This window comes from Lepidothrix coronata, unplaced genomic scaffold, assembly GCF_001604755.1.
Source record: "Lepidothrix coronata isolate B3197 unplaced genomic scaffold, Lepidothrix_coronata-1.0 Scaffold192, whole genome shotgun sequence".
NCBI lineage: Eukaryota > Metazoa > Chordata > Aves > Passeriformes > Pipridae > Lepidothrix > Lepidothrix coronata.
This window is the reverse complement of record NW_016690372.1, coordinates 94,343-165,317: the sequence shown is the minus strand read 5'-3', so window position 1 is coordinate 165,317 and position 70,975 is coordinate 94,343. Positions and strand designations below refer to the sequence as shown.

The 70,975-nt window shown below is 43.6% G+C and overlaps 2 protein-coding genes across 4 annotated transcripts; one reads left to right on the top strand and one right to left on the bottom strand.

Moving 5' to 3' along the window:
• Positions 1-23,107: 23,107 nt before the first annotated feature.
• Positions 23,108-36,444, top strand: ANGEL1 (angel homolog 1). Of its 2 annotated transcripts, XM_017831509.1 has the most exons (11): positions 23,108-23,227; positions 25,238-25,834; positions 26,354-26,580; positions 27,051-27,059; positions 27,150-27,219; positions 27,637-28,070; positions 28,745-28,871; positions 29,710-29,820; positions 30,968-31,037; positions 31,465-31,622; positions 32,418-36,444. In XM_017831509.1, exons 1-11 carry the CDS (start codon positions 23,164-23,166, stop codon positions 32,585-32,587), a joined length of 2,037 nt encoding a protein of 678 aa, XP_017686998.1. In that variant the 5' UTR covers positions 23,108-23,163; the 3' UTR covers positions 32,588-36,444. The 2 variants fall into 2 exon arrangements, with proteins under 2 accessions (XP_017686998.1, XP_017686999.1); XM_017831510.1 differs by lacking the exon at positions 27,051-27,059.
• A 2,811-nt stretch (positions 36,445-39,255) lies between these two features.
• Positions 39,256-56,695, bottom strand: VASH1 (vasohibin 1). 2 transcript variants are annotated; one of them, XR_001877524.1, is made up of 8 exons: positions 56,325-56,588; positions 48,922-49,010; positions 47,801-47,857; positions 46,625-46,699; positions 45,454-45,835; positions 44,951-45,063; positions 44,150-44,351; positions 39,256-43,925 (listed from the first exon to the last, which is right to left on the bottom strand). XR_001877524.1 is itself a non-coding variant. In XM_017831511.1 (7 exons), exons 1-7 carry the CDS (start codon positions 56,586-56,588, stop codon positions 44,279-44,281), a joined length of 1,053 nt encoding a protein of 350 aa, XP_017687000.1. In that variant the 5' UTR covers positions 56,589-56,695; the 3' UTR covers positions 39,256-44,278. The 2 variants fall into 2 exon arrangements, 1 of the variants encoding a protein (XP_017687000.1); XM_017831511.1 differs by having other exon boundaries at positions 39,256-44,351; positions 56,325-56,695.
• Between the last annotated feature and the right edge of the window lie 14,280 nt (positions 56,696-70,975).

Here is a 70,975-nt window from a genome sequence, read left to right as displayed (position 1 = left end):
ATCGTCCTCCTGTAATATGATACCCCCTTCCCATGAGGCTGTGAAAGCTGGCGTATTTGTCCCTTGAGAGATGCACAGCTAATAGCAAGTCAGTGGAGTAACTAAGGTCTTCATGAAGTGTCTGGAAGAGACAAGGCTACCAGAACAATCTGTGCAGTCTGTGATGTGTCTGACTGCCATCTTAGCAACCTACAACAAAGAGAGTGGCAAGGAACAAACTATGGATTGATTGCATTTTCTGGTAGGCCAAATTCAGAACGCAATCCTTTGGCTAGGCTCTCTGGATTAAGAAACTGTGAAAGAGCTTCAGTATTGTTGATAGATAAGGACACACCCACTTAAGAAGAAAAGAACAACTATAACATAAATCTGCAGGAACTGAAGTGTCCATTATGATCTTGACCTTTTCCAGTGGCTTATAAAAACCATTATCACCAGTCAATTGACTCAAATCTGCTGCTTCATGATGAAAAAATTAAATTTTGTCCTTGCAAATTTTCACTCTGCATCTCTTCAGATTCTCTAACATTACCGTGACAGATTTAGGTGAGAGACTTAAGCATCCCCGTTGCACTCACCAGTACCTTGTATATGGCATGCTCCCAATCTCATGATGCATTATTTCATTCATGGCTGCAGATGCCCCTTTGCATAAGGTGCATGTCCACTGATATACAGTGGACACGTTGTGATATATCATTATATGGATGGGAGGCCACTGGAACAAAGAACTATTGATCTAAAAGAGGAAGACTAGTATCACTGTACTCACTTCAGCAGCCCGTGAGATTTCTCCTTTGAAAATAAAGCCAAAAACCTGTAGGTCAGTTCAGCTAGACAGATCAAAGATCTTCAATGTGAACAAGCTGAGATAGTTTGGCATCTAACATTAGTCTTTATACTTGCTCTGAGATTTCCACAGAGTCTGATTAGTGATGTCTTTATAATGCAATGATATGTTGTCCTAAATGTTGTGGTGGTGCCTAGGAAATTAGTCTGAACTGTGTCTCATTCTGCTGGATGGGATCCATTACAAAAAGATGATTTCCCTTGCAAGAGATCCAAAGGTTCATCTAAACTAGCTAACACATTAAATACTCTGGTGTGCATGCCGTGTTTTCGAAACACGTTACTTAGACAGTGTTTTCTTTCTAATATTGAAGAGTTCTGACAATGTCACTTGGCTGTGTCACTCTCATGAGCTAAGAAAGATACAGAGATAGTGTTTAGCCAGCTTTCTGCACTGTCTAATTTTGTGCTGGCAGGCTGAATTCCTGAGGTATGTTAGATGAGTCTCAGAGCTGCCTTAATTTATGCTACCCAAACCATTTCCTTCTGCGCCATTTCACAGGTGCAGGATCAGCAGAGAAATTCATGTTCCACTTCCTGACCGCCCCTGCTCAGTGTCTACCACAGTTTATCCCTGAATTCTCAGCAAGGGGACAAATGCTGCCCCCAAGCTTGAAAAAGCTTTATTGATCTGAGAATGCTCAGAGAGATTCTGCACAATACAAACTGCAGCTACACCCCTCCACCACACTGCTTGCATATGACTAAAATTTTCACTAACACTCTCAGTTTTTTACTAGTATTTTAGTTGCATCAGGTCACATAGTAAGACGGAAGGTTGCATCTAGTACCTTCCCAGAGATCCATTACCTTTTGATTTTGTTTTCAGAAAATAAATATTTTATATTTATCAAGTCTTTCTGGAATAGAAATTTGGGCCCCAACTCTTTAGCTGAAAGAAACCATCGAATCTCCCTGCAAGTTTTTCCTGATGTAAAGGTACCACCTAGCTGCCACATCTTTGTAGAGTCTGGAGTTGAAGTGGACACTCAAATAAATAAAAGCCACACCTGCTGCAGGCCAGTTCCCATCTCTATTTGATTATGTTGTTTTCTTACAGAAGATTTTTGATGGCTGTAGCTAATCTAGAAACTTAAGGGTGATAATTGGACAAATTAGTTTAGTTGGGCATCTGATTCTGTGCAAACCAAAGTTGAACAATAATGCGTGACTAATACAGAACAGCACTCTGCATGAGATAAAGATGCATGTGTAACATATGCAGCACAAACCCAAGACACTGTGGGAAGAAAAGACAAAGATATGGAACAGTATATACATGTGATACTCCGCTACTCCAAAGTGCACCCTTTTCTGCAGAACAAAAGTGCCATAGGGACAGTGAAGCAGGACTTTAACTCTCTGCCATCAGGTACCCCAAGATCCCATTGTTCTCTGTTCCTTCTTGTTCCAGTCTGGAAACTTCTCACCTCTGATTGAGCTTAACTGACCATAGAGTATGTGCCTGCTGATAAGCCAAGAGCCTCATTTTAAATGAAAATCTGGAATACTGTAATTCTTGTTCTCTGTTATGTAACAATAGTTGCAGATCATGAAAAAAACCCTTTTTTTTTTTTGTGCAAAATATAAAATCATTAGGTGTTCCCAACTCCCTGGCCTTAATTCTGAGCCTGCATATGTTGTTATTTCATTTTATGCCTCCTAAGCTAAAAAAAAAAGGGACTCAAAAAAGGATTTCTTGGGGCTGAGGGGGAGAGAGAGGCATAGGTATTTTACATTGGCACAGCCAGGGAATGGTGGATGTTGTGTCAACAGACTTGGAGCCACTGAAGAACATCCTAGAAGATTATGTGTTTTGACCAACAGTCCCCTCCAGAAATGCTGAGTATCTACACTCAGGTCTGTGGATCAGGTGTAGTAAGTTCAGTGGGTCCAAGAGTCTTAGTACTGTCCTGCAGCAGTGACACCTCTCTGTACATATGGCACATGTGGACCAACAAGCCATGTCAGAGTTGGTACACACAGTTGTATGTACCAGTTGTCAGGTATCTCCAGTCCCTCAACCACCAGTGAGTCCAGCATAAAACGTGTCACAGCCACTGCTTATGGATCCACCAGTCTCAGGAGCAGGATGCTGGAGGAACATTGTACAACAGTTAAAATTATGCCCCTGCTGGTGGTTCTTCACAGGAAAGCAGCAATGGAGTAGTTATGGAACGAACAGCTCTTGTGAGACCCCACCTGGAGAATTGCATCCAGCTCTGGGGTCCACAGCACAGGAAGGACATGGACCTGTTGGCGCAAGTCCAGAGGAAGCCATCAAGTTGATTAGAGGGATGGAGCACCTCTCCTATGAGGGAAGGCTTAGAGAATTGTGTTTGTTCAGTCTGGAGAAGAGAAGGCTTCGGGATGACTTAATTGTGGCCTTCCAGTACCTTGAAGCGAGCCTACAGGAAAGCTGGAGAGGGACTTTTTATAAGTGACATGCACAAGGGGGGAATGGTTTCAAACCAGGAGAGAATAGGTTTAGATTAGATATTAGTAAAAAATTCTTTACTCTGAGGGTGATGAGGCACTGGACAGAAACTAGATGATGTTTAAGGTCTCTTCCAACCCAGGCCATTCGCTGACTCCACGCACAGCGGCTCCGCGGAGGCCGCCGTGCCGCGGTGTGCGGGGCCCGGGGCGAGCAGGGCCGGCGCGGCACCGCCGGGGCTGCGCTGACACCTGGCGGCGACGTGGGCACGGCCGAGCCCCGGGACTGCTCCCGCTGAGCGCGGGGTCAGTGGGTGTTCTTAGCAGGGAGTGAGCTCGAATTGTAGAGTAACGGGCACCGGCCGCTCTCTTGCCCTCTCCGAGCCCCACTGATCAGCAGTAAGGTCCTGCGGGTTTGGTGTACGCTTCTATGCTGGCTTGGGCTGGGGTAGAGTTAATTTTCTTTACAGTGGCTAGTACGGGGCTGTGTTTTGGATTTGTGCTGAACACAGGGTTGATAATACTGAGATGTTTTTGTTATTGCTGAGCAGGACTTGCTTAGAGTCAAGGCCTTTTCTTCTTGTACTGCCACACTGACAAGGGAGGGGACACAGCTGAGACAGGTGACCCAAACTGACTAAAGGGATATTCCATACCATATGACATCATGTTCAGCATATCAGTTTCGGGGGGGAAGAAGGAATGGAGAAGTTTGGAGGGATGCTGTTTGTTTTCCCAAGTAACCGTTACGTGTGATGGAGATGGCTGAACACCTCCCTGCCCATGGGAAGCACTGAATTAATTCTTTGTTTTAGTTTGTTTGTGTGTGCGACTTTTGCTTTCCCTATTAAACTGTCTTTATCTTAACCCATGAGTTTTCCAGCTTTTACCCTTCCAATTCTCTCCCCAGTCCCACTGGCAGGTGAGTGAATGAGTGGCTATGTGGGGCTTGGCTGCTGGCTGGGATGAAAACACAACAGCTTCTATGAAAATATACGTGAGTGCTTAGGAATAGTCAAGAAATGTTAATTACATTTCAGGCATGATTAGGAAAAGAACAGAAAACCCCAGAGTGCTATCCCCGCATGTGCAAACTGCCCAGCATCTCTAATGCTGCTCTGATTCTTCATCTCAACACCCCCCATATTCCATATGTGGGGGCACTGACTGCAATCACAAGTAAATTCTGGAAGAGTCACAGGCATCAGAGAACACAGACTTCCTGGGGTAATGAGCTGAAGCCTTCTGAAGGTGACTACTGAGCAGACATACCAATACCATCATGTCAACAATCACCTTGACCTCTGATTAGGCACTGGAGCCATGTGAACTCTTACCAAAGATTTTCAAGATATTTCAAAGTTTTTTTTTCCACATAGGAGTTCCACTGGGAAACAGAGACTTACCAGGTTGCAACTAGCTTCTTTTCCTTTTCACAGAAAGCTGATCTTCCCAAAGTGGCCAATATTCCCCAGTTCTCCAAGGTCCTTGGTTTATACTCTATGTTGGCAGTTGCTCATGTGGCAAAATGTACTTCCTGTACATATTTACATTTTTTATATTTTAATATTTTTTATAAATATTAATATATGCAAGGCTTTAATTCCTTCTTAAGAGCTATTGAAATATATCTTTTAATGTGAATTTAAAAACAGATCACTATCTAAGCCATTTAAAAATCTGTTATGTCTTCCATCTTTCTAGCATATTTTTTCCCATGGGGATATTAAATAAAATTTCTATCACCCATAACTTTTTAAGCAATATGAGCTATAGTTTCTCATGAAGTTTGTTTTTTTTCTTCTCTTACAAAGGTCCCTGTGTCAGACATCCTAAGCTGGTAGGAGATGACTGCAGGGCCCTTGCTTCAGTCTTCGTCTGTGTGCATTACCTCAAAAGGAGATAATATGTGTGTGTTGTAGTTTCCCATTTCCCATTTTTTGCCTTCATCTTTGCAAGTAAGTTCATCACCGTCAGCATACAGAGCAAGACAGATTTGGTAACCAGGTCCAAAGAACCAGTCTTTCTTTAACAGAAAGGACCAGACTCTATAGGGACCTGCAGTGTAGTGGAACATTAACTTTATTTCTACATGCAATAACCTAGACTCTCCAGTGTTGGGCCTTCCCAAGGCCAGAGCTACTCTGAGCTTTCTTTCAGTGGTTCTCACACAATCTTGCATTGTCTGACCTCCCTCCTTGCTTCATTTTTATGGATTTTCCTTCTTTTCCTCTTTGATTTCCCCTTCCACAAGTTTCTGTGCTGGCTTCTGCTTTTCTATGTGACTGATGGAAAAGAAGGAGATAAACCAGTATTAATCTAGTAAAGTGAACCTTCTCTGTCAGGTTTCTTAAAGCTGCTGAGAGGATCTTGAAGAAACAGCCTGAGGTGGGAACAGTAAGGACAGCAAAGGTCACAAATCTTCTGACTCTTTTCTGCAAGGTGAATATTACCACTCCACACATACTACAGTGCTAAAATGCATCAAGAAGCTAGATAAGCTATATCTGCTTTTCCCCACATATCAACTCAGCCACATTAAGTGAAGTCTTTGCCAGCCATTGGATTTCAACAGTTTCATCTGCTTACTGCTTAACCACAGTTGTGTATGTTGTGCCTGAAGTACTTGGGAACTCCATGTAACCTCTGATTGAAGATTAACCAGTCTAAGGCACATCTAGCACCTGAGCATGGGTGCTTTTGGTATGGCACTGATATATGCAAAGGAATAAAGACCAAATGCAACAGAATAATTTGCTTGTCTCTGAAAACATTAGGAGGCTAAGAGCAAAACTGACCCATTGCTTCTAGCCTTAAAACTAGACTACAGCATATACTTAAATCCATTAGTATGTGCTGAGGATGGGAATATTTGGGCATGATTAACAGGGCTTTCAGTTGATGAGTCATATGTCAAAATTGACTGAAAATCTAGGGGGAATTTTGGGTCCAATGACAAGCAGTTTAGCCTGCAGCGACTGACAGCCTCTGAGGAGTTTGCTGCTGAATGCTCAGGCTCTCAGAACTTGGACACGATTGCTACAGGCACTAAGAAGAGGCACTTTCAAGAGAATGAAAAGTTCTGTAGTTTGAAGGCAAGTTTCCAGGGAAAACTAGGTCTCCTAAGAAGAGGGATCAGAGAGCAGTAAAAAAACCAAGAGTCCCTGAGGATAGAGGAAAAGTTCTGAAGGCACAGATATGCTGTTGTTGCAAATCTTACCCTGGCTTCAGGGGGAGGACAGTGTTGAGCTGATGCTTCTCACACAGGCTAACGAGAATGAATGAAAATGCCATTCAGCTCTGAGATCTCTGCACTCTCACAGCAAGTTTATCAAATAGGAAAATAAGACTAACTTCTAGTTTGATTCAACAGAACTTCTAAGCATACAAGGTGTTTTTTCATCTACCTTTTACTTAGGTAAGTAATGGACTGGCCAAAACCATATGTCCCTTCACATCCCAAGGTGAAAAAGGTTATATTTATTTAGTGTTGAGCCAAATTAAAATAAGAAAGACAAGCCAGGACAGTAAATGGAGTCATTCACATACCTATAGTCCACAACTGCTCACTGATTCCGGTCTAGATTGTGCACTAGTTCCCCAATTTGGACTCAATCCAGTGGGATGATTTGTTGCTAAGAGAAGGAGAGAAGTGCTAGGAAACCTGGGTAATTTTAAGCAGAAAAATCCTCCATATCAGACTGGGGCCTGGCTATCTTTTAGTGGGTGAGCAGATGGTCTGATGCATGGTGGAAGGTATGCAAAAAATCCAGAGTGGTGGTGAGGAGGCAATTTCACTCTGTTTTCTTTTTGCGTTTTTTTGTAAAAGAACGCCATGGCTGGCTGACTGTTGCTACTGATCCCAAGCAACATGCTGGTTTTGTCAGGAAGAGAACTGTCTTTTCCATTGTACAGGTGCTTTTCCCTCCCATTTTCGCATAGCAGTAAGACATAAGTATCTATCAATATCCTATATACCCCATACAAACAGTGGATGTCTGTCCATTGTCACTGATGCCATCTGCAATACTTATTGGATGTCACAACACTTCCGTTGGTCTCCTTCAAGGCTTAACTTTGTGATGAGTGAATTTTGCTTTTTAGCCTGAACAATGTCACCAGAAAGGCTGGCTGGCAGCTGTGCTGCAGCAGAAGGGTTCTAGAGCAGTACCCTGACAGAAGACGATTCTGGCCATGCTTTCAGAGGCACACCTGTATCATGGCTTTCCAGAAGGCTGCCACAGGAATCTTCATGTTTCCATTCTCATCAATAATCCTAAAAAAGTCTCAGAGTTGTAGGTTGTGCTCTTTCAAATAGTTCTAATAGAAGCAGAGATAAAATATGAGCATAACCATGAAACAGCCACTGATACCTGCTCTCCCCTTATTCTTCCATCTGTCACCCTGCCATTACTCAGCCCATCACTGAGAGATATGAGTTCTTTATTCCTTACACAGTCACCACATTGCCAGAACAAAGTCCTTTTGTTCAGGTTAATCCCATTCTTCTCAGTTATACCTTCTTCTCCTGCTACCTTGAAATGAGACTCAGTAGTAAACCTGTTTTTTTCTGATAATTACGTATGGTTATTTGGTCTTCATCCCAGTAGCCACTGCTTGGTTAGGCTGTCTAATCGAGACAGTTCTCTCCCCCAGGTCTCTAATCACTTTAGTTACTCTTCTCTGCATTCCACCTCTGTTTGAATGGGGACACGCTGAATACCATAATGGCTATTAAAAACTGCAAAGTATGATAGTGCAAGTGTCACTAGCTGTGAAGCACAGCAGCACTGTTTGATGTGAACTAACAGCCCAAGCTTTTGCTTAAGTTCATCCTAACCCTTATCTACAGCAAGACCTCATCCAATTAGTTGAAAATCTGCACAGCAGTTAAGAAACACAGTAAAGCTGGTAGTACAAAGGTGTTATTTAGCTCAGCAATGCTCAAGTGCTTGCGTTGGCTTCCGCAAGGAGGACAGCACCATCTGCTGCTATCCATGGATACTGCAGACCTTGAAAAGCTACGTAATGTCTATTTAGGACAGTATTTGCTTGTAATGCCATATCCTATTTTTCTGAAGCACATTAATTTTGATGCTAAAGCACAACTGTCAGTGAAGTGTTCTATGAACGTCAGCTGTTGTGGTTGGCTTGTGATGAGGAATAAACATTAATTAATCAATTAATGTGTTTTACACAGCAAGCAAACATCTATTGCCATTCCTTTTTTCACCCTCCCAGTGCTCTCAGATCCCAAGGCAATAGCTTCTCCTGAAAAGCAAAGGATTTGCTTAGTCAGTCTGCGTGAACTGAGATATGTGAACATCGTGACTGTCTTTGTAAATTTACTTTTCTGAAGGAACTTGGCTGAATTTCTGACTTGAAAGAAAGCTTGCCTTTCAGCCTCCATCCCTCCAAGTATCTGGGGCATGTGTACTGTGTACAGGCAGTAAGGACCTAAATTCAATAGCTCACGTGCATAATTTCCATGGGATTTGGATACTGTTGGGGATCTTGATGATACAGCCTTCAACCTCACTGTAGATGACATCTAGTTCAAGACGCATTTGACACACCAAATCCTGCAACTTGATGAAAGTTTCATTCACCAACTCATTCTGGCACACAGGGTCAAGGAAAGTGCACTCAGCATGGACACCCAGAGAACAACAAAGATTTTCTTGTATTCACAAATACATTAACCATTCTCTCCTACAGATGCTGCCTTCTGCTATCTCTGCTCTTCACTTTCAGGAATACCATGGAGGTTTGACCCTAAATAAGTGTTCATCTTTCTCTTTTTCCATGTCTGAGAGAGAAAGATCTACTAATTTATGCAGAAATTAGCTTAATGCAAAGTAGTGGTCATCACTGAAGATCTCTTATTTTTGGTGATTCAAGTAATTCATGTTCATCTCTGAGACAGTTCTCTCCATTCTGTTAAGATGCAGACTGCAACTTGAACAGTTGATGGCCTAAATGTGCCATAGAGCTCTGCAAAAATGAAAAACAAATCACTCAAGACCTTAAAGGATTAGTATCTCCAGCAATATAGCTTTATAGCCCAGACAAGAAAGATGATCCTATCTGGGGAGGGTCCAGGTGTCTCCAGATGAAAAGAACTTTTCTCAAAGCTCTCTTTCAGTGTGTAACCGTAAGAGGAAGCTCCAGTGAGCAGTAGAAGACCTGATATTTGTTTTTTCCTAAGAATTTCAAGCAGGGTAGTGACAGCTCAGCATTTCAGAGCTCACATTGTAAGTTTTCTGTTTTAACATTTACTGAATGGGGAGCAGCACAGTGTCCCAATTTAGAGGTTTGGAATATTAGAAAGTAAGCTATCAATGCAAATAGTATTGATGTCACTGTAAATTATTCTTCTAAATTTATGACAAATGTGCATTTGCCTTGATTGATCTTAAAGACATGACTATGATTTTGTTCATGCCCATGATGACAGGGGAATTGTTTCATGTATTATGTTAGTTATATACTTATTTGTTGGAAATTTCAAGTCAGTTTGGGAAATTCATGAAAGCTTCTGTTTCTGTCATTCTGGAAGGTTTCCACATGCATCAAGCACTGTATTTTTTCCCCGAAAGTTAATTTACAAAGTTTCCCAATGCATTCTTACATCTTCTTTTTAGAAACTTAAAATCCATTTTTCTTAAGATCCATTTACTGTGTAGAGTAACAGCTCTTGACTGTTACTACTCAATAATAGTCTTGAACCAGTCTGGGTTCAGCTGGGTTTACTACCTTTCATTCAGCACCAAGGGTTTTATGGATGCAGAGTGGCTCTCTGAAGAAGCCATTCAGACATCCTTGCACCATGCACACTAGGAGAGTGACCTAGTCCTGGGAATGAAACACAGGAAAGCCCAAGCTGGCTCTGCTCTCTCCAGGGTTGCCAGCTTGGCTTGAGCCCATGACAAAGCTGGTGGACTGCCAGTGCCACCTCAGAAACAGCGTAGCCAAAGCACGTGTCTGGCCTAACAAACCATGCTGGGATTGGGTGGCACCTGGAGGGAACCAGCCTGGGTGTTTCTGCATGTTTGACACAGTCCAGTTCAGAAAAACAACACACAGACAGCTGAAAAGCAACAGTAATTTCTTTTGTACTGTGATGCGGAAAATGAGCATTTGCTGGCTACTTTGATTCACAACTTTTAGAAAATGTTTGATTGTCAGTATCTGCAAGTTGGAACCCTATAAAGAGTAGATTATGAAAAGAATGTGGAGAACAGTCATGCTTAGAAATGTTGTCAGAAGGAATAAACTTGTTAACATGTGCCTTTCTATTACTTTGCCATTGCTGGTGCTGTCAAACCCATGGAAAGATTTCTAGACATGACCCTTATTCCACATACCTCTTATAGACACAATAATTATTCATTCTTTAAAAGTCAAGATAAGCATTTATCCCTGAGAAAAGGGACAGAAGAGGCTTTTGTTTATATTTTCCCTTAAGTTTCCTGTAAAAGATTAAAACCTTTACTAATTTCTCAAAGGTTTAAGACAATGTAAGGTTGTTGGCCCTGTATATTTACAGTTATTCTGAATTGAAATGCAAGACTCCCTACATCACATGTGGAATGAAGTCTGGCAGACAGATTAGATGTTTGCCTACAACCATTTGATTGGGATACTGAAATGTCATTGTAAATTTATGCCATTGACCATTTATCTTGTGAAATGCCAGGTAATTTAGACTTTTTCAACGGTGAGGTGAAGAGAACAACTCTTTAACCTTAAAAAGCAGAAATTCTTAGTGAGATTTCTTGAGTGCTTCCTCTTGAAGAAATGCATTTTAAGAATTCCTTTTAATTTATCAGATTTTAGCCAAAATTTATTACTGTTTCCAATTTTTTAATTGTTTAGGTTATTCGTAATAAAACTAGAGGAACCACATCTACTGTAATGCAGTCCTTTACCCCCATACAGCCTGTTTTAGTTTTCCTTTGCAGAATGAGGCCTGACTCCTTGCAGACTTGGAAAATAATTCTCTTTGATCTTAATTTATGCAGGAAAAAATCTTTACCCTAGAGGAACGCCTGTTCTTCAGATGATCTCTGTTGAAAGCACTCAATACTCTCAGGAAAGACTATAGGTGAATATTAGTTATTCTGCTTATTTTTAGTTTCTTTCTTTAATATACTAACCACAGGACAAAGAACGCATGCAGATGTAACTTAGATACAACCCATTACATGAGTGTCCAAAACTGCCTGTGAACTTTACTTTTACCTTGTTTCAAGCATGAACATATTATTTATGTCCCAAATGTAATTTTTGTGAAAATGCTCTTTCCTTTAATCATGCTGCTCCCAAAGGTGGGTGGAGGGCCCTGAGGCCCCTGACACCTTCTGTAATTGCTCCCATGAGGAATCAGTGCATAGATGGAAGTGCCAGGACTGGACTGATATGTGCCCGGGTCTTTCCCCTGTGTTGGTCTGCAATGCAATCCCTGCCCTCACTCAGGAGCATTTCTTAGAAGCAGCACATGAGGTTACAACAGCATGTGTTATGCTCCAGTGTTGCTATAGAGTAGCATACTAAGATTTGTCCTCTTTGATCTCTTTTTCCTTCCTCACCAGCCTTTTAATATTTGATTTGTTTTAGGGTTTTTTTGTTGGTGCTTGCTTTTTTTTTTTTTTTTTTTTTAATAGAACTGCTTTGCTTTCAATGCCTTGAAGCATCATCTTCTTCTATTCCTCACACAGACTGACAGAGTATCAAAGCACTTCACAGTATCTAGCATCTTAGGCTACTCTGGAGAAAGACAGCTCTGGGGATGAAGAGAATTCATCGTCCAGTGGGAATTCACTCCTTGTTCTTGTTCTGCTATTACAAAATGGATGGGAGTGAAATGTGGTGAATCTGTAAGCACCTTTTCTTCCCATTCTTCAGCAGGGCTGTAGAAAAACTGTGGTCCCTTTCAAGGGGTGTGTCTGTTGTCTCACCACCTCTTGTCTCTGTTCCACAAAAGTCTGCAATGCAGTTTCCAAGTGGGGTTACCTTCTCAGTTTCTCTATCTCTTTGTGTGAAATTCCACATATCAGGTCCCTTACATCTGTCATGCAGGAGGATGTGATGTGGATCACGTTCAGTCGTGTGATGGGGAGAGGCTGAGGCAATGGGCTGCATTTGAATGTGTGTTTTCTAGGAGGATCCCTCTGGATGGAGGTGTGTGCCTCGGGAGATTTCCCATACTGTTGGTTCCTATTGGCAATGCAGAGGATCAGAGCTCAGGCTGCTTGTCAACCTCTGGCCTACGAGGTCTGGCTATCTGGCATTACAGGGTTGGCATTGCCAAGTGCATCTCTTAGCGTGTGAACATCATCTCTCCCCCACCTTGGACTTCATGTGCAGTCCCCATTCCCACTATTATAAAGAAAACTTTCTTTGTTACTGTTGGCCAGCAGAAGACGTGTCCTCCTTTAAGTCCTTTGTGCTATCAGCTCCTAAGACAATCTGTATGACTATGGAGAGAGAGGAATGCCTTGGTGTGAACTAGTGACCTTACCTCAAGCCAGGTTAAGAGCCAGGCAGACAGACATGTTTATTTACATAATCTAAAACATCAGTGCAAATGACTGATGGAGTTGCAGTGATTCACAAGGACAGGGGTGTCCAGAGACAGGCTTACATTAACAGATTTAAAGATTCCTCTCAAGCCATTTGCAGACTCTCAGGATGGTGATATTAGATCTAGCTGAGGATGCAGCTCATAAGCAAGCTGACTTTACTGAGCTGAATTCCCAGAGTCTGATCTTGGATTGAGAAGACATGTTAGCTCTCAACCCTAACCTCTGAAGCCATCTTGGCTAGTTGTTTAGTTTTGCCCTTTCCAGGATTATTGATTCCTTGATTCCTAGAAGGCAGTTTTGGCCATTCTTTTTCCAGGACTTGATAATACTCCTCTACTTTAGGTAGTGCTGTGGCATTGCCCTGTTGTGGAAATGACAGTTTATCCTGTGCTTGAATAAATTCTTAGCAAATGATTTACATTGTGAAGAAGGAAAACAGAGAGAGGGAGGATTTCTTATATTAATAGACACTGCCTGTTTTTCTCACTGTGAAAAATGGCTGGATTCTCCTTGCCACATCTAAAATATCAAGACTCACTCTGCTTATGTTTGATTAGCAGAGGAGAAGAATTCAGTTTCATATAGTAACTGTACCCACCTGTATATGTGCCAGTGCCAATGCCAATTCACATGCATTGCACACCTCACAGTGTAAGTTCTACTTAGAACAGGGTATGTGTGAATTCATTTGTGTCTACTGTGACACTGGGAGGGAGAGGACTTGCTGCCAACACTTGCTTCTCATTCTCAGAGAGAATTTCTCATCCAAATTTTCCATGTATGGGAGGTTGGATGGGGACAGATGGTGAATTTAGCTGACTTAAAAATATTCCTCCAAGAAACAAAACAGAAAAGAAACTGATTCTGCAGTAATCTCTGCTGCTCCTGCTTCAAGTGGGCTGGAAGGAGAGAAGAACTGTAAAACCTTGAATTTTGGAGAGGCATTTTTCTAGACTAGGAAGGTTACAAGTTTCAGTACTGATCTCTGTGTTGCCTGCAAGCTTGTTCAAGCAGGGGCACAGTGCCTTGTCCCCACTTTAGTTTTAATTGATCCATATTTCAAAGACATGGACTTTTATTAGAAAGAGATACACATAAATAGAAATACTGAACCAGGAGAAGGAAAGCATTAATTAAACTAAAGGCATTGTGTTACTGCAATGCTCAAGGAACACTGGATGCTCACAGCACATGCTTGTGGCCTTTATGGTAGCAGCTGTGTTGAACATACTGGGGAAAGAAGAGCCCTCAGATATTCATGCAAGTCTTTTACAGTGTAGTAATAGCACCTGAGATTACTGAAATACTGCTTTGTTTGCTTTCCCTTTCAAGGGCTACTAGCACACTCTGGATCTCACTTTGTCTGAACAGACAGATTAGGCATCTTAATTTTATTCCTTCCTAATCTGTTTCTCTCGCTGTTTACTGTGCAATGACTAAAACCATTAGGGTTTGGGCTACTTAAGAAAAACTGAAATAGCTCTTGAACTTTGTAATCAGAAGCTTACAATGAACAACAGTTCTGATTCTATGAGATTTTAGTAGAGTGTAATTTTCTGCTTTATACACCCTGAGGGACTTGTTTTTCATCTCCTTTCTCTCTGACAGACCGCTCCGTTACTGTGTTTTCTCATCCTGCATGTGTGTTCTCATACATTAGTCATTGTTGCTAGAGTCACCTGTGGTGATGAGGGTGAGTCTGTGGACCACCCAGGAAGCTCTGAATCTGGGTGCCCTGGCTTTTGTAGTACGAACCAGGTCATGGGGCATTTTTGCTAGAGAAGGAAATACATGTTCCATCAAGTCCCCCAGTGCCTGTACTCCTGTGTCCTGGTTTTTGGCCAGGACAGAGTCAATTTTTCCACAGTAGCTGTGAGGGGGCAGACCCTGGAGGCATGTCTCCATGTCTCCAAGCGAGAGGCACTTAGCGGAATTATGCCAGGAAATCATGTGGGCACTGCCAAGTGAAATCATGCCAAGTGAGTAGCAGCTTCAAGATGAGAAGGGTCTGTTACACAGCCAGGGCTGCAAATGACCTTGGATTTCAGGTAACTCACCATTAATGCCTAAGCAAAGTATGGTGCAGTCTCCTCTCCAAAGTTGTTTCCTGGAGTAAAAAAAGTATGTTAACAATGCGCTGATCTATCCCTTGGTGCTGTGTTGGGGTCTGCAGAAAGCTGTGCTTTTAGGTAGAATCTCCAGTTCATCACAGTCCATATCTGGCTGTAAGAAGTTGTGGTGGGTTGACTTTAGTTGGACACCAGGTGCTCACCAAGACACTTTGTCGCTCCCCTCCTAAGCAGGACAGGAGGGAGAAAATAACATAGAAAAAACCTATCTTGTAGGTCAAGATAAAAGCAGTTTAATAAAGTAAAAGAAAAGACCATACACTGAAGCAAAGGAAAAGATTTATTGTCTATTTCCCATCAGAAGGTGATGTCCAGTCACTTCCTGTGAAGTCAGGCTTCAATATACATAGTGGTTGCTCTGGAAGACAAATCTAATAATAAATGTGCTGCCACTTACTGTCCCCACTCCTCCCTCCCACGCCTTTCTCTTAGCTTTTAGTGCTGAGGAGATGCCATATGGTATGGAATATCCCTTTGGTCAGGTTGGATCAGCTGTCCTGGCTATGTACCCTTCCAAGATCTTGCCCACCCTCAGCCTAATGGTGAGGGGGGATGTTGGAGAGCTGTTGGTCAGATTATGTGACTGATACACCTGTTCTAGAACAAGCACCAATCACAAGTATTGAGGCCATGTTGCTGAGAACACAGCTGCGTTGGGCAGGACACGTCTCAAGGATGAAAGATCACTGCCTCCCTAAGATCTTGCTTTATGGTGAGCTTGTCACCGGTTGCTGCAAGAGAGGAGCCCTGGAGAGAAGATACAAGGACTCCCTGAAACAACATCTCAGCCTCGGCCATATTGATCAACATAACTGGTCTACTCTGGCCTCCAATTGGGAGGTCTGGAGACACACCATCTTTAACACTGCTGATGCTTTTGAGAAAGCACGCAGGATCACTCTAGAGGAGACAAGACAACGCAGAAAGAATTGTGTCTTGCAGAATATACCACCTAAGGAGTCTTTCTGCAGTGCATTTTGCAGCCAGACGTGTCTATCTTGTATTGGCCTTTTTAGCCACCAACATGTTTGTAACAAATGTGGGTAGAGCCCTTCCCAAATCTTCGTTTGTGAAGCCTAGCCATGATACCTCAGTTTCAGATCAAAGGAACATTCCTACCAGTTAATACCTGAAAGTCTTGCATTATTCCCTTAATTTATTTAGAAAAGTTTCCCCATGTCATATTGGAGAATGAAAGTTCCTGACCAAAATTTTTTTTTCCGTTGGCTAAGCATAAAGTGGAAAGACTTAGTTATGGTAATTATTGTTACATCTGCTAATGAAGATAGCACTTCCAGACTCACCAGACTGCCATTACATACACACTTCTGCTTTTCAGAAGCTTGTACTTTTTAAAAGTAGCACAGCACAAAATATCATGATTTTCAGAATGTGAATGTTTTTGCATGGGAACAGCCACTATTTAGTTAAAATCCTAATGGAATGAATTTGTTTTCTTTCAGATGATTGAACTTGATGGGCAATAATTTTGATTCACAAACTATGTCAGATCGGGTACCAGTTCTTGAAGGGAGGAATTCTCTCATAGCATCTCTGCTGTGCATATGGCTCCTACCAAAATGCACTTTTCTTCTAACTCTAAATGGATGATGGTTGTGTTGGACTGGGAGGACAAAAAGATAAACAGAGACATGCAAAAACATTACTGCAAAGTTAACAAAGAGGATAGTTTTCTTAGTTCAACAGATGCTGGGCATTTCCTCCAAACCTTAGGAAGCATTTCAGGTCTTGAGCAAGACTGTGATCAGGGGATGTGACAGAGCCATGGCTGTGGCAATTGCACATAAAAGAGCTGTTTTCTTGGAGAGTAGGACTTTCTGTTGCTTTGTGCCAGCCTGGAGACCCAGGTTCAGGTCCCAGCTTCAATTCGGGCATCTTGGGCCTGTCCATTGTTGGGTGTAGCACATACCTATGCAGAACCCAGAGTGGGATACCAGTCCCTCTACCCCTATCTGTGGCCCTGTATGGGTTAGGAGAACTGAGGACTTGTGACCCACGGAAGAGCATCAGTTGCTCTTGGAGTTACTCCATGAAAGGCCATCAGTTGCCACATGGAACATTTCCTGTGCAGAGGATTAGAAACATTAGGGATACTCAGAGTTCCAATGGGGAAGATACAGGACTTTTTCTCCCACACTGTGTACTCAGTGATGACTTCCAGGCCTGAGAGAGGCCTAAAATTCCTACTGTTCTTGAGAACAGTGGCTCCACTGTTACTGGCTACTCACCACCATAACACTAACAGTGACTTTGACACCTTTGAGTCCTAGATCATGATGGTTCAGATATATAGGGGGCTTGGCCAAACTTTGAATCAAGTGTAAGACAGGCACCACCTTCATCAGCCTGCATGCATCTGCAAAGGCCTTCCCAGGTTCTACAGAGAAAAAGTATACTGATGAGTGGTGCATTAAGTGTTGTCCCTTCTCTTTTAAATAAATTAAGAAACTTAATAAAATTAAGGAACTATGCAAAATCAGTACAGTTTTACATTTTAGGGGTTATCATCCCCTGGTTCTCCCCATCCCTTTATCCCAGTCCTCCAGGCATTAATGTGTCCTCCTTGCTTCTCCATTTGGCATCCAGTGACTTGCTGCAGCTTTTCACCAGTCTGCAGTGTGACTGAACTTTTTTTGGTGTAAGTGAGAATTCTTGACATCGGGGAAAAACATTTTCATCTTTTTTTTTTTTTTAATCTTAATTGAAGCACGCAGCTGATATTGACAGCAGAAGTAGGGCAGCTCAGAACATTTTGGCTTACAACCAGCAGGAAGGATCCCAGCATTCTCATCTTGGCCACTGGGTGTTGTTGACACAGCTGCAGCGAGACATATCAGTGCAGCTGGAGGCTGTATTTCCACAAAAACCTGTCATTTGGATTTCCTTCATCAAACCCCATACTTAGAGCTCATATTTCTCCATGTTGTTATATGCATTCAATGGTCTGACCTCAAGAAAAATTCCCCTCTCATCAAAGCCATTTTCAGTTCAGTTTGAAGCCTCTAACAAAACAGTCCTTGTTCTTGCATTCTTATGTTTTTGGATTTCCCTTCCACTTATAACAGGTTAGAAAGTTCTTATCCTAAATTATGGATAAATCTTACTGTTACAAAAATGACTTCCTTAGCCAGAGGACTGACTTCACGAGGCAGAAAATAAAAGGAGAGCCACCAGAAAAGTTTAGGACGGTTGTGGCAAAACCATGGTGTGCAGACCCTAAGTGCTATGCAGTGTTTCATCAGGAGTGCACAAAGAGGGCTGCAGTCCCATCCCTGGTTTCAGATAGCTGCTTCTGATGCCCAGACAGTGGTCTGGGCTGGCAGTATTGGCTATTAATGACTAAAGGAAAGAAAAAGGAACAAAGAAATAGCTGTGGTGTGTAGAGAGCAGTTGAGGGAAGATACTGGACATCAAAGGGAGAACTCTTAAGGGGAAATTCATTCCTGCCTCTGTCTTTATCAATTGCCAGACTACATGTGGTTGTCAGAATTCTGGCAGGATTGTGTCCTTGGTCTCCATTTTGAATACATACCAGTTAGTAGGTACAGCTCTGGCTGTAAGGGAAAGGATAGTGAGGGCAGATGGTCAGAAAACGTTCAGCTTCAACCTCATGGTCAGTGTCAGGGGCTTCTGTGGCCTTCTCTGCTGAGGCATCAGCCAGAGACACAGACTCCTGAGACTCACTGATTTTGACATCTTTCTAGTCTGCCATGAAAAAGATTCAGTTTGTCAATGCAAGCCCAGAAGAGATGTGACTCCTGGGGTGAGATAGATCTTCCACTCCTCTCACTGAAGCCCCTCTTCAGCATGTTGCAGATGTACCCCTGCTGCATCTCTGCTTAGTGCCCACCACTCCCTGCACATTGTATGCATGTGGTGCTGGCCCCAGTGTGGGGATAGGCTCATTCTAGTGCTTGGAAGTGTTTGAAAAAGGTCTTCTCAAATTCTTCAGCCCATGTGCAAGGAACTCACAGTTCTCCCACATTAGGTCTTTGTTCCCTCACAAGCTGCCTTTCTTCCCTTTCTCAATTTCTGAGCCCACCAGCCAAAGCAAATTTTTCATCTTCATCCCATTTCTCCACAAGTGTACAAGCCAAACCCATGCCAGCTGCTCCTGCCTCTCTTGAACTGACTCACACTTCCCAGGCACTGTTGGATGACTTTCTGATCAGACTGGGAATGCTTTGCAGTATTCTTCCTGAATGGCAGAAGAGAAAGCATTTGAATGGTACTGTCCATTGGGACTGAATGTAACTAGGCTCATTGGGAGTGATACAGCTTCTCTTGCCCACAATTCATAATTTATTTCACAGTTAGAGAGAAGGAGAATTTGAAAAAAATCCTTTTTAAGAGGAATAAATGCATAAAAAATAATGAAGTGTGATTTTGCCAAAATAATTTCTGGCTAATAGCGTAATACATATTTTTTTCTTCTCTAAATCTTCCTTTTCATTCCTTGTCAGTGCTTTTACTGCCTTCTTTCCTTACTGTCTATTTCCATTTAGAGCTCCAGGCTGTTGACCTGAAATTTTGTACCCTTCCTGGGTGTCACCTAGTATTGATGTATTATGTGGAGCTTGCAGTTTGGCTGTTCATTCAGACCTATGTGAGGGGAAGACCGGCCAGCTGGCATCCACATTACCACATTTCAACCAGCCCTGCAGCTGCAGCTCCTTTATGAAGACCTTTTCCTTCTGCCAGACTTTATTTTTCAAATGATGGGTTTACTTGCATTACTTTAGTGTGAGAAAGACAAAAGAAAGGGTAAAAATAGGTCTAAATCCCATGAAAGAACTCATGAGACAAGTCATATGCCCAGTACGTTAGGCAGTCCCAGCCTGTGGACTGAGTCTTCTGAAGTACATTCAGAAGTGATCTCTGTACTTCATACTCTATTTAAATAAAGAAAAATGAGCCAAAGAGAGAAGTTGTCCCACATATGTCCCTACCTTACAGTAATTGCATTATTTTACAAGTAATTATATATATATAACAACAAAGGAAAACAAGAAATTAACTTGTAATGACTGACAGGCCAAAGGAGGTTTTTTTAATTTTAAGAGGATTGTTATGCTGACCTAGGAATTCAGGCCAAAGTGCTGTGATCAGTCCTGGGGCCTGACTCAACTGTGTACAAGCATAGCCTGAGAGCAGCAGGTTCAGAAAACTCTCCTGCCCCTCACGCCCTGCCTGTCCTTCTGGATGATAGAGAGCTCAAACAGGATCTGGTCTCACAAGATGCTGAGCTCTGACATCTGTTGTGGGCATTAGGGGCAGCTGGGTGGAGTGTCTTGGAAGCTGGTACTGGCAAGCCCTCTTATGATTAATTTTGCTTTTTTCCAAACTGTTCCCAGATGGCAGCTCCCATCTCTGGGCACTGGCACCCTGGATCCCTGATCACTACCCTTCTCGTCATTGCTGCCTGGCCTAGAGAAGAGAAGCCTTCCCACCTGGTGATCAACCTGCTGCAACAACAGTCTGTCTTGGGTGCTGGTGATTTTTCTTTGGCCATTTCTGACAATTTCTGAAGTGAGTTTGCCAGTAAGTAAACACTGCGCCTGCATCCTTCTTAGACTCATTCTCTGTGTCACCATCAATGAGTTGCAGGTTCATTTGCTTTTTCTCTTCTGTAAATGAGAAGTTCACAGCGACTTCCTAGACCCTGTAAGTTTCTCACACCTACACACAAACAGTTTTAATTGGCTTCAATTAAAACCTCTCCAGGAGGAATGATACCACTTGTAAGATCTATATTCTTGATTTCTACTGCTTCTAAATAGGAGAATCCCATTCCTGGCTTGCATGGGCTGTCCCGGCGTTATGAGAAAGCCCTGCAGAGCCTGTGATTGCCCTGTCCTGCCACCACCACTATTCTGTTCCACTTGCACCTTCTGATTCCTAAGGGTGACATTCAGTGTTGGAAACCCCATCGGTCTGGGATCCAGTCAGCTCCCAATAACTGAGAACAGCTGTGGTTTTGGCTGTGGAAACCCCCACAGATGTATCAAAGAGTTGTGCCACGGTGCTGATAAGAGTTCTTGTCTCCTTTAAGTTCATATTCCAGTGTGTACAATTTCATGGGAAAATCAGACTGTGGCAGTTACAGTCTTAAAGGAGATGAGGATAGAAATGTATTCACTTTTTTAGTCTTGAACAGATTCAGACTTCCCTACTGCCAAATTCCCAGTAAGTTAACTAATAAAGTGTGGTTTGTAAACATGTCAGCACTTACTGGGGCCTTGAATCAAGTGCTCATTTGTCCCACCAACTATTGCTGGTGCCAAAATTGGTTCAATGCTTATTATTTTACATCTTTTATACTGAAGACTTTGTAACTTTTCCTAAGGGGCTAAAACTAAAACTGTAACAGAAGAGGCTTTCTGATAAAGGTTGGGCAGAACTAATTCATACACTTAGAAATATTTCCATTATGGGCAATGCTCAGTGAACATAACCTCTGGTACAGAGGTTGACATTTATGTAGCCTACACAGTGTAATATGTAAAACAGAGAAGAAGAAAAAGTCTGTTTCCCCCCAAAAAAGGTAATTTTAGTGGCTTTATTCTCTTAGGTTCTACATAGACCTCTCGAGTAGTCCAATCATTAGAAACTGTGGTAGAGTTATATTTTGATATAGAACAAAATGCCACAAAACCCAGTGGAAGGTTCGACCCTGAAGCAGATGACCATTGTCAGCTTTGATTTTATTGCCAAAGTTTGTAAATATTTTTTCTTGTGTAGGACAAACAACTATGGCTGTTCGGCCACAGTTGCTTGCTTGTTTATAGCACCAGCTAACATTCTTCTCTGATTTCAGTCTGATTATTTTGATGTGGGTTTCTTAGATCTTTGCTTTTAAAGAACAGCCTAGTTTTCAATGACCCAGTCATCAGCCCCTAATGTTGCAGATACTTCCTCTGGAGAACACCCTCTGTTTTCTGACTAGAAATGAAAACCAATGATGGTTGGTTACTGCAACAGATGGGAGACCACAGTCCAGTTCTGTGCTTTGCCAGATACATTTGTGGGATTTGAGACAAGTCACTGCATTTATGGTCTGTGGTATTTTATAACTGAGGATTTGAAAAGGAGACTGGTAGGATTATTATTTATATACGTTATAACATCATCTCAGGTCCTAGCTGTGGACACTCATTGTGTTAATCACCAAGTGTTTTGTCTAACACTGACGCCCTGGCCTGACTGTGCTGTGACACAGCAGCTGGTCACCATCAAGGGAACAGTTTGGCAGCTATCATCAATGCAAAAGGCAGGGATGACATGAATCCGGACTTCATTGCAGGTGCCCATCTTGAAGAGTTTGGAAGAATACTGAGATTGCACATTAGAAAGGTGTATTTCATGTAAAAAGCTGTAGTGTGCTCAGCTTGATCTGTTTGCCTTTAGATGCTGAAAACATTTAATTGTGGCATGAAGCAAACATGAAAGTCCTTGACTTCAACAAGGGCTTTGCTTTTCGTATGCAACTGTCTGTTAGCAACATGTGATGGATCTCAACTTGCAGAGGCCAGAATGCTCACCTCCAGGTGAGGAGTGATTTTGCAGACCTGTGGTGACCTGTCAGCAGCACTTGAGGGAGGGTACGCTCCCACTCTGCCATCTCACCCACTGCATCAGTGTTTGAAAAGTCGGTGTAATTATTAACTCATCTGGAGCAAATGGTGGCTTTGCAGAGGGAAATTGTCCTGTTTGAAATTCTGGAGAACCGGAGGTGAAAAATTTTGTTTGAAACCACAAATTTCAGGGTGGCGAGGCCAGAAGACTGCCGTCATTCAGCCCAGGGTCACAGGTCGTGACCCCTCGGGTACGGCACAGCGGCCAGGGCCTGGGCCCCGGCCGCGCTCCTGTCTCACAGCGGGGCGGGCGGGGCCCCACCCCGGCCGGAGTCGCTCCGCGGGGCCGTCCCACCCTGGGCTGCGGTGTCCCGGGAGCAGGCGGTCCTAGAGGGGCGCTGGAGGAGCGCCAGGCCTGAGGCGGCCGCCAGCCCCGCGGCTCGACGCGGTGAGTGCTCGGGCGAGCCGATTCCGCGGAGCCCGCGCCGAGAGGTCGTAGCTGAGGCGGGGGAGGCGCGGCGCCGGGGCCGGGCCGAGGGCGGTGGAGGCCTTGCCGTGCCGGGCGGTATGATCGGCACCGTGCTCTGCTATGTGCTACTGCCGGCGGCGCGGCTCCTCCGGGCCCTGCAAGGTAACCCAGCCGCGGGCGGGCGGCGGCGGGAGAACGGGGAGGGGAGGGCGGGTGCGGCCCGGCGGTCCCGGAGCTCCCCGAGCCCCCGGCCCTGAGCAGGCGGGGCCTGGGGCAGCTGTGCCCGGCCGGAGCTGCTGGCCCCGGGGCAGCGCGAGGAACTGGGTGTTCGCAGGGAACAGCTGCCCGCTGTTGTACTGCAGAGGCAGATTGCGGACTGTGCGGGGGCTTCAACTCCTGCCCCGGGCCTGCGCTGCAGGCTTGGGAACATCTTTAGAGATGAACTGCTCAGAGATCTGTGACTCCCCAGGGATCTGCGGGTAACTCTTGCTTTGCGTGCATTGCTATTTCACATAGTTTCCTAGATCCTGCTGCTGCTTCACAGTCCCTAGTTACTGTGCTGATGTAAAGCCACCCTCTCTCCTGAACCTGTCACTGGGCCTGTAGCAATGACGGGCACGCTGTTTTTGGTCATAGTGAGCAGCTAGCTGACTCCTCTCAAATTCAGCTTCTGTGGTGTAGTAACAGGCTCTTGTAACAACCGTGCCTGGCTAGTGGTGCATGGAAGCATTACCTTGGTGCATTGGTGTTTCTGGCATTCATGAATTTAATTACAATACTTCAGAGAGGCATATGGTTCTTAAAGCTCCATTTCTGACACATACAGAAAACTTTGACACAAAAGATATAGTGAAAGCATACACAGATGTTGCTGACAGTATGTTACTGCTCTGGCTGACTGACTGTCACAGGGATACAGAGAAAAAAGTGATTTGTGGTCAACAGAAATTGCTAGTCAACAGTAGGGACTACTGTCTGTGCAGAATTCATAGCAAAATGTAAATGCCAACTCTTATATAGATATAAGTGAAAAGAGTCTGTCTTTTTCTGCTTTACTCCATGAATATTAGTATGTTCAGTTGTTACATTAAAAGCAGTTTAAAATGTTTTTATTTTTTTGCCTCATGTGTCAGTCATCAGGTGATCTGTATTTCTTATCAGGACTTCCTCTGTGCGTATATTCTCTCTAATAAGGCACATGTTGGTCCCTCTGTGTCTTCATTTTTCATCTCTTAATAACAGAACAGTTTTTCTTCTACAACACATTCTCCTGTTCTTCTGATATCATAGAATCACAGAATCAACTGGGTTGGAAAAGACCTCCGAGATCATCAAGTCCAACCCTTGATCCACTACCGCCGTGGTTACTAGACCATGGCACTAAGTGCCATATCCAGTCTCATCTTAAAAACCTTCAGGAACAGTGAATCCACCACCTCCCTGGGCAGCCCATTCCAATGTCTGATTAGTCTGTCTGTAAAAAATTTCTTCCTAATATCCAACCTGAACCTCCCCTGGCAGATCTTAAGATTGTGCCCTCTTGTCCTACTGCTGGGAGAAGAGACTGGCGCCCACCTGGCTACAATCTCCTTTCAGGTAGTTGTAGGGAGTGATGAGGTCTCCCCTGAGCCTCCTCTTCTCCAGGCTAAACAACCCTACTCCCTCAGCCTCTCCTCATAGGAGAGGCTATTTCATTCTCTTAGCTGACTGCTATTTCTTACTCAATCCCTGGAAAGAAACTTGCTCCAAGTTATGATCTACAAGACCTTGGCTTCTTAGCCCACGCACCTGATCAGCTAACTTCTACAGATTGTGCCTTTATAGGTGCTGCTGAGAGCTGATAGTTTCCACAAAGCCCTTTAGCTTGGCTGACTGTCTGTGGTGCTGCATAAGTTAGAATTGCATTCCCTAGGTTTGGTAAAGCCATTACTATCATATGCAGTTTCATTGGCTGACAAACATAACGAGATTTGGACTGTGGCTTAGCATTCCAGAGCAGGCAGGGGAAGTTTTTCAGATTGTAACTATTTTTCTTCAGAGAAGTAATTTGTTTGGGTTGATATACTGAATGGTTGTATTGCACAGAGTTACAGCAAATGCATTGGAAAAAGAAAAGAGTGAGTGGGAAAGGATTTCTGGCTGTCTTATATTGATTTTGTTTTTAAATGACAGATGGTTTCTTTACCTGTCGAAAGAATGTGCTTCTGGCGAAGAGCCCGTCCACCCAGATAGAAGGTGTCTTTGCTGCATCCAGAGGAAGATCGGTCTCAGAAGAGCAAGAAGCCCTTCTCCAGCAGTGTTTGGAGGAAGGAGCAGGGAATTTGCCAGCCAGTGAGAGTGTTCCAGCAGTGGGGAAAGTATCAGTTACAGTCACTAGTGGCTGGTTAGAAGGTTCAGAGCTATTGATGACTAGCCTCAGAGAACTGAATTCGTCTCCAGAAGCCACACCGTGTGCTGATCAGCAGCTCTCAGAAGCAGCCTTGGCTTCTTCAGAACTGCAAGATCATGCAGTGGCTGAACAGGCAAGATTACCAGCAGAGGAAACAGTGACTGTAGCAGACAGTGCCCCTTGGGCAGCTGTGGTGCCACAGACAGATCAGCAGATAGCTGGCTGTGCTGGTATCAACGCAGAAGTGCTGAATGATGACCCAGCTGTGCTGGCCTGGAGTTTAGCGTGTGATGCAGAGACTGTGCCAGCAGAGCTCCCAGCCCATCCCATTCAGGATGCAGTACCATTTTGTCCTGTCCTGACAGAGGTGCCCTACCATGGTCAGTAATGGCTCTGAATCTAATGTTCAGTTTGGGATTGGCATTTGTAGTGAATGTGGTCAGGTTATTGTGTCTGGACTTGCTGTCAGCAAGACACTGATCTTCCCAGCAGAATTGACAGGATTTGCTTGTGAAAACTGTAAAGTGAGTGTTTGCTGAGGAGGGGCTCACAGCTACTGGTCTCTGTGCTGTTAGACTGTCTGGTATGAATATCAATATATGTTCCCTTCCCAAGAACTGTTCCCAAGTGCTGGCTTTATAATCTAAAATGTACTGAAAGGTTAGTTGAGTGTTTCAGTGTACTTGACTCTGGTCACGTCTTATGCCATCCCCACTGACAACTATTTTCAAAGGCATCCAGAAAGAGCACCTGAAAACCAGAGTGGGCGAGGGTTTGCTCAGGGGTTAATGCCCTAGCTTAGGGAATGAGAATGGCTGTTTTCTGGGTCCCGGGGGAACAAAAGTATCAGAAAGGTGCCCAGCGTGTCAGTAACTTTGCTTTTTGTCTCTTGCATGTAGAGATTTTATGGAGAGACTGGGAGGATCTTTCTGTCCGGCCCTGTGTCCTAGAACAGGTCTCAAAAAACACTCCTCTCTTTGAATTTCGAGTCATGTCTTACAACATCCTTGCCCAGGACCTGGTGGAACAGGGCCTTGATCTCTATGTACACTGTCATCCAGATATCCTGAACTGGAACTACCGCCTTCCAAACCTTTTGCAAGAGATCCAGCACTGGAATCCTGATGTGAGTATGACTGAGCCCTTCCTACATCAGTGTCACCAGAATTTGAATTCCTTGTTTGATCTAGCAGTATTAAAGAAAGAGATGGGGGGAGGTCCTAGGAAGATACTACCTGCTTGGTAACTGAACACTGATTGCTCTGAGAGTGTTTGAGGACTTGCACAGACCTTTTTTTTGGTGTCTATCTTGCTTTGATTGTGGAAACTAGTCATACTTTGATGGCAGGGCTTAACTTCTGTAAACAGCAGAAATAGAGGAAGAAGGACCAGGTTTCTAAGGCAGCACAGGAGGGGAAGCCTGCATAGAAGAGGACTTCATGAATTTCTCTCTTCTTTGAGTCCTCTTTGTGGGATGAAGGATCTTTTGCCTCATCACTGGAAAACTGAATGATAAGCTAATGTGGCCCAGAAAGTTATTGCTCTTCATCTGGAAAGTACAGGACAGAGTTGCGATGATGACATTTCTGGTTGCAGGGTTGGTATGTGAGTGCACTTTTCCATTTTCTTCCTTCCCCAGAACAAGGTAACTAGCAAATACTTGTGGAGTGAGTGAGGTCTCTGCCTTCCTTCCAGGTTCTTTGTCTCCAGGAGGTACAAGAGAACCATTACTGGGAGCAACTGGAACCAACATTCAAGGAGATGGGTATGTCCTACTTTTGTTGGTTTGTACATCTAGCTCGTGGGACTGGGCAAGAAGTTCTTCTTGCTTACTGTCTTCAAAGCACTCAGTTTCAAGAGACCTCTTCCTGTTTGCCAGGTGGCTGCTGGCCCTACTTCTGAACTGTCCGCCTAGACCTTTAAGCTTTCTTTTGTAATTGATGTCTCTCAGGGTTGAAAGATCAGAGTAACAAAACTGAGAGGGTCCTAGAAGGACAAAGAGAGAGAAAATGCCCCCTGTGATTAATAATAAATGCTGATTATTGGAACAGAATTGGATATAATACTGTACCCAAATGTAGTAGGAACCTTTTCTACACAGTCTTGCTGAAATCCCAGCTTATAGGGGGAGTCTGAGGTAGTGACTGGATAAACCTTTTAATAGGTGATGGTTTCTTTTCAGGCTTTGCATGCTTCTACAAACGGAGAACTGGGACGAAGACAGATGGATGTGCAGTGTGCTATAAGCACAGCAGGTTTCAGCTGATCAGCCTCAGCCCTGTAGAATATTTCCGTCCTGGCCTGGACATCCTCAATCGGGATAATGTGGGCTTGGTGCTGCTGCTACAGCCTGTGCTCCCAGAGGGCCTAGATCTGAAGGCCATCAGTCCTTTATGTGTGGCCAACACTCATGTGTTGTTCAATCCACGCCGAGGAGATATCAAACTAGCCCAGGTGGCCTTGCTCCTAGCAGAGATTGACAAAATTGCAAGAACTACTGAAGGCAGCTACTATCCTGTCATCTTGTGTGGAGACCTGAACTCCGTACCTGATTCTCCACTCTACAAATTCATCCGGAATGGTGAACTTTCCTACCATGGGATGCCAGCCTGGAAGGTAGTTGCCAACCAGAAGTGGGATTGGGTAGCTCTTTATTGCATGTTGCCAGAAAAATGCATGGCTGCATTCTTTCTCTTGTGAGGAAATAATCTGAATTCTGAATTCAGTTATTCAGCAGTCTTCCCTAATATCTCCAGCACTGCAGGGGAAAGAAGTGGACGAGTATGTCCCTGTTGTTTCCACCACTGCTCTTTTGGTTTCTCTTGAGGCAGACCTGTGATAATAGACCACTTAATTTCAGGTCTTTGTTTTCCTTTGCTATGGAATTTTTGTGCCTGAGTGACTGGAGTGCAACTCCACCAAGACTTACTGAAATTTTATGTGGATGTTTGCTGAAAACAGTTTGAAATGGGCACCTGTGCTAAAGTCTCTTGCGATTGCCTCTTACGGTGTCTGGGATCAAATACATCATTGGCTTTCAAGCTAAATCATCAGTTCAACAAGATGCTTGCGAAGTATCGTCAGATGACTTTTAGTTAATTGTATCCTCCCCCCACAGCTGAAGGTTTATTATTGCTGCACCATATTCTGAATAGCTTAGTTTGTGCCTTTCTATGAGGGCATTCTCCTGTCTTGCTCTTTGCAGGTGTATATACATACATTGACTATAGCTTGCAAAAGTTCTGCCCTGTGTTGCTGATGGTTCCTCTCCTTTTCTGGCCTCTTTGCAGGTGTCTGGTCAGGAAGACTTTTCCCAACAGTTGTATTCACGTAAACTGCTGGCCCCGCTGTGGCCAAGCTCACTGGGTGTAACAGACAACTGCCAGTATGTCACCCAGTGCCAGCCAAAGAAACTGGGTAAGCTCCAGCATGCACTGAGAACATGAGTTTGTGAGGATGGGCGGTTTGTGGGCCTTGCTGTCTCTCTGAATAGCTTGGGCATGTGTTGCATGAGGCACTCAGCAAAGATTCTCTTCTTCTATCCATTTCCTTGGTATGTGAATTAAATATAATTTTTCCAGAATCTATTGCTGTAGCCCCATTTCTGCCACTTTCTTTCTCTAGTCAGGAGCTGGATGTTCCCATACCAGTAACCAGTATCTCTTTCCTATTCCCAGACTTAGGCTTTTGTGCAGTTGTAAACTGTGTTCAGCAGCCACGGCTTTCATCTGCACTGTTAAGAAATCATTCCTAAGAGCCTAATTTTCATGTTCTCTATCATGTATGTTCTCTACCATCCTTAGAGAGGATTAAAAAAAAGGAGTCCACGCAAATAGCTTTTGTTAAAATCTTGCATGTAGAACTTATACTCAGTCTGATCTCCAGAATAGTTTTTTCTTTTTTGACAGACATTTCCTTGACTTGCACACTGACTGATCTGCTTGAAAGTCCCTTGAACTTGTGGTGTCTCAGATGGGACATTCTTAATTTGTGCTGACCATGACTGTTGCATTAGCTAAAGGGATAGCAATATCTGTGCTCTGTTCTTCTACATTTACACATCTGTTCTGTTCTGTTCTGCATTTAACTTATTGAGTGATTTCTATTCTCATGGTATTAAAATATTTAGGCACAAAAACCTCTCTCAAACGAAAGAGGTCTAAGAGGCCCAAAGGTCTGAAATGTATATAGGTGTTCCTGGTAGATGTGACTTTGCTGCAGTTATTTTTTTTTTAACTTGTACTTTTCTCTGCAGGGAGACGTGAATACAGCCGTGACTTCCTGCTACAGTTTCGTTTTTGTGATGTTGCCTGTGAACGACCCGCACACCTGGTGCTCTTGGAAGGTGTGACAGATGTTAAACCAGGTATTAATGAGAGACTTTTCAGCTTGTGACTCTCCTAGCTCAATGGAGCACCTCTCCTATAAGGAGAACCTGAGAGAGTAGGGGTTGTTCAGGCTGGAGAAGACTCAACTGAGGCCTCATTGTTGCCTTTCAGTACTTAAAGGGAGCTTATTAAAAAAGAGGGAGAGTGACTATTTACACAGCCATATAGTGATAGGACAAGGGGAAATTGTTTTAAACTTCTTAAAATTCTTAGAGGGTAGTAAGGCACTACAACAGGTTGCCCAGAGAAGTTGTGGAAAGTGTTCAAGGCCATATTAGATGGGGCCCTGGGCAACCTGATATAGTGGTTGGCATCCTTGCCTGTGGGATGGGGGGATGGAACTAGATGTTCTTTAAGGTCTCTTCTAACCCAGTTATATGATTCTATAATGTCAAGGAAAACGTGAGGTGGAGGTAATGTCTGGTGAGGAAAGGGGAAGGCAGAAGGGTTCCTTCTGTGACTGTGTGATTAGATTGAATGAGAGCTCAGAGGAGTACAATCTTACCTCCCTTATACACACTGACTGTGTTCCTTGAGATGCACTGAGACTCAGCCTCTTTTTGAGGCTGTTTCTTATGAAGTGAAACACACATATGTATACATATTTCACTTTTTCTGCTTCAAGATTTTTGGTGGTGGAGCACAAACCTGAAGATTAATGTCACACAATGGCCACAACATAGATGTCTCTGGATGTTGGTACCCAGTAAACACTGCCTCACCTATGGGCCTTGTGGCATGGCTGGTTCTGCTTTCTCCATTTCTGTTCAGCCTTTCTAGACACTCTTTGAGTAAGCTGTAGGCTAAGACAAGCAAACTTTCTTTGAGAGCAAAGGTCGAAATACCCTGAGCTTCGATAATATTAAATGCTTTAAGAATATGTCCTTAGGACAGAATATGACTTCTCTGTTATTTGCACTGATCTGCTCTAAGGACCTTTCTTTTAGTCTTAGAGCTGGTGTTTCCTCTGGATGTTTTTCTTTAAGATGGTTGTGACTGGTAGCTATCTGCTCTTCTTGGGCGAAAAGATTCATTTGGTCTCAGGAGAACCTTCTCAGTCTTGGGATGGGCAGCCTTTTCTGGGATCTGTGTAGGTCTGGCTGGAATCTCTTTGTTCCTTTGCAGACCGCCCTGCACACTGGCCCAAGCCTGCTGCCATGGTGAAAGACCCTGATCCCCAGCCATTCATCCCAAGGTAATTTGGTGCACCTTCAATGGCCCCTCTCTTCAAACTCGGTCTTGTTTTCCTGAGTACTGAAAATCTGGCTGAAGTAAAGACTGAAATAAATGTGAGAGTGGAAGAAAGTAAGGAGGGCTATCTGGAAGAGCTAGATCCTTCCAGGAGTGTCCCAACAGCTGGGTGCTGCTCTGTCAGCATTGTGTTGGTGAGGTCGAGAATGAAGGGCAGAGACAGGACTGAGTGTTGAAGACAAAGGAAGTTCATAGTCTGCTTTGCTTTGCTGTAAGTGAAGTGAATAGTTCTGAAATACTTTCTTCTATGTGTTCAAAAAGTAGAAATAGTTTGGACAGTTGCATCAGCAAGGGAACATTCAGCTGTGACTGCAGTACCAAAAAGGCATAATTCTCTTTCCTTCCTTGGTAAACGGTCTGTTTGTGTGCAGGTGTTCAGGTGTTATCCAGCATGGCCTCAACCTGACCTCTGTCTACAGCCACTTCCTGCCACAGAGGGGACGCCCAGAGGTCACAACGATGCCCATGGGGCTTGGAGCCACTGTTGATTACATTTTCTACTCAGCAGAGCCCGTGGAGAACAGGGCAGGTGAGTGTGGCAGTGCAGGGCTTATCCCTGTGACAGGCCAGTGCATTTCATTAAGCTGGGGTAGATCTACAGAGTGTCTTTGACTGAAATGATGCACAAGGTGGAAGCAATATTTGCTTGTGTATCATGAGAAGACAATGTTTATCTTTGCTGTGAAAAAAACAAAGCTGCTTAGGTTCATGTAGACTTTGGAGGAAGCTCAAACAGAATGCGTTCTTCTGTATAAGTATCTCACTTGTGCTCCTGATAACAGGCAGTGCTGGCTCCTAAGTTCAAGACTTGGACTTCTGGTCTGTCTGAGACCACACGCTGGCCTTGGAAGGTGGTGACTCTGGTTACCTTACAATGGCACCTCCTCTCTGCTACCTGAAACAGGAGTTACGTTGATGAAAGACTGCATGTAAATGCATCCAAGAACTGTCTCTGAGCTGGTTTGGGTCATGTCAGAATCGAGTTTGGGGAACAGGTTAGAAATGAAGAGATGAATTCCTCCTTGGGCATCTGAAGCTATTGCTAGGACACAGTAAGGAACTTCTCCTGTAAGCAACTACCTGGTGAATTTAGTATATTCTTGCTTCCTGTGCCTGCAAATATATGAAACCATGAACAGCTATTATTGTAGGATGCTCACTGCTTTCACATCTAGGCTCAAAGGTGCATGCAGTGTTTGTGCAGGCTGTCTTCATTCATCAGGGAAAGAATAGGAATGAATTGACAAGCATCCCTCTGGGAGCGTATAGAGTTAATCTACAGCATGAGTCTCTGGCTGATGTTTCCTTCCATTTTCTTTGTCAGGTCGCAGGCTATACAAGGATGGAGCCCTGAAGCTGCTTGGCCGCCTTTCCCTGCTCTCTGAAGATGTCCTGTTGATGGCAAATGGCTTACCAAATCCTTTTTGTTCATCTGATCATCTCTGCCTGCTGGCTAGCTTTGGCTTGGAGATTTCCAGCCTGAGAGAGAGTTAGTGTTGGTTCCCTTTCCCTAAAGAAAGGCTGTTCTGAATACAGCAGTTGACACTCTGGATTGCACAACCTGCTTGCAAGAAAACTCTTCTTTATCATGCCCTAAAAGTCTCTTCCTCCCCTCACACCCTCACTAAAAGCAGGGATGGGAGAGTTGGAGTGCTTTTTGCATTGGTATTTTCTGGATCTCTGCGACCCTGAGCTGTCTTCCCAGTGGGCTTCCAGTTGCATTCAGGCATTACCATCTCTTAAAGGGATCCTTGTTCCACTGCTTTGTTTAGCAGGTGTTTTTGTGCTGCAGGAACCAACATAACTCTCATGTTTATTTGTCCCTGTGTGAGATCTTCAAGGAGCTGGAAAAGAGAAGGGCAGTGCTATCCACTTCTAGTTCGTTAACTGCTACCAAGGAGCATGGGATGTGTACACCAATATTCTTTTACACCAAAACAATAGTTCTTTTAATTTCTCAGTGATAGTTTATGAAGTATGGTCGTTTCAGGGCTAGTTGTTTTGTTGCCTTTTAGAATGTTGGATCTGCTAACTGCTTAGAAATGTCTTTTACTTAATAATGTGTAAAGGCTGCCTTGCTGACAGAAGGGTTTGTGTGGTATAACAGTTTCTACAAGAAACTGCTTGCTGTGACTAATGGACCAGGGAATGGGATTGCCAGGAAGGGAGCCAGGGGTTCTACAGAGCCACCCACAGCAGCTCTAGAATGGCAGCAAAAGGCTAGAGGCCTTGGGGAAGATTCCATTCCTTTCTATAGCAGTCTCAGAATTGTACCTAGTTTGGCAGTTGTAGGAAAAATATTTAGGATCCTCCCAGTGAATATCCAGTGGAAAAAAATCACCCTGTAAGGCATGACAACCCCAGAAGGCTAACTCTGGAGGTCCCAAAAGAGAGATGAAAATGGAAGGTATGTGAGAGGCAGCAGAGGCATCAGATGGAAGAGCTGGTACTCGTCATTTGCCCTACTCTTTCTCTGTGCACTCCCATTCAGCCAGGGGTCCATAGCCAACCTGTAGCATCCACCTGTGCCAGACTGAAGTTATTGCTCCTTCCTTCCTCTGGCCCCAGCCATGTTTTGATAGGTAGAACTCTTAGGACTGACTCCTGTCTCTTGACAGGCATTGGGAGAAGGGGTAAGGCTGTGTAACTTGGAGCCAGATTGTCAGTCGTTTGGATCCCAGTGTACCTTTGGTGTCCTATCAGTGTGCTTTTCTCAGCAGTGGCTTGGCCAGTACAAAAGCAGTAGAACTGTACTTGTTTCTAGAGTAAATTCCCCAGTTCAGCCTGACATTTGGTCCTCAGTTTTTCCCTAAGAGATGAGACCAATACTGGCAGAAATATTATCAATCAGTCATTCACAAACGAGGCAGGAAATCTGGTCCCACCTCAGGTTTTTGTGGGAAGGTACAAGGAGACTTGAAATTTTGTTCTTTCTCCCTGGTCTATATTGAAGACTTTCACATTTTAAATGTTACTTCCTTTATTGAAAAATAAAATAATCTAAGAAAAAACCTGCAAACTAATGACAGCACCTTGGACTTCTGGCAGCTGAACCCTCTGAAGACTTGCTCAACAAGGTTTTGCTGGCTGAGATGTGAAAGAGAACAGGAAAAAATTAGCTATACAAGATAGTAGTAATGAGGGTTGAAGAGAGGGAAGAAGGGAAGAAGTGAGCTTAGTTGTTGTCTCCCAGCACATCCCGAAATCCCAGAGTTGGAGAAGAGCTGGTTTTTCTGGCATCAGGCTTGTCTTGCAAAAAAAAAATTAAATAAAAAATTCAGGAACCCTTGCTCTCCTCCCAGAGAAAGAAAGTACTGCTGATCGTTTACAGATCTCTTCTGTAAACTGTACAAAAACAAGGGCAGGGTGTGGGGATTGTGTTCTGTGCCCTTACGAGTATCTAAGACTGCATATTCCCTTTGTGCCCCTGCCAGATGGTGTGGTATTTGTCTGGTGATGTGTCAATGGCTTTTGCTACCCAATTGGGAGTTTCTCTAAGTGGGCAGCAATCTTGAGGGTGAATAATTTTGCAGCTTTGTTTGCCCTTACTTTGACAAGTAATGGTTCTGGCATGGCACTGGTATATGGGGAGGGATGCAAAGCTGTGGATTTCTATTGCTATGTTTATCTGACAGTTTCATTAACTTCTGCAAGCACTCTTATTCTGATTTTGTCAGTGGTTGTATTTGTAAAGGGAGGGTAGGAAAGGGTGAACTGAGAGCTTTATTTTCTGCCAGGCTCCAAAAAAGGCTGCCAGAAGGCAGCCTGGTTGCAGATGACTCCCACCTGCTGTTAACACTGTAATAGGAAGCTTGGAAGACACTAAAAGTTTAAAAACAACCAACCAAAAGCAAAACAAAAAATGCTGTGACACATGGTGTTGGCACTTAAAAATTTAGCTATCTGCTTCCATTTTAATTGCTGGCTAGTCTGATGGTCAGTTGATGGGGGGGGATGTGAAAGCTGTCTGCCCCACCTATTAAGACCCATAAGGTGTGCACAGTGCACCATCACATGAACTGGTTGCCCCTGCACTGGCTGAAGCAGCCTGCCAATCCTGTAATGTAATTCCAACATCACAAGTGCTTTTCCCGTTTTATTTAAATCAAAGACTTGACTTTTGGGCAACTTGCATGAAGGCATCTCAGGGAGGTTGTAAGCTTCCAGCTATATTTTGTTGGAAAATCCAGTGTTGTGCAGGTCAAGCTAATGCTTCCTCTTTCCATGCATGAAATAATTGGTATGTACTTGGAATGAATGATTAAGTTGCTGAACACTGGATATTGGAGTCATGTGCTGAGAAATTGCAGAACAATGCCTGCAAGTCCCCTTATTTGTCTCTCTGAAGGTTATAAAGCTCCCACAGGGACTTGCAGCTCCCAAAGCCCTGGCTTACATATGCTCCCTTGGGCACTTATGGGTGAAACCATTGCTAGTGACTGCATACAGACACAAAGGCAGAGTTGAAGTCTTGATCACTGTGTTTATTTTGACCACTGCCCCTGAAGCTCTAGTATAGACCCCTATAGAATTGGCCTGTTCAGGAAGGAAAACCCCTGTGTTCTAGAGCAATTTGGAGTTTATATCAAATGGATCTGGAGACCTGTGAATGCCTCTGACTGTGGGGGACTAGAGAAGTTTGGAGGTGGGGCAGGTAGAAGGTTCCTAACTCTAAAATAGCAGCTAGTGTACGTATAGTTGTTGGGAGAAAATAAAATGTTTTGTGATGCTTTAAGAATAGCATCCAGTGATTTAATTAGAGCCTGTGGTAATGAGCATCATGGCATGCATAACTGAGATTCCAGATGTGGTTCTTAACACTGTTTCTGGACCTAAATGCATGACTAGTTGCCATTAACACAGGTTTCTGATGAATTACAAAGGGATCTGTAAATTATTATGGAAGTGGAACAGCAGGAATACCTGCAATGCTCAGAAAGGGAAGTATCATAGAGGTAGTTACCAACTACATCATGTTAGTAGTGATGTAGAGCTCAGGGAGACTGGTACTTAGGGGAGGTGACGCCAGAGACCACTGGAGTATGTGTACATCCCCTGTTAGCAGTCTCCTAAGCTGCAGGAGCATGCAGCTGTACAGGCAACACATTTGACAAAGTACCTTTGCTAAAAAACAGCTTAGTTTGCACCGCAGCTGCTAGGCTGTATTTAGTTATGCTATTCAGACAGAAATTGGACTTCCTTTGTTTTCTCAGAGTTTTAAGTTCATCACTTCAGGAGGTTGCCCTTTATAATCAGTTTTCCCAATTACATGGAATGGGAAGAGTGGTAAACAATATAATTGCTCTAGCTTCTTTCCTTTTCTTAATAAATGAAACTTGGCTGCTGTTTGAGGTTGTCTTTCTCCATGCCTTTTCCTTTTGAGATATCTCTCCAGCAGCTGTTTTCCCATGACTACCATATCCAGTTATCTTTCTGACTTACTGATGTTTATTTTTTTCTGCAGCTGTATTTCTTCAGTTAAAAGCTATGGGTGGAATTCTTTAGAGCTGTCTTACTATAAACTCAACATTTACATAGGGCCAAGACATAAGATAGTGGGTTCCCTCACTCCTGAAGAGTTAAGTGGGAGGGGAGGGAGCTCTGAAACGAACACTTAGATGGGAATAACTCTTGTTATATAAAACAAAAAATTGAGTTTCAGACTTACTGTTAGTGCTCTGCATGCCACCTGCTTTGTGAAGACAGAGCTCTGAAGTACACTTGACCTTAGTTCCTCTTCTCTGAGGAGTCTCTTAGAGGCTCTAAGAACAAGTTCAGCATCTCAGAAAGAATCTTCTTTTAAGAGCGGATCAAGGTATGTGTCCTGCTCCTAATGATGTTTGAGTGGCATTGGCAAACAGTCTGTAAAGTGGGCTGTTTCTACAGTGCAAAATCTCCTCCCATCACCACCACCTCAGTAATGAATGTGTATCGGATGTACTGGTCAGAAAGTTGCAGACATATCCACGGTTCATCCAAATGCAGAGGAAGCCGTTTGCTGCTTACCTATAGGGATGGGCACACAAGCATCAGTGAGATACCATGTCCTTTCAGGAGGCTTCCTGTTGTGCAAGTTAATTGAATTGCTGGCTGTGACCTGCTCCTTACCAGACTGTAGCTGCCTGGCCTGTAGGGCTTCCCACAGCGCTGTCCTGCTGCAATGCACAAGCTGCACTGGATGTACTGCACTGTGTTTCAAAGTGTGATACTGAGTTTCTGTAGAGAAGACACCTGCTATAATGATAATCAAGATGACAGATTTAACAGCTGGCATGCCTCAAGCTCCTTCCTTTTGTCAGCTGTACAAGTTTGGCTTCTCCTGTCAAGGCAAGTTGTCCTCCAACTTCCACTGAAAATTTTATTCTAGTCTTCAAGCTCCTTTTTTGCTTTTATTTATTTTAGAATTTATTTAGTTTCTTTCAGATTTAGACTGTATATTCTTGTGCTCTAAGGGAATAGGAATGCTGTATAGTAGAGCTGGGAAATGTTTTGTAACTTTGGTTAGACAATCACAGTGGCTTTCAAGGTGCTCATTTGTCAAATGGGAAAAGGACTAGGCTAGACATTGGCATGTGCTACAACAAAAGATGTATTTGTTCCGTGTAATCTTTCATTTGTACACACAAAAAAGACTTGGCTTCAAGCTGTAGCAATGTTATTTAGTTTTTTATTTTTTTCTTTCTGGATGTAAAGCCTTCTACTTCTATTTATTCTACTTCTATTTATTCAGTTTTTGGTCAGTTTCAGGAGCTGCTCTTGAACTGGGGGTAAATGAATGCAGTAGTTATTCTACAGCTATTCCTCTCCTCCCTCCCCTAGAATGAAGTCAGAGATAGGATGAGACTTACTCTGCCAAAATAAAAAGATAATCTAGGAAAGCCAATTCAGCTGAGTTAACTGAATTCTGTCATGGCCTACTATCCCTAGTATGTTATACACCTTTGTCTACCATAATCCCGCAGTCTCTGCATGAATGGTGCTCTTAAGGCTCAGTCTCACTCTCTCATAAATGAATTTCTATGTGCTTTTATACATGTGAAAGCATTAAGTTTTGCAGTTTTGGGCCTCAGTGTAAAACTGCCTAGGTTCGTTTTTCTTAATTTTTTAAATTTCTCCTTTGACCAATTGTTTATCCTTTCCAAAATAAAGATTTTCCACCTAAGGTCCAATAGCATAAGCTCTGACTTAAAAACCTAGAACTGCAGGAACAATCACTAAGCAGGGGGAAAGCCTGATCTGAAAGGGAACAGAAAGTCTGCGGCCACATCACTGTTTTGGTGTTCTCACTCCACTGTCTAACAATCACCCCCTATAGGGGGTATAGGAGTTACCTGATTTTTAGCAAAATCTGTAAGACATGGGGCAGAGGGTGTTTTCAAGCAAGCACCTGAAGCAGAGGTTTAGTACTGTGCAATTACCTTCCCTCAGGGCAGAAGCTGTTCATATCATTAACATGGCTAAAAGGGACTATTGCATGTGCCTTTCTCTTTGGAGTAGCAGGTTAGGAAATGTTTTTTCCCTTCCTCTACACACTGTAGGCTTGCCTACATCCTGGCCCTGGTCCCAGCTATTACTCATTTCCCAAGAGAGAAGGGGTATGTTATGCCTGAAAGATGATAGCCTGAATAAAGTTGGACCCCCTTGCACTGAATCTTGCAGCTGACTGCCCTTTATTAACCCAGCATTTGTCTTGGGAAGTCCTGGTAAGGTCATCAGTCTGGACGGTCACTAAACACAGACCTTGAGCAGAATCGCTTTTCAGGCCAGGAAGGGAAACTGAATTGTGTATTAAAGAGCTGAGCAGTGCAAGCAGAGGTTTGTATTAACCCTTACAGTATTGTAACACTGAAATTTCTGTTGCTGCCTGCACTGATTTTTTTTTCCATTGAGCTGGACTGATGGCAATTCAGGGGGAAAACATGAGTTCTAGCCTTTGCCAAACAGCCACATATATACTTAATGTCTGGCAGTTGCCTCTGTGTGCACAGACATACTCACCTGTTCAGATGATTAAAGAAGAGTGTGAGTTCTTCCATGTCCACACTGTAGCAAGTACAGGGCATCTCTACATAATCTGCCTGATACCATCACTCAAGGCTGTCCCTTTGACTTCTTAGATGACATAATGGGAAAATTTAAATCAGAAAGAAGGACAGTACAACTTGTTTTCTCTGCACAAATTGAGAGCAGTATAGAAGGAATTTTATTGTCTTAAGTGTCAAAGGAAGCAGGAAGAAGTATCAACATGAGGGCCATGGGAGTGCAGTAAGAACTAAACCTAAATAAAAATTCTGCATTGGCTACATAAGAACACAGAACCACACTGATTAATTACAAAAAGACACACGTGATACTGTTCTTAAAGAAAGAAAATTTCCATTTCTTAGTTCTGAGCTGTACCAGTGATAAGGATGTAAATGGTTTTGGAGCACCCTATCAACGCTAGAGTAGAATACTGATGTGCATGGAAGGGGACCACTCTGGTCCCACTAGCACCATCTCAACCCTGACCTGGAGGGAACTCTGCTCTGCAGAGATTATGGGGTATTCAGTAGCTTTCTGGGCCTAGGCTGAGTTGCTCTTGAGCAGGCAGGGCCAGGCACCACTGAAGGAGAGTGGTTGTGATACAAGTAAACACTTGCTCAGAAAACAGACAAAAATATTAAATTCCCTAAGGAGTTCAGCTTGGCTGTAGAGGGGCCATCTCCACCTTGCTCTGGGGTAGAGCAAACATCAAGCCAGAATAGCACTTGCTTTGTTAGGTAAGATTATAAATCCATAATGCAGGTCTTAATGTTGTCAGGACAACAGCGCAAGGCCACCAGAATATGTGGTGCTATTTCAGCCAGTCTCGCACACATAGTACACAGGACACCTCCGGCTTATATCTAGTGTCTGATCATCAGACCATTTGAAATACTTCACTTAGAAGAAGCAAGTGGCTAAAGCAACCACCCGAAGTGATTAGCCACAGCCACTAGAGTAAGGTCAAATCAATCTAATCCAGACTCTTGCCCTTTGGCAACAGGAGCATTCTTCTGTTCATTATGGTTTCTAAACTCTGAAATTTTAAGGACAGTCATATTTCAGTCTATACAACACCACATATGAGCCTACCTTAAGGGGCAGGCACCTGATTAAGGCTTTCACCTGAAATACTTAAAAAGAATTCATCATGTTAAGCAGATCTGATAACAGCAATACAGCTACTATATGAACAGAAACTATGTTTCAACCACAGTTCTGGAGTAATTTATTCTATGTACTGAGCCATAGGGTGGCACACAGGTAAAATAGTCAACTGAAAAAAACCACTCCACTCCCAGCTAAAACACTTGCTAACATACCTTAAGTTCCTAAAGACTCCTTTAGCTTATATCAGAATTAAAAAAAAGGCTAGTGTGTCACAGATTGATGGACACCCAACCCCGCTCTTTAATATACAAAGTTTATATCAGTGACACTGTAGCAGAAAGTTTTGCTCACTAATCCATCCATCCATTATAAAAATTGCAGTTGGCCAAGGTACCAGGGACTTGTGTCCATGAAAGTAAAAAGAGGAATTCCTATTTCAAAGTGTGCATTACATTTAAAATAGTTTTGCAAATAATAGGTAATTAGTAAGTAATTCAGCATTTGTTGAAGTCTTTCAAAGCTCACCTAGACTTTACATACAATGTAGGCAGTGTCTATCCATTCCATAGTGTACGGACACAGTTCCCTTCCACAGAATTCAAAGGACTTGTACTGCAGAACAGACATCAGGTGAGACCTACTGAAAAGTGAAATTAACACCACAGAGCTACATGAACAACCCTATAAATATTTAACATTAAATAATTAATAGGACACCTCAAGATTAATCTTTCCTGTTCTGCAGGCACTAAGGAGTACGAGTTACAGTCTAGTTCCTTATTTTCATTCCTTCTCTGTAGGTCTAAAGACTGCAGGAGTGAAAAAGACTCTCATCACCAGCCTTTTTTTCCTTAAGGTTAGAGGCAGACAGACCAGAAGTCAGAGCAAGTGGATAAGGGAGGAAAGAAGTAGAAGAGCTAAAGTTTGTCTTGCATTGTATCCTCAGTTTTCTTATGGCATAAAGCTAGATTGCACTAATCCTCTCTGTCATGGAAGGATGCTGTCTGTTTGGAAAGAAGCAAAGCTTTGTATTGAAGTGATTCATCTTATTACAAAGATAGGGGGAGCAAGAGAAAGAAGGCTATGGTCGTTTTCCAGTTTCTTGCACCATCTGCTAAACTGGAGATACAGAATCAGTAAAGAGCAGAAATTCTACCTCACAGAGAAACATAGTAGAAGGCTTGAAATAGTAACCCTAGAAGAGGGCACTTATCTGCTCCAATGTCCATCTTGAGCAGTTATCAACACTGGATACATGCAAAGAATTAAATGCCTCCTAACATATATAATTGTGCAATTAAATTTGAAAGAGGATGTTCTTGTCTGGCTGCAGCTGAGGATTAAGAGACCTTGAATGCTACCTGTCATTCATTTCTTAAACATCCACTTCCTTTGGTTTTCTAAGCTATTGGACTCAGTTACATCCTGCAGGAAAGCGCTTAATTACAAAGTCAAACAAAGCATTTTGTTTTAAGCCATTCTGCCCTGGTGATCTAACACTGCTGAGCATCCCTGTTGCCCTCCTCTCAAGAAAGTATCATTAACTTGCAGCTGACCCCTCACTTGCCTCATTTGTTTTGAATTCTTCCTCCCCCCACATTTCCCCTCCTTTCCATCTAAAAAGACTCAAGTCTGTCCACCTATTGAATGTTCTCTGTATGAAGCTGCTAATTATTCTCAAGAGCTTTCCAGTTATTTTGAATTAACTGATCAATCAACTAACCAAAGTCATCGTGAGGGTGCATCCTAGTCATATATTTTTTTTTAATCCCGTATTTCATCCACTTTAATAAAACCTGACATTGTTTCCCTTGCTGAATGCTACTTCTATTTATCATATGATTCACAGTGGCATCTGAACTTTCAGTCCTCTGCATAACAAACATTATGCAAAGGAAGTTTGTGGCTTCCAAGTGGCCCATATTATTTACAGGTAACTGTTACCTTTACAGCTAACATCATCGTTAGCATCCATACACTAAATGTTAATTTACAGCCACACAGAAATGAGCAGAGGACACATTCAAAAGGGTGCTTGGGTTGCTACTGCTGTTAATTTCAATTGTTGCATGTAGCTGCAGTGCAAGGGAATGGACAGGTGTTGCACTGCACTGTGGAAACTGGTATCTTATTCTGGATTAATCTTCTCTTGGCTCAGCAGCAAGTTCTGCCACCTTCTTGTGGTTTGTCCTCCTGGCTGTACAGCATAGCAAAAAACAGACTGTGGTGGTACGGACAGACCTTGCAAGTTACATCACAGTTAAGGATGTACAATTAGGAACCTGTAAGGCCTGAGTTAAGTTGCTTGTGGGTGGTGCTTCGAGGATTAACACTGCTTTAACTAGACAGAAGAGCTGATTAAAATGGGTTAAGAACCCGTTCTCTGCCACCAAAATAGCTCTGCTTATTTCAGGATGTGGCACAGCAATACTGCAACAAAAAGCTGGTAGAGCTAAACTCCATTATGTTTCTAACAAGTTCACAGGAAAGAATAAGCCTGGTTCTAACAAAATTAAATATGCAATATTTCAGAAAGTTTAGCTCCTTGTCAGTGCTGTGATAAAACAAGACACTTTCTCTCAAGGATACCCCGCTACCAAGCTCAGCTCTTGCATCCCCTAGATCCATTCATCTAAATCACTTCAAGACCATGCTGTTCTGACTTCTGGAAACCCCATTGTTCCCAGGCTCTAGGCCTCAAAGAGAGGTCTGACAACACTCCAGATTTCTGACAAGCATTACATTACTTAATCAGTAGTACAACACTCCCCCAAAAGAAGTGTAGGAAGAGCCAAAGCTGTAAGTGGTAGCAAGGCCCCGGCCAGCCCTTTGGCAAAGGTTAGCATAAGTGGTGCTGTTACATATTGCAGTTATCCAAAGAGCCAGAACACAAGCACAGCTCTGGCACTGGGGTGGGGAAATGCCTTCAGGAGGCTCCAGGCTGAGATGTCAGGAAAGCAACAACAATTTCCTTGAGCAGGGCTCCTTGCAAACAGGTGTATGTAACTCTAGCCCTAATACTACAGGGAGGAAGGAGCAAGACCCTTGTGGAAAGGAAAAAATGCTTGTAAAACCTGTTCACATGATTACATTCTTCTTTAACTTTTTACTCTTAAAACTCATACCTCAGTGACTGAAGTGCCTTCCACAAGCCTTCATAGTAGCAGTTACTGGAAGTAATAGACAGAAGGCTGATGAAGAGATGACTCAAAGTTCAGGGTTCCCATCAGCCCCTGCCTACCCTGTCTCCATTGCTGGGACAATTGAGGTCTCTGTGCCTGTTTTCATATGGTAATGGCATAGGCATATGCCTATATACCCACTCAACCACAAAAGGACTTACAGCAACAGTTCACCAGCACTGCAGTGGGCAAAGAGGTTCATTATCCCACTGTCTACCCCCTCAGAGACAATGAAATGCTTTGAAATAGGCGGGACTAAACATACAGGATATGTTTTTGCTGGATAAGAGGACTTTGTATGATCAATAAATCGGGCTGAGCAAATTCAGACCTGTCTCACATGAGAAATGATAAACAAAGTGTTCATAATGACAAAACCAGGAGTTTTTGCACAAGATTTGGGGGCCATCCCATTCCAGCAGCACTTCTCCCTCAGCCCTGCAGGCCTTCCATGGATTGAAGACTTCTGTGCAGATAGGGAAGAAGTACTGTTGACGAGACGCTTCATCTACTTGCTGTAAAGGCAAAAAAGTTGATAGCAAGTCTGCTGACCCCACTCACTCCATATTCTTCCTGAAGCAAATTCCCACCAATGTACAGAACTTTTTCTTTTTTTTTCTTTTTTTTTTTTTTTTAAAAATACTTAGTGAATTAAGATGGATACCTCTCCCAGAAACAGACAGGTGAATCCTCTGGGACCCATGGGATCCAGCTCTGGGACTGGCCCAGTAGTAAGTACCTGGGAAAATCAGCACTCTTTTGCTCCCGTTCCCCTGTTCCCTTTGTCAGAATCACTGCAGGTGGATCCAGGTCCCAACTGTGACCAGCAAGAAGTCTATGGAGCTAGGCACGCAAGGCACAGCTCTCCTCACACCCGGATCTGGTACCCATTGAGGTCTGGCATGGCTTTGGAATCGGCAGGCTTCTTCTCACCAGACGGCCTGTGAGCAAAGAGGGTAACAACTCTTCAGAAACTGTTTTCAGTCAGGAGATGCTGCACATAGAGATGGCAGCAGAGGAAAAGGTACACAGGAAAGCTTTAGACTGGTCCTGCACTATTGAGGGCAGGATCTTCTGCAACGTCCAGTAATTCTCCCAACAACCTCAACAGAAGAGAATGCAAGTTAGGAAGAGTAGGAAGTCCACTCTGGAACCCCAGGTTAGTTTCAGGAAAACAATCTTACTGACAGCAGTGTAATTTTTGGATCTCTTTGAGGCACAGGTCTGTGAGACACCAGAGCTCAGACCCATGCATAAGGTTAAATGTCAGCTACCAAAAAATCAGTTTGAGCTGCCTTCCTCCTCCCTGCCAAAACAAACAAATAAACAGAAAACCAACTGTCCCCTCAACTCCCTAAGCAATGATAAACTCACAAAGGCACAGACTAGGGAAGAATGCTACTGCAGGTCAGAGAAGTATCACCTGTTCTAAAGAAACCCAGTAGGACATCAGAAGGATCCAAAACCAAATAACAAGGTGGAGACTGTGAGTAAAACAGAGGTGCTCTAAACAGGTCTCCTGCTCAGCAGCCCCACTCACCGTCGGTCCCCACGGCTGTTGCGTCGATGGGGGCTGGCCTGACCTCTTTGTGGGGAGGAGACATCTTTCTTTCTGTCCTTAGTGGGAGATGGTGGTCCAGTTCCTTTCCCAATCTGCCAGGAAAATTAAAAAGCAACAGGAGCAGAAACTCAATATGAGTAATAACAGAAAACACAAAAACTAACAATGATTTATTACATGGGAATAAAAGTCAAAAAGGCAAAGCAAGCGTATCAAAAATGCAAAAACCAGAAAAAAAAAGTTACAGTGACAGCTATGGCTCCAAGGACCATATACAGTCCGAGCTAATCTCAACTGCAGCACTGCATGAGCATCTATTAGGGGACCAGCCTGTATACAAAGGGAAAGAGGCTGCAGCTTCCAATTCACACTCTACTCCACCATCATTTAGGAGAGCTTCCTGTTGCTTCATTCCCCCAGAACACCAGCAGCCAAGCAAGACAGTAGATGCAGCAGAAAACTACTCCATCCTTGCCACTTACCTTCAGCCTCATATCACGGGCATGTCTCTCAAGCTCTTTGCGAAAGTCTTCCCTGGTTAGCTTGTCTAGATCCAGGACGGAGCGCTTCCACTCAATCTGTTCCACACTGTGTGGGTCATGGGACACACAGTGGCCCAGCTTCACCTTTTTGAGCGTGTGCCAGCAGCGGCGATATGCCTCCTCGAAGTCAAAGATGAGTTCGCTCAGTGTGCGGAAGACAGGTGCTTTGTACATAAGCTCCTCGCGTCGGCTGATGCCCAGTGCCCCATAGCGGCCTCCAAAGTTCACCCCCAGCACAATGTGTCGGAAGTAGTTCCCTGAGAAGTGGGTTTTGAAGCTGATGGGGAAACGGTCCAGTGTGGTCATGTTGTTGGTGAGGTAACTGACAGCAGCCACTATTCAGGAAACAACTGGTGATACCAGTTTCTTGACAAGATACTTCCTCCCTACTCCAGACCCTCCCAGCCTGCTCAGCAGACTCACTATTGATTCACGCATCACACAGGCAGGATTTGTTCTCCAGACCCAGGGTCCAGCTCATTGCAGGCTGCCCTACTTTCATCTAGGTCACAAGGAAAACAGACTTGGCCTCTTCAAGGAGACAGTCAACAAAGGGAAGTTAATTTCGAGGCAGTTTTGTGATGCAGAAGTTGCAATGCTAGCACCTCAAGTTTACTGTATTCCATAGTTCCCAAACTGTTAACACTGCGGCATTATTCCTCAGTTTGTTTTAATCTGTTTCACTAGCTACTGTTTCACTCACCTTTAGGACAAAAACTACCCTTCTGAACCATTCACTCACCATCTCTGCCCTTCCAGCTGGTTTTACCAATGTGCACGAAGAACCTATAGCCTGAGTGCCATAAACTAAACATGGAAGACAGCTAGGAAAGATGCGTACTTAAAGACAACATGTCCAGAACTAATAAAGGTATTGCCTAAGCTAATAAGTGACATATGCCATAATTGGAAGCTAGGGAGGATTCCTAACTTAATTGCTTGGATTTGGACTTTATTGGTAGAGTTTTGTGGCAGAACTGGGGAGGAAAAAAGGGAGGAATGTGGGGCTTGATGACAATATTATAAACAGCCTCAAAGCATCATAAGAGAGAGAGCAGAGGTGAAAACGCAAGGATGGGCAGACACGCACAACTTCAAGAGGAAAGGATACATTCCCAGGATCACAGCTTCCAGGCATTTTATTGGCAGGGCCTCTTTGGTCATTTCTTTGGCCAGGTCCATCAGCCTGCAAAGTGGGACAAGGGAAAGACAAGGACAATTAGAGGGCTTGAGTTATGCAAGTATGGCCAGTTCAGCCTTTTTTCACTATACAGGTAAGGTAAGGTAGGTTTCCAGGAGAGGGTGGCCCACTGACTACAGGGAACAGAACAAAGTATCTTCTCTAGGAAGACATTAAATCCATACCAGGTCTCTGCCACATGCTGTTGCTGCTTACAAGGAACTCCCTTCAGTGAGTTACAGCAAAGCTGCCTACTAGGCCAACCTCTGTTCTCAGAGAGAACACAGTACATGGCTCAGCAAGTTCTGGATGGACACCAATGTGACCACAAGTAAAACCCTCAAAGGACCAAGACCCAGCAGCGTTAGGCTCACAAGGTTCAAGGACAACGAAGCCTACTTCTCTGGCATCAACCCTAGTCTCTGTTCAACAAGTACCATGAAGGAGACGTTGCACTGATTACAAAACAAGGCATTTGGAATCACATAAGTCTATGGACTAGACCAATAGTAAAAAGCCAATCTTGGGAGACCCATAATACGCTGTTCAAGAGAGTCAATGAACATCAAGTGCTTATCTTGAGGAACTTATGGGGCACATCTCTTCCCAAAATCTGCAATGAGGAGAATTCCCATTTCTCATTCAAAGTATGAGCCACCAAAAGCTTAGTGAGCCTAGATTCTGCAAAGGTACTCACAGGAGATATGAAGTTAGACTTGTAAAGATACTTGGCTTTTACAAAATTTGTTTAGAGCAGGACCTAATTTCAGAATCCACCAGAAGTTCATATAGTTACATTCCAATTAGAAGCAGGCAGAATCTGCACATCTTTGCAGCACATTTTTGTGATTTTACTAGATTTACTGATTCATGACAGAAAAACCACTCTACTCTTGTTCTTGAGAAAGATGAGACACAGCTCTGCCCAGCTATGCCCCAGGCAACAGACTACTAGTAAAGTCATCTAAAGTAGGATGGAGCTGCAGTACTGAAAGCCCTGAGCGCCACTAGACCTTGGGCAGGGGATGGAGAAAAAGCAGTGCTTACAGCAGGGCTCCAACAACAAAGAAAGGATAAAACGCTGTAGAGGCTGCTGTAGACACTTACCCAGTCAGAGGTCTGCTCTTCTTAATTTCAAAGAATTGTGTCCCAGTGTGATTGTACCTGGAGGCAAGAAGTTAAGGGCTTGGCAGCTTGGAAAGTAGAATTTGAAGAAAACTTGTCTGAAGAACTTTCATGTTATTTACCATTCTCACAGCAAAGTCATGATTCCACAAATATAATAGCAACGCAAGAAAATCCTCACCTCCCTCTCCTGCATTTCTCCCATTTATAGTCCCTCCTTACTTCCACTGTATTTCCTTCTTGTCAATTCTTCTCTTTCTCATACTCACACACAGGTTTCCACTCCATTTCCCAAAGGTCCATACTGACAGTACATACTCTGCTCATCTTTCCAGTTACCAGGGGAGAACAGAGTTTGACAAATCTCTTCCTGCTCTGATCTGCACAGAGCAATGAAACATTCATGGCACCAAATTCTAAGACTGACTGGGACCCAATCCAGAGCACAACCACCCTGGATGGTGTCAAAAGGTCTGCCTTCTTACCTTGAATTAGAGCTGAAGCCAGAGCTAGATCTGCATCTCATCAGTGAGATTAGACTGTGTTTCCATGGCACATACCTGGTCTCGAGCACAACAGGGACAGAGAAATTTCATTCCCAGAACACAGTCACACAGGCAGCTCTGCATATAAAGGAGTAGGATACCACAGATGCACAAAAGCAGGGTGGCTGACCATCATTTAGACAGCTACAGAGAAGAGTGAGTGAGTACAATGACCTGAGAGGGTTTTCTCATCACCACAGCTCACCCATGTCCATCTGACACCTGGCTGTCAGGATCTCAGATATGTGTTTTTAACAAAATGCCACTGTAAAGGTGCTGACCTAGAAGAGTGGGTAGTGGGGAAAGGCCCTTGACAACACGCCCATTTATTAGATGGAGTGAACAGAATCAAAAGGTAACTTAGGCAAAGAAGAAAAGAAACAGAGCAGCAAATAAAAAAAATATCCCAAGTCCAGCTTCCTGTTTTCAAGGAGCAAGTTTCAGTTCTCCTCCAGCTACAACAGAAGGTACTTTTCTGTTCTTCAGAGGAAAAGAAAGTCCCCTTGGTCCCTTTTCCTGGGTTATCACAGCAGTGACTAAGGTAACAGCAAAGGATACTGAAGCTCCCTGATGTAGCGCTGTACAGCTTCCAGGCGCTCAGGGATGGGGGTGGACGGCTGGAACACAGGCACACTTGGTATGGGAATCTGAAATGAGGAGCAGAACATAAATCACTGCTTCCAAACCTCTCCAGCTTCCTGCTGAACTCAGTCACACACAGCTATAGGGAGCATGTTCCTCTGAAACCAGACCCTTTTTGCTGCCCAAAGTGACCACACCAGAAACATTCCTCTGTTTCCACACTGGTAACTGGGAAGGGATTCAGAATGAAGCATTACTACACAGCTGCAGGAGAAACTATGTGAAAAGGTCCTGCATTTATGCAACATTGGAAGAATTAGAATTAACTGACAAGGCAAGATGCAAGAAAGGAAAGCTATCACCTGAGGGATCTCATTAGAGTATTGAAACTAGAAGGCACAAAACAAAAATAAAAGAAGGAGAGAGGAAGGCAGAAATGGAGAATGAGTTTCCCTAAAGCCACCAGAGGGTGGAACAGTCCTGTAAAAAAAGGGTATGAAGGTCCCTCACTGCCTCCTGGCATCTCAGGTGAGTCAACACTTACTTGGGCAGAGACTTGACAGCATGACCCCCTGCCCTGCACTGTCTGGTATTTCGTACTACATGGTCAGAGAATGACTTCTGGAAGTTCACCATTTAGACTACTGCGCCATTCTGAGGCCTCAGCCTTATGGGTCCAGTCAGATTTTCCTCACCATGTGCTCCAGGGAGGATAACTTGCAGTCTTGTCAGCAGCTGAGAAAATGTGTCTAAGGAAAAAGTAAGGTCCTGCCCACAGGACAAATATAAAGGAGAAGACACAAATTTGGGATGACTGACAGACTTGGAGAAACAGCCCAGTATTTTCTCTCTGAAGGATAGTTCATGCCTTGCATGCACCTCTCTGATACCAGACTGCATCTTTTCTCAGCAGCTTGGCTTTTAACATTTCAGTTCCTCCTCAGACTTCCTCCAGAGCTCAGCTATCCACAGCTATGAAAGAGTGAGTCAGAGCCAGTTCTTCTCTTGGGCCTTCCACTCTGCTGTGCACAACTGCCTCTGCTGTGCACGGTTTTGTAGCCAGTGGCACTGCTTAGTGCACCCTTCATGTCTATTTCTGTGGCCACTCATTCCCATATACCTCATTCTGGCCTGGGTTGGCACAACTGACTGCTGAACCAGGTCAGGCACCTTAAGCAGCTGAAAACTGAGCCAGCAAGCATGGGTAGTTTTCAGTCAGATCAACTCCTTGTCCTGGCTTGCCATGTGGTTACACTTTCCTTGTGCCCCCCCCCCCCCCCAATCCCAGTACAAGGACCAGAGACCACTTAAATTTGAGAGACAGGCTGTTGCTGCCTCTCCTAATCAAGCAGAGGCACTGGCTGGCTCACTTGCAGAAGGCAGCACAGGAATGGTGGGAGCAGATGTGAAACTGAGTTTGTTCAACTGCAGCAGGGGCAGGGAAGGCTCCAGAGAGCAGCACAGGAATGAAGCCATCTCTGGAACCGCACAAGCTGAGTCAGTTTGGATGCTGTGAGCTGACATACTGAGTCATAGGAAATAATTTCCAGGTAGAAACAATAAAGGAGGTAACAACCAAGGCGGCGGACTATTTAACTTTGTTTCATTTCTTCTGCACGGAGACTTTCATGCTTTTGAGTGGAGACAGATAGATTGAGTACATGTTGACAGCACAGACTGTAACTGCAGTAGTTACTGGGTAGTTACTCCTCCCTTACTACTATAGACCCCCAGATCTCCTTTTCCTCAAAGGACTGTGTAACACTGAGACAGCGCAGTGGCAACCAGTTCAGGAGGGGACTAGTTAATGCAGAAGAGCCTCCTGCACCTCAAGTAATTAAACTGATGAAAGTACACTGTGCTCTCTCTCTCAGATCTGGGCCTGCAGCCCAGACTGGGCTACAGTTTCTTTTGCATCAGGTCTATAGCATTTTAATGGGGCAACAGAAGCAGGAGAGGAATAAGGTTCCTAATCTCTCTATCCCACACTGACAGGATGAGAGATCCTTACACTTTTTTCCTACCCAGCATCATCCACTGCACATCTCAGAAGGGCTATAAATATTAGGCAATTTTCATAATCTCCAGAAAGCAGAGAGGAATTTATTTGTAGCAGAAAATATAGGAAATTTCCTTCATCAACTGGTAAATGAGCCTACCAGGGGTAAGGCCCCACTAGACCTACTGTTTACAAACAGAGAGGGGCTGGTGGATGATGTAGTGGTTGGAGGCCGCCTGGGGNTCTATTTATTCAAAGGAGTTTAAAGCAGTGGAACTATAACAATTTATACCATGCAAGAGGGGAAGACTAACATACATTTAGTCACAATTTTCGTAATTTTTTTTTTGGGGGGGGAGACTTTAAAATATACAGAGGAAATATTTTAAATACTAACTTATATATTTTAATATGAAAAATTCCTACGTGTATTGCTTTGAAAAATTTGCATAAATAATCTATGCTGAGAAATTAAGTAACATTAAAAATAAATAACTGTAAGAACACAGCCTTTACCTGTGACAATAAAGTCTTGAGAGAAAGAAGACGTCCTTGACTGGCTGCCTCATGCAGAGGTGAGCGATCTGCCCAAGAACCTATATAAGAACAACATTTATTGAATAAACCATGTGAATTACAAAGGGTTGGGAATGCATAGAGCAAGGCAGAAAATATAATGCACAGAACGAAGTCAATTGTCCTATGACATTAATTTTTCCTCTTTAGTGACTATATTTCAAATTATCAGTTTCTAAACAATAAAACCTGCTCTATTATTAACTGTAAACATCTCTAATAAATGATTATGAGGTACAGATAATAAAATATTGAGATACTGATTTCATTAATCTGACTTAATAAATTCATCAATTACTATATTTTCCACTTCTATTTTTGCACTGTTTATTTTTAATACAAGTAATATAACTTATTTTTGTAGCTGATATATAAGCTTATTTGAACTTAAACCAGACATAAACCTGCCCGAAGAAGTCATGAAGAAGCTGATGTATATGAAAATCAATGTGGAAATCCCTGTGTATGATGAGATTAATTTGCAGCTACTACACTATTGCAAGTAGAGAAATACAGTGAGAACCACACTAAAAAAATTACTATAGTAGAAATATGATATTAAGTCTAAGTTCTTATTCCATAAGCTATTAGGCCTAAAAACAATTAGATATGCTTACTGTAAAAGTTTGGCATTTATTTATCACCCTCAAAAAAGAAAGGAGAAAAACAAAACAGGAACACAACAACAACCCAGTCTTCACACACATACCCCCTGTAACTCCCAGCCTAGGTTCCAGAGTCATCCTGCAGCTCTTGGTGAGGGACCCGCCCTTTCCTCTAGAAAATTGGATACTGAGCAGGTTCCTTCTAGCCATTCAGGTTTGCAAGCATAGCTGATACCAATTCATTTAATGAATTTTGCAAATCGAGTTTTGACAGACTGTGCAAGGAAGAACCATCTTTAAAATGTATTATGAATTACCGATATTTTTTCCTGTAAGAAGAAAATCACTAAAACTGTAAAATACTAATACAATCACTCGTGTGAGTTATATCAAGCCCTCCAAAATCCCTGAAGAAACATAGAGAGAATTAACTAAACATGATGAACTGATAACACAGGCAGATGAATCTTCAATGTGTAAAGGTCCCTTTGTCCCTTGCAATGGACAGGAACTGCCTACAGAGCCAGTTACTGCATTTTAGTGACAAGGCAATTAACCTTAAATGAGAAGGCTGTTGCTCAATCACTGGCAATTATCAGTCCAAACTCTAAGATAACTACACACCAGAAACAGACCCTATTTCTGTTTCCTATTGGTCCCCTTCTGTTCACCAGCCTGTTTCAGAAAGTACACTTCTGGTTACTATAAACAACCCCCTGAAATCACATGAAGAATGACTAAAAAGATTAAAGCTGCTCAACCTGAAAAGAAATTAAGGGATAGTTAAAAACATGTGAAATAGCGCACAATAGGAAAATGTAGATAAAACCTCAATTTTCCTAGAGGTGTTAGGGAATGAAACTAAAACTTACAGAGAGATAAGGCTACATCTTAGAGAACATATAACTGCTCTTTGTAACTCAGCACTACTGAACACTACTGAGATCAAAAACTTAGCAAAACAAAAGCACAGCTGAGTATTTATCATAAAAGTACATAAAGCTGATCACGGAAGTTAAAAAATATGAGACTAAGGCTTTATAAACCTGATTTTAAAAATGCAGGGAGATTTCTATTATGTCAGAGTATCCTGTATGTGTGAAGCTCCTTGTGGTCTTTGATCTGCCAGAGTAGATGGACCACTGGCAAGATCCAGTTTCCAATACTCTGTCAGAATTATTTGCACTAAGCTCTTATTGGAATGGGCTGCCCAGAGAGGTGGTGGATTCACCATCCCTGGAGATTTTTAAACGCAGATTAGACGTGGCACTGAGTGCCATGATCTAGTAAATGGACTGGATTTGGACCAAGGGTTGGACTCGATGATCTCGGAGGTCTTTTCCAACCCAATCGATTCTATGATTCTATGATTCTATGATTCTAAATCAGATCTATTTTGATTTCCTGTTGGTTATTCTGAAAGCTGGAGAGAGAGCTAGAAAGAGAGCCCAGATTTCCCAGAGTATATAACCTCTGCCAGACTTAGCAGACTGAATGAACGCATCCTTGGTTCCTCATCATTTGTGTGGAGGGGTTGCATCACCCCACTCCCAGATTCATGCACCCCAGTGGGCTGGCTATATGCATGGGATTGGGACCCTGCTGTTAGAAAGGGCATCCTGAGAACAACAGAGATTTTCATGTAGTTAGTGGGCCATGCTGTACATGAGAAAAGGCAGATGGGAGAAAGGCACAAAGCTCCACCCTTATCCATATCACAGAGGTGCTTTTTTGGCCAGCCTAGTTTAGCAACAGTTTCTTTTATGGCACTTATGTGTATCCAAGCTCCTCCCTTACTCTTCCTTCTGGAAACAACAACATGGGAGCAATACCAATCTTGATTGATAGCCTGAAAAAAAGAAAACATTTTTTTCCATCTCTCTCTGTATAAATACATTAGATGCAACTCTTCCTGGCTTTGCTCTCATAACCACCTCATTTAAAACCCATAATTTCTTAATGAGGCAAGCACACATCACTTTGTATTTCCAGTGTGCTCCCATTTGATGGTACCAGCAGCTCCAAGCAAAGCAATACCCCACCCTGTTGCTAGAAAAAAGACAACCAAGGAGGGTGGCACTCTCAAGCCTAGCATGCATGGCCAATCAGCTATGCCCTGCCACTGTGGCACAACTCACTTGATGCCGACTCACCCCAAATCTACTGGAAGGAAATGGAGATTAGAGGAGATCTCTGACTCTGGCTCACCCCAGTGAGAGACACAGTCCCTGAAGCTCATCAGTGAACATATTTTATAAAGTCTGATCACAGTCTCCTGCAGTCATCATTTTAGAGTATTTTAGTTTATAGAGAATTCTTTTGAGAGTTACTTCCCCCAACACACAATGATGGCTACCATTCAAGGCCAAAATTTTGGAGTAGGTGAATCACTGTCCCATTCCCAACACCTAAAAAGGACTATTTGCTCTCTAGCACATGGAGAGTACCCGGCTTTTCAAAGGAGCTAGCCTTGCAGAGTACACCCATTGCCCTAATTCTCATTCAGCCATTCAAAGAAATTTGATGGCATGGAGACAGGTGGTGATGAGCAGCCTTCAAAGATAAAAATACATCCCTAGAGTGGAAAAAGAGCTAGAGAAACAGAGCTCACCCATCTTTGTGGTTTCCTGCATCCTAGTATCCTCTCAGCTGCATGCCTGGGGAGCTTGGGAATGAGATTTCAGATGGTGGAGCACTGAGTTTATAGATTTGTTTCCCAGAGGTGCTAGCAGATGCAAAAAACCCCCAAACCTCAAAAACCAACAACCCCCAAAACAAAACAGCCTAATTTCACCCATTATTGCAAGAGCTCATTCCACTTGTGCCCTCTAACTGTAACCCTTTGGCACCAAGACTACAAAGTGAGAACAGTGGAAGTTCTTCACATAAGACCAAAACCGGAGGCAACACTGTATTTCCCTCCCCTCACGCACCGTATTCCTGTTTGTTAACTTCTTTCTTCCATTTTACCCCCAGCTCTCCTGGCAAAATCAGCCCTTATGGTTACGAAATTAAGTAGTGTGTGTTCTGACTGAAACTCGTTTTCAGTCTTTACCTAGGCTCAGACAAAGTCAGAGGAAAGGAAGGAAATCTGAAAAGGAAGGAAAAGTCTAGTGGGGTTAGAATAGGGACTGTAATCAGGACTCAGGATTTGTTCCGGTTGCTGCCACAGATGCCTATAACTCTTCACTGCACAAAGGATGTTGCATCACATGCTTCTCCAGAGTTCCTCATGGAAAGCAGTATGAATTGCCTGTGCACTATATAATAGTTCTTCCATACTTCAAATTACCTTCCCAAGAAACTAAGTCTTTGCTAAAAAAGCCTGAGCCAAAAAAACTTTATCTTTTAATATCTGAATTTCCCCTATTAGAGTGATGGGAATATTCTCATAACCAGTGGAGTGACACACTAAATGTTTGCAGTCCCTTTTGTTCACAGGATGCCAATGAAAGCGGGAGATTTTTCTCAGGCTAAGGTTCAACATAGATAGCAACAATTACAAGAATTCACATGCAAATGTTTCAGTATGGCACAAGGTTATGTGAAATGGTCAGCGGTTTCTCTTTTTGTACAATTCTCTACAGCAAGGCCAAGAACGTGCTTGGAAATCACATCTGACCCTACACCACCAATACGTTCTGCAAGCATTCGAGAACTCCTCTTAAAACTCCTGGCATCAAGAGTCTCTGTTTGACAGACACAGCCCTGTTCGAAAATGTCTTTTGGTGTGGGAGACTGTACTGAAATTGAATTTCTTCAGGTTCAAAGACTCACCTCTGTCTGTCTCACCCTCAAATATTAGGACTCTTCTAAATCTTATTCTCCTCATCTTTTCATCATTTATCCAGTCTTTCCGTTTAGCCATTGCCCATCTCCACCCCCAGGCTGCTCGCACATCAGCCACCTGAAGTCTGTTTTCCAACAAGGCCGCAGATGAAGGGGGTGCTGCTGGCGCACCGATAGGGCAGAGCCCCGCAGACACCCTCTGGCGCTCCGAGTTAGAGCATGGCTTTGCTTCCCGCAAGAGCACTCCGGGGGCCCTTTTGCCGAGCTGGGGAGCCCGGTCCCTAAGGCGAGCAGGCGGACGCCCCCTCCCATTCCGCCGTTTCCCCCCTTCCCTTCGCTCGCCCTGCGGAAGACAGTCCGCCCCGGGCGGGACCCCGCGCCGCACCAGCCCCGCACAGGGGGGGTCTCACCTTGGGCAGGTCGGCAGCGCCCCGGATCCTCTGCGCCACCCGCTCCCCCTCGGGGTGGATCCTGCCCACATGCCGCCACATCCGCTCCCAGGTGGGCTCGTCCACGGGCAGCCCGCCGCGGTTGACGAAGAAGGGGACGCCGCCGTCGCGGAGATCCTCCTCGCCCTCCTCCTCCTGCTGCTCCTCGTCCCGCGGCGCCGCCGCCTCGCCGGACGGGGGCTGCCTGGCGGCGGCCGCGGCCCCACCGCCCCCCGGCATCGGCATCGCCGCCGCCCGCGCTCAGCGCCCGCCGCCCGCCGCGGGGCCGCCGGGGGCCGCGCCCCGCATGGCCGGCGCTCCGGGCACAGGGCGTCACCGCCCCCGCCTCGCCCCCGGAGATATCAGAGCGAAGGCTTCGCGGGCAGAAGGAGAGAAAAAGCCGGGCGGGGCGGTGCCGGGTGCCGCATCAGGCCGCCGCGGCGGCGGGGGAGGCGCCGGCGGCCAGAGCGCCCGCGGCAGTGACGGCGGGCACCGCGCGGGGCGGGCCTGCCGCCGGGGCGCCCCCGCCGCGCCGCCTCCCGGGCGCTGCGCGGGGCGGGCGGGCACAGCCACGGCCCGGGTGGGGGCTGCATGCGGGGTAACAAAGCCCCGCGCGGGGCGGGGCGCGGCGGGGCGGGGCTGGGCGTCGCTTCCCTCCGCCCCGCTCCGCCCCGGGCCGGGCGGCACCGGGTGCCCACCGCTGTACCGCAGCCGGGCTGCCGGTGACGGGTGGCGGTGATGCTGCCCGCGGGCGATAAGCAGATGAGGGCGATAAGGGAGCCGTCTGTGGCCAGGCGATAAGGGGGCGGGACGGGAGGGAGGGAGCGGGTCCGGGGGGGAGGCTGGGGCTGGGCCATGAAGCGACGGCTTAAGGGTCGTCGTGAGGGGCACAGGTCATTCACTGAGCGCTGCTCGCCGGGGTCTGTGGTCAGGGTGGGGGGGGGTAAAGGACGGTCGGGCTGGGCGGGGCGGCCGGAGGAGTCCTGGAGGTGGTCCCGCTGGACAGTAAAGTACCGCGGGGAGCCAGGGGCAGGTTTCCGTGTTAAGGTAGCTTTGAGGAACGGGACAGCTGGGATGAAATTGCCAGGTGGGAAGCAGTGAGGGGTGGTGAGGGTATTGGGATGTTCCTGTGGCACAAAGCGATGGTGAAGGATGCACTTCTCCCTAGGGGGAACCGTGCTCCTGATATCGGGGTGTGCCACGTGTAGAGTGTCCCTCCCAAGGGAGGGACCGAGCAGGGCATTTCTGCCTGGGAAGAGATAAAATGCACTATCCCTAAGGTCTGGAGATGCACTAGAAGTTAAAGATCGAGTGTTTTGCTCTGGCTTCATCGCCTGGTTCTGTTCTCTTGAAGTGCTGAGAAGCACGAACTCTGATGGGAGGTTCTCCACATGATGCAGGAGATTTGTAAACCTGTCCTCCAGTGTGTACCTGGTACAATGGTTGTGTCCTCATCTGTAAGAGCCAGGCTATGTCTTGCCATGGACAGGACTGCTGACTGTATTTTCTCACTACCCTGTGAGTCCATTTTGAAAGCTCTGGCATAAAAGTGTTCTGTAACTTAAGCACCAAGTACAAGAAATGTGTACAAATTACCAGGTCAGCTGCCGAGGAACCTTCTGAAGGGCATCTTGAAATACTTGCTTTTAGAGCTCCAAACAAAGGGTCTTGGGAAATGAGGGGAAATACGTCCCGGTTGCCATGGGATTTGATGTGTCCTGGGAACTGGGTATAACCTTTACAGAGCCTGGTGGAGGATTTCAGAGAGAAATGCTACTTCTCCTGTAGTGCTCTGTGTGCCGTTCTTCACATGAGATCATTTCTGAAGGCAAAATGCTTGAATGCGGTATTTCTGTCAAGCTCAACATTGCCCCAAATGCTGAAAGGTTGATTTCCTTTAGGAAAAGTAAGCTAAATGTGTATCCCTGCTTCTTCCTTCTCTCTTCGAAACTAATCACCAGCATCACTTCATGCGGCCTACGTTAACTTCTGCAATACTCAAACATATATGTCTCTGAATAAGGATTTTCTCTTCAATGGGGACCTTAAGCACTGCTGATTTATCACCTCAGTAAGATTTTTACAGTTTTTATTGCTTTTGCCTTTTACCTATGTGCAAGTGGTGGTTGGTAGAAGTTGACTCCTTATATCTAAAGAGGCAGCAAAGCCTGGGTCAGGAATAAATCTACATCCTCTGAATGGATGCATTTTGTAAGAACGGTTCATAAGCTCCCATGTCCTGGATCCCTTCAGCCCCAGTGGTCCTCAGTTCCTCTACAGACATGGGACTGGAAGGGTACCAGTCGTGCAATGGCACAGGCATAATGGGGGACATCATCTGCATTGTGGTTGAGTGGCAAGTGTGTTTCCAGTAACAGCACTGGGGAAAGGACAGGGTGCAAAGATTTTAAATGCTTCTTTTAGAGCCATATTGCCTCCCCTGGCTAAAACTAGGCACAGCTGCCTGTAGAAGCAAGAACGCTCGTTTTGATTCAAAGCTCCAGCGCTAATTCAAGATGGTAGTTCACATTGCCTTCTGTACTTGTGCTTTTCTACCTGTAAAAGGGAAGTGCTAATAACCCTGTCTTGCAGCCAGAGATTTTGTAAAGATCAGTTGGCATTTTTGGCACATTAGCAATTATTCTTTCTTAAAAATAAAAATATTTTAGTAGAAGTGGAATACAATCCTTGTATGTTTAGTGTCTTAAAATATATTCTCAAATCTCAATTGGAGGAAATGTAGCTGATAAACATCAGCAGGCCACAAAATAAGGCCTATTAAGGATTTTTGCTTCAGTTTGTATTGGTTAATTATTAGGCAGTGCCCCTCACTTCTTACCATCACTCAAATAATTGGGCAGCAGCAGGGTATCAGTATTATAAGGTAATGCCATGGCACTAAGTTTTGTTTAGCTGAAAAAGGGAGAGCACAGCCATGCCCAGTAAGCCAGTCCCTGCAGTGGGGACTGAAAGCGACTGAGGTGACAGCAGAGCACAGAGATTTCACTTCCTTTTCTGCACAGCTTGTGCTTCCTTGCTGCATGTGAGAACTGTTATGCACGCAGGTAAACCCAGATACCAAACCATGGCTAAGATATTAAGGAAAAGTTTATTCCAAAGTTGGAAACCCTAAATACACCGCTAAAATCACACAGTGGGTGAAAGAGCGCCCCCAGGCCTGTTTTCTGGTGCTTTTATAGCAGTAACTTTCGCGTGCACATAACTTCAAGACTGTGTTCTCCCCTGTTCTTTTACGGATCCTCTTTCTCTCAGCAAGGACCTCACAGCATATTATCTTTACACAGGAATCCTAATTCTCAAAACAGGCAGATAATAAACATCCATGGGTGTAATAAATGGGATTTTCCTGTACTGATCTTTTCCCAGGCCTAGTTTTCCTAGCAGGGAAAACTTCCTTGAGCAAGAACTCTTTATCCTCCTCAAATAAATCTTCTGCATATACCTTCCTGTCCCTACACCACAGATGCTGTTACCCGCAGTGCAGGCTGCATAGTGGGCATTAAACACTGCCTTTAATTTCTGGTAGCACATTATTGTGGCTAGGATGATGAGAGACCAGAATATCATACAATTTTTGTTAAATAACAGCATCAGTCTTTCATTTCCCTATGCTCTGTAGAGGAAGACTGTGCAGAAACTCTGTGTGTATCACACCTGAGAATGGTTTAAATGGGTGAAATTTTGTTAAGACAGACTTAAGTTTTGCTGTTAGTGAAAAAATAAATAACATTGATAAAGAATTGAAATCAAGGCAGAACTTATATTCGATAAAATTATGAAAGTGGTGTAGACTGCACTAGAAAAATAAATTCTCTCTGTTCTTCTGTGTGAACTGGGAATTTTGTCTTTATTAAAGAGGATCCAAAATTAGTTTTTGTGAACAATGGTGGTGAGTGATACTGTTGACTTTATTTTATATTGTCTTTTACATTTTGATTAATATTTAATTTTTTTACTTCTGACAATCATTTGTTGTTATGCTATCATTTTGCTTTTGTAGGTTTTTTTTATAATCTTCAAATACAGTGTCTTCGTGAACTTGCATAGGAGCAATTCGAATACTTAGTGGAGATTTCTTTTTCTTTATGGTGATTTTAGGCCACTGTTTAGTTAACATACATTTTCTTAGTGTGAACTGGAACATCTCAATGATCTTAAGGATTTTTTCCAACCTGAATGATTCTGTGAAACACTGAATGTTGCTTAGAGCATGAGTAGGGATTGTGCTGTCTTTATTGACCTTGGCCTAACTCTTTGTGATCTGAACTTCTCTGTGCCACTAACTTCCTTTTTTGTAACTGTTTCAGAGTGGGTTCCCTTTTCTGTATTCCTGAAAGAGCTCTGTGAAAAGCCTCATGTGACAAATCAGCATGTTTCTGACTCTGTTTCCCAGAGTTTATTTAGCTTTGAAGCTGTTATCTAAATCCATTGAAGTTCCTTCAGTGTTTTTAACATATTAATTCTGTTTAATTCTCTGTGTCTTTGGAATGCTTCTTTCAAAAGCACCTGTAGTTTTTCTAAACTGATTTTTCAGAGCTTTGCCATTAAGACATTCAGTGCCTCTGTATCACCCTGGATAGCTTGTAACATACTTTGTAAGGTCTCTTTTTACCAAGAAGAATTCTTGTGTGTCACAGATTCCTTTGCACCTGTTGGAAATCTGTAGGAAAATTCCAGCAGATTCTCATATTTTCATTCAGGCTTGACTCTACTGGGGGCTGGTATGAGAGGAGGTGGGGAGCAGAAGGGCAAGAAGTGAGGTTTGCAGCTGCCTGACTGTGTCTGGGCCCTGCAGTGTCTCACTGAATCCCATTGCAGAGAGAAATGGGCTGGGAGGGATGTCATGGTGGAGTCCAGGATGGCCTTGACCTGACAAATTAGCAGAACTGCTGTGCTCAGTGGAAGGATGGGGAAGAAACTTGTACAGCTTTTTAGTCGCAAATTCTCTATGCAAAATCTTTGCATGAGATATGGTGTTAATTTGGATTCACAGTACTTACGTTTTATGAACATATTTACATGAAACCTTGGTTTTTGTGTGGAATAAGTGGGGGAGCTGACTTTGTTAAGTCTTGTGAAAGAGAAACCTGAGATGGTACAGTCTTTAGATATAAAAATATTCTTGAATAAGAGGTATGTCTTACACTTCTAGGGTATATGGGACAAGAAATAATATATCTTTAAAATGTTATGTGAAAGAGTCAGGTTATACATTAGACAAAACTTTACAGAGGACAGTGAAAGACTGGAATAAATGTCCTCAGCAAAATACAGGGTCGGTATCATTGAAAAGTTTCAAGCATTGTTCATCAGCCATCAGTCAGGAATCATTACAGTTGGACTCAATAATCTTAAGGGTCTTTTCCAATCTAAATGATTCCATGATTTGGTTAGAGTTGATCATGCTTTTGAGAGGAAGGGAGAGAACCTATATGACCTGCTAAAATCCCTTATGGCCCTTTTTTTTGTGCCTGAAAATCACTGACCTAATGTATTGACTACTGAAGGTGGGAAGTTTTTGCCCATTTGAAAGGTTTTCTTGATGGTGAAGTAAGCAGCTCACTTCTGTGAATGACCTTTACCATTACAAACAGCCTCTTTGATTCCAGTAGCTGCACTTAAATGAGAGAAATGGTGTATATCAGGGTGGAGCACCAAAGCACAGTGGCTCAGTGTCAGCTTTTGCTTTCTAATACACTTTTTAGATATTAGGTGAACTGCCTTTTTTAAGTGTTTGATTTGTTGTTTGTTTTTTTCTTTTTTTTTATTTCAGTTAGAGTGTTGAAACTCACTGTTTAAGTGGTGTTTGTGTGTTTTTTCCTTTCTTTGTGTTTAGTTTTCTCCAGCTCATAGTACTGTCTTCAGCCTACTCATACAAATGTCTTTATGTGAAATTCTTTGCTGTGCAGAAACCCTGATGAGATCAGTGTAGTGCTGAACAGTTATGCATATGCTACAGTAGATCTTTGCCCCAAGTGGGAATTCTACCTTTGCCCCTAAATTTTCTCTTGCCTTGGCTCTAATCAGGACTATCTCTGCAGATAGCAGCAAAGCTTCTGGTACTTGATTACAATGAACCTGTAACCTTTAGTCTTACAGCTTGAAGCCACTCCCTATTATCTTGTAATTACGTGCCTTTGTAAAAAGTCCCTCTCCAGCTCTCTTCTAGCCAGTCTCCTTTAGGTACTGAAAGGGAGCATACAGGAAAGACTATAGACTAATATGGTCTTGCATCAAACTTCAGTGAAAAGACATTGTACAGCTAACAGATATAAAGCATTCTACTTTCTGGGAAGGAAAAGGGGCTTTGTTTTCTGAAGTGAGTGGAAAACTCTTGTTTTAGCAATCACAAAGGAGTCAGAGCTTTCTGCTATACGAATGCCGAACAGACATTGTTAAAACCTAAAGTTACACTAGAAAAAAATCATGGAACACAAATTGCAAATAGTTGTACCTGCTTTAAAGTTCATTAATTTCTCCAGTGAGCTTTTGAATAAAGCTAGAATTTTATAATAAAATTCTTAATTTCATTTCTATCTGTCTGATATTTTTTTTCTAGAGATGGAGAGGAAACAGACTTGATCCTGTAAAACCTTTTTCCTGTTCTACACTGGTACAGAACAGACACTTCTGAAAGATTTAACTGGAACTAGAATAATGAATACACCAACACACGGGGTATTTATTGAGGTTTTTTTAAGAACTCAAATCCCAGCTTTGAATCCCAACAATGTGAAATAGAAATATAAATGTAACATTTCTCACATCCAAACAGGTGTGCTGAGCTTGGTCTGTAATGTGTGTCTTTCTTATATGGGTCAGAGTGAGCATTCAGTTGTACATACAAAAGACACTACTCCCAGACTACTGAGGTCAGGAACTTATGTGGAGCCTTAGGTTCAATTCCCTGTGCCAAGCCTTGTCATACATGCAATTTGGACTTTCATCTCTCTTATCATTGATGCTACAGATTGTCAGTGTATTCTGAAATTAAGGCCTCTCCCTTTTGGTTTGATCAGAAAATCTTCCTTGAACCTGAGTAACCTTTCTTAGCAAAAATTTATTTTTCTTCAAGAAATTTCAATAACCTGGCACTTCCCAAGAGCAAAGGTATTTCCTTAAGAATTTTTTTATAATTTTCTGAGTCAAGTTGGTCCTGATCAGTTTTCTCTTCACAGCTGGTTCCTTAGTGTCTTCAGTTCTAACTTTGTCATTTAGTAGTAATTTCTAACTTTGTCATTAAGTAGTAATAGATGTTATTTTTTTTTTCTCCTGAAGCCTAAGATAAAGTTATTGCAGGAAAGAAACTTTCAAGTGCTGCATGGATTTTAGAGTACTGTGCTCTACTCCCTCCTCTTTGATACTCTGTTCTGTCCATGCTTCCCAAGGGTTCTTGTTTGTATGCCTGCAGCATCTTTGTGAAACATGAAAGTGCTACTCTTCCCATTCTGCAAATGGAGAAATGAAATAAAGAACTTCAGCAAGTACTTTTATTGTAGGTGAAACGAGCAGAGGTGATCACTGACCTCATGAGTCAGGTAATCACCTCCATGCAATGATATGTGAACACACCAGAACTGACTCTGGTTCCTACAGGTGCAGCAGTACTGTGCCATGTGTGTTCCCTGGCTTGAGAATCTGCAACTCAGAGCACTCTGCATTGTTCTCTGCTGTGAGGTGAAATATGCCCTGAATGACTTGTCCAAGATCACACAGGAAGACACTGGCAGAACAGGAACATAATATGAGTTTTCTCTTAAGCAGCAAGCACACCTGCTTTAATTTTGTTTCTAGGCTACATAAATTTTAAGTGAATGAAAATTATGTACATATGGAAAAACTTCTTCCATATTTTTTGGAAAGTAGGTTAATTCCTATAATAAGATAGGCTTGGAGAGGATTGATTTTGCAATAGGATTAGTTATGCTAAGGAAACTGTTTTTCACAGTTGGAAATGCAAATAAAATTTTGATAGATCAGACTTCCATCTTGATTTACTTTACTGAAGTTAGAGTAGGAATGCATCAATCAGTAGGACTGTATCGATCTGTCCTATTGTGTCATAGACTGGAAGGAATGTAGGAATTTATTAATATTCTTCTAATACATTGAAGAATGTATTAGAAGAATATTAATAAGAAGTTTAATGAAAAAAAGGGTTTATTACTATTAAGAAATGGTGCATTCTTTTTGTCAGTGTTAATCTTGTTCTTGATTCCCCCCTCCCCCCTCTTTGCTGTTACTACTTCATGGTCCTGTTGTGCCCAACTTACTGTTCTACATGTTCCCTGGTTTGCTGAAACCTGCTAATCTAGTAATTATGCTTTCACACTCACTAATTAATTTCATTTTTTGTAGGCATCCTATGGAACATGCTTGATGACACATAGTGACATCTGTTCATATAGAGGAGAGATTTCATCACTGCAGATCTTGGAGGTAGGTTTGGGGTTACAGGGAAGTTAAGGTGTAGTACAAAGAGCTGATTATTTTTTTAGCTGTCTGTGGACTGACAAGGTGCATTATCTAAGGGAATATCTTATAAGATATATGGAGAGGGATGGCAGGTAAGTTGGCTTCATTGGGGTAGGGGTGTGGTGTGTGCCCACCTTAAATGCCTCTATGCAATTGCACACAGTGTGGGGAATAAACAAGAGGAATTAGAGATGTGCACATGCCTGCAGGGCATTGTTCTCACAGAGATGTGGTGGGATGAATCCTATGACTGGAGTGTTGAAGTGGAAGGATACAGGCTCTTTAGGAAGGACAGGCAGGGGAGACAAGGGGAGACAAGGAAGTGATGTTGCCCTCGGTGATGTTGCCCTCCATGTCAACGACCAGCTGGAGTGCATGGGAGGTCATTTTGGGAATAGATGAGGCGGTAACTGAGAGCTTATGGGTCAGGATTACATGGAGGGTAGGGACAGGTGACATTATAGTGGAGATCTGCTACAGACCACCCAACTAGGAAGACTGAGCACATAATAACAGCCTCATGTTCACAAGCCCTCGTTCTCATGAAGGACTTCAACTACCTTAACATCTGTTGGAGGGACAACACAGGCAAGGCTTAAACAATCCAGAAGGTTCTCAGAATGCATTGGTGATCACTTCCTTCTCTAAGTGATAGAGGAGCCAGTGGGGAGAGGTGCTATGCTGGACCTTGTGCTCAATAACAAGGAGGGCTGGTGGGGAAGGTGCAGCTCAAGGGCAGCTGGGCTGCAGTGACCATGGAATGGTGGAGTTCAAGATCCTTGCGGCAGCAAGGAGGGCATACAGCAAGCTTACTACCCTGGGCTTCAGGAGAGCAGACTTTGGCCTCTTCAGGGATCCACTTGGTAGAGTACTGTGGGATAGAGCCATAGAGGGAAGAGAGTACCAAGAAAGATGAATGATATTCAAGGACCACCTCCTCCAAGCATCCCAACAAAGAGGAGGTTGGGCAAAAATGCCAGGAGGCCTGCATGGATGAGTAAGGAGCCCCTAGACAAACTCAAACACAAAAAGAAAGCCTATAGAGGGCAGAGAGGAATACAGAGAAGTTGTCTGAGCAGCCAGGGCTCTGGTTAGTAAAGCTAAAGCCCCGATAGAATTAAATCTGTCCAAGGATGTCAGGAACAGCAAGGAAAGCTTCTATAGATACACTGGCAGTAAAAGAAAGATAAGGGAAAACATGGACCCTGTCTGGAAGGGTGCAGGAGGCCTGATTATAAGGGTCCAGAAAGCTAAAATGATCCCAGATATGGAGGTAGAAACTGGAATACTTCATTGAACACGTGAGTGCAATTTAAGGGTCTTGGGGGCTGGATGAGTTATGTTAATTAGGGGATGGCTTTATGTTAACTAGAGGATTACACAGGTTTCTGCTACAGTTAGACAATTGATTAATATTTCCCTTAACCAGGACTACATGGGGGGAAGAAAACAAGGGGGTTTCAACACAGTTTGATAACTTCATCTCAAAGTCCTTCCTTATCCTGCTGCAGGAGCCAGGTTAATCCACATGGTTGTACATCAACAGGTCTTGTGAGGAAGGTCCAGTCTTTCAGATTCAGGGATTTCTCTCAGCCTCTGTTGCCCAAGGTTTACTGCATAGACGCACCAAGCTCCTTTCTGCTGACAGCTGGGTTTCAGCTCCTACACCTGGTTACCCAGAACAATGAGAAGGCTGAGGTATTCAACAGATTTTTTTTTCCTTAGTCTTCCCTGGCAAGTGCTCCAGCCATACCACCCAAGTGACAGACGACAAAGGCAGGGACTGAGAGAATGCAGAACCACCCACTGTACAAGAAGATCAGGTTCAAGAACAACTAAGCCATCTGAAGGTGCACAAGTTCATGGGACCTGATGACATACATGTGTGGGTCCTGAGAGAACTGGTGCAGGAAGTGACTAAGCCGCTATTCACCATGAGAAGTCATGGCAGTCTGGTGAAGTTCCCACTGACTAGAAAAGGGGAAGTACAACCCCCATTTTAAGAAGGAAATAAGAAAGACCCAGGGAAATAAAGACTGGTCACTATCACTTCATTGTCAGGAAAGACAATGGATCAGATCCTTCTGGAAACTATGCTAAAGCACATGGAAAATAGGGAGGTGATTGGTGACAGACAACATGGGGATCAAATCATGCCTGACAAATTTGATGGCTTTGTATGACAGGTTTACAACAGTGATGGTGGATGAGGGAAGAAGGGAAGAGTTACTGGCATCCTCTACATGGACTGGTGTAAGACATATGACACTGTCTGGCACAGTGTCACACATCATTGTCTCTAAACTGGAGAAACATAGATTTGATAGGTAGATCACTTGGTGGATGAGGAGTTGACTGGATGGTTGCACTCGAAGAGTTGTGGTCAAAGTTCAATGTCCAAGTGGAGACCAGCGATGAGTGTTATTCCTCAGGGGTCTGTATTTGGACTGGCACTGTTTAACATTAACATCTTTGTCACTGACATGGACAGTGGTGTTGAGTGCACTCTCAGCAAGTTGGCCAATGATATCAAGATGTGTGGTGCAGTCAACACACGGGAGGGAAGGGATGCCATCCAGAGAGACCTTGACAGACTTGAGAGGTAGACCTGTGTGAACCTCATGAAGTTCCACAAAGCCAAGTGCAAGGACCTGCATGTGGATTGGGGTAATTCCAAACACAAATACAGGCTGATGGAAGAATGGATTGAAAGCAGCCTAGAGGAGCACTTGGGGGTGTTGATGAATGAGAAGTTTGACATGACCTGGCAATGTGCACTTTCAGCCCAGAAAGCCAACTGTGTCCTGGGCTGCATTAAAAGCAGCATGGCCAGCCGGTCGAGGGAGGTGATTTTGCCCCTCTGCTCTGCTCTGGTGAGATCCCACTTGAAGTAATGCATCCATCTCTGGGGCCCCCAACATAAGAAGGGTGTGGACATGTTGAAGTAAGTCCAGAGGAGACCACAAAGATGTTCAGAGGTTTCTGAAGGCTGAGAGAGCTGGGGCTGTAGAGCCTGGAGAAGGCTCTGGGGAGAACTCCTTGCAGCCTTCCAGTACCTAAAGGGAGACTAGAAGAGAGCTGGAGAGGGACTTTTTACAGGGGCGTGTAGTGATAGGATAAGGGGGAATGACTTCAAACTGAAAGAGGGTAGTTTTAGATTGGATATTAGGAAAAACCTCTTTATTATGAGAGTGGTGAGGCACTGTAACAGAGAAGTTGTGGATGCCCCATGCCTGGAAGTGTTCACGGCCAGGTTGGATGGGGCTCTGAGCAACTTGTTCTAGTGGAAGGTATCCCTGCCATGGTGATGGGTCAGAACTAGATGATCTCTAAGGTCCTTTCCAACCCAAACCATTCTATGATAAGGAATATGCTGCAGGGATCAAGGCTCACACTCTGGGAGTATAATGGATTTTGTAGAGGCTTGAGAGATGTTACTTTCCACCCAAGTTATTCACTTTATACTGTTTGAGTTGGAAATTATTTGGACTGTTAATAAGTCTGTGATCTGTATACTCTCTCCAACTGGAGGTAGTGATGAATCTAAGTTTCAGCTCCAAAACACCTTGAGTGTGAGTATTTGAAAGCTACTTCATGCTTATGAAGAGGCTGTGTTTGGGAAAAACTTTGTCCCCTGTTTGACAATTTGTCTATTTTTCCGTCGTGATTTATTTAGCTTTTTTTTCCCGGGAGAATTTACCGTGGTCGTGGACATGAAACTGAAATGGGATGAGTGACATCTAGTGGTCAGGAATGAAAATGTGCAGGATCACATGATTTTCCCACAGGACAATGAAAAGTAAAACAATTCCTAAAAAATGACCTGAGATTAACTTAGAATCTACAAGACTTGAAATTTAGAGATCAATGCCCATCACTGCAACTTCTGTCAGCCTCTGTAAGCAGTAACTTTCCTGCTTGATGTCCAATGCCAAGGCATGAATTTGATATCTGGTACCAAGGCCTAGTTATCCTCAACACACTCTAATGTCTTCTTGTGTCTCTGTCCCATTTCATTGTTTGCTTGTTTTTAGGAATATTTTTACATGGCTCTCCCTTTGCCACAACCGGAATGACTTTAGGATCATGTAATTTTGTGATTATTACTTTTTTTTTTAGGCCATTGGAGGGAGGTCATCTCATGAATAGCTTTCTCGCTTGTGAGAAAGTGATCAACTGTTTTATAATGCTGAGAACCCAACTCTCTTATTTGTTGCTCTCAGTGTTAGAAGACACTGTTCACAGTTCACTTCCACTGTTCACGGTTGACACTGTTCACTGTTCACTTCCACTGTTCACGGTTGACACTGTTCACTGTTCACTTCCACTGCAAGAATTCTAGTCCAGGACTGGACTTCCAACATCCAGACCAGGTCTCTGCTATCTCAGGGCAACCTTGCTGAATGGATTCTGTCTAAGGGTACTGAGTGGGTTACACCTGTATGATGCTTGGTGGAGGAAACGGGTGCCTTTAATAGGTTCTTTCCTGTTGTAATTTCCAATGACTCTTTTTCTAAGCAACTGGACCAGTGTAACTAATCTTGCTATCAAGTAAATACTTTGGGACAAATTTCAGCTGTCCAATTGCCATTGAAGCAGGAGCTAGATAAAATCTCTGTCACTCTAGGGCAGTGCTTGGCTTCTTGTGTTATACAACACTATGATTTCTGGTTAAGTTTGGAATGCTGAGAAATGAGTTAGTGTATGGTCATATTTTTTTAGATTTTGGTGATGAAAAATGTTGTGCCTTTCTACTGGCCTGGTAGGCTTCAGAGAAAGTAGAAACAGATGTTTCCTCAGATCTGAGAAAGGAGTGGGCTCCACTGAAATTAGATCAATCTTTCTTGTCTGGCTTCCTGGGAAGTCACAGGCATATTCAGAAATCCCCCTGCTGACTGATTATATGAAGTTGGGTAAGTCGTTTGATTAGGTTTAGACAAGCGACCACTGCAATTGAGCCAGTAATTAAAGTAATCTGGCAAATTCTGTGCTCCAGAAGGCTTTGGGCTGGATAGTCTATAAATACATATGTGATTATGAAAAATTTTGGAAAAAGAGGTGACTGGGACCAGCAGTAGATATGTTAATCCTTCTGGTCTCATGATTCTTTGACAGGGCCTTGCATACATCCAGATGACTCTGCCCAGCTCTATTTTCTTTCTGTTCTTCAGGGGTGCAGAAATGGAGAGAGGAAGATAAAGAGATATGTGTCACATATGCTCTGTGTTAGTAACATGTCTGTCACAGCTGTGGGATCTGAAAAGAAAAGGAAGGAAGCAGGTGAAATCTGTTGTGCTCAGAGGAGGGCAGCATGTGTTTGAGTGCTAGCAAATGACAGATTTTTCCTTTAAAATTCTGTGTTCTAATACTGTGAGAAAGAGACAGGCATGTAATTGTTAAATACCTCCTTTATGAAGCCATAACTTGAGCTTGTGTTGTTGCAAGTTTTGTGGAGAAGTTCATACTATAACAGGGACAAAGCCTGGTGACATCATAGAGTTCCTCCAGAGTGGGATGTTACAGACAGGAGCTGCGCATAGGGGAGAACAGCAAGGAACTTTTCCAAAAACTCCAGTCGTTACAGCTACTGGCATGTGACAGAAACAATTCTGAATTTAGCTTCAATGCTCTAAATGGCAGAAGAAGTTCTTCAATATGTATGCCTATTGCATTATAACTTCTGCATATGTTTTTAAAGTATATGTGGTCTGGCAGCAATTATAGGTGAAGCCATGCTAGCTGCCTCTCCTGCAATGAGTTCATCTTCTTGGGCCTATAGTGTCATTGACTTTCTCCTGCTGTGGCTTCATGCATAAAAGTGTAAGAAATGCCTTATTGTGTCAAATCTATGGCCCACCTAGACTAGTATTTCCTTTTGCCTTGGAAAGTAACATCAAGTGATACTGTATGGAGCTAGGATGATCCTTGGCCATTCGTGTTGTACATCCCTCTCATTCTGCCCTAGAGTCCAAAGTCACTGAATTAAGATCTCTGGGAGGTACACTTGTGGCCAGTCCTGTACTGTTTTGGAACAGCTGTCCATAAATAAGTTCTCTTTTTATAGCCTGCACTTTTTGTGTAGCCTGCTGATATTATTGGTCTCCTCAGTCTCACATCACCAGAATTTCACTACAGCT

What these genes read in the sequence shown, in the direction of transcription:
- ANGEL1 (XM_017831509.1), top strand. Translation starts at nt 23,164, where the DNA reads ATGATCGGCACCGTGCTCTGCTATGTGCTACTGCCGGCGGCGCGGCTC. An exon ending in GTGCCAGCCAAAGAAACTGG is followed by an intron (nt 28,872 to 29,709) that starts GTAAGCTCCAGC and finishes TTTTCTCTGCAG; the next exon opens with GGAGACGTGAATACAGCCGT. An exon ending in CCCCAGCCATTCATCCCAAG is followed by an intron (nt 31,038 to 31,464) that starts GTAATTTGGTGC and finishes GTTTGTGTGCAG; the next exon opens with GTGTTCAGGTGTTATCCAGC.
- VASH1 (XM_017831511.1), bottom strand. Translation starts at nt 56,588, where the DNA reads ATGCCGATGCCGGGGGGCGGTGGGGCCGCGGCCGCCGCCAGGCAGCCC. An exon ending in CGCTACATCAGGGAGCTTCA is followed by an intron (nt 47,858 to 48,921) that starts GTATCCTTTGCT and finishes TCTTGCCTCCAG; the next exon opens with GTACAATCACACTGGGACAC. An exon ending in AACAGCCGTGGGGACCGACG is followed by an intron (nt 44,352 to 44,950) that starts GTGAGTGGGGCT and finishes CTTTGCTCACAG; the next exon opens with GCCGTCTGGTGAGAAGAAGC.